Source organism: Camellia sinensis, chromosome 15 (genome assembly GCF_055761805.1).
Source record: "Camellia sinensis isolate YWXY chromosome 15, ASM5576180v1, whole genome shotgun sequence".
NCBI lineage: Eukaryota > Viridiplantae > Streptophyta > Magnoliopsida > Ericales > Theaceae > Camellia > Camellia sinensis.
The window spans coordinates 77,915,327-77,987,415 of NC_138975.1; the positions used below are offsets into that span (position 1 = coordinate 77,915,327).

General features: G+C 37.5%; 1 long non-coding RNA gene and 1 pseudogene across 2 annotated transcripts in view; one reads left to right on the forward strand and one right to left on the reverse strand.

Moving 5' to 3' along the window:
• Positions 1-29,553: 29,553 nt before the first annotated feature.
• Positions 29,554-54,423, reverse strand: LOC145813646 (conserved oligomeric Golgi complex subunit 2-like; annotated as a pseudogene). Its single transcript, XR_014356847.1, has 12 exons — positions 53,806-54,423; positions 50,091-50,303; positions 40,793-41,132; positions 39,309-39,470; positions 38,984-39,083; positions 38,607-38,822; positions 38,405-38,513; positions 35,462-35,662; positions 35,144-35,248; positions 30,486-30,611; positions 30,241-30,375; positions 29,554-30,020 (listed from the first exon to the last, which is right to left on the reverse strand). The product of XR_014356847.1 is annotated as a conserved oligomeric Golgi complex subunit 2-like (transcript).
• Positions 54,424-69,699: 15,276 nt separating this feature from the next.
• The window catches only part of LOC114256792 (uncharacterized), a 3,681-nt gene continuing 1,291 nt past the window's right edge, over positions 69,700-72,089 (forward strand). The window contains exons 1-4 of the long non-coding RNA XR_003627322.2: positions 69,700-70,767; positions 70,918-71,003; positions 71,117-71,162; positions 71,808-72,089. The exon at positions 71,808-72,089 is cut by the window's right edge and continues 428 nt beyond it. This is a non-coding gene — a long non-coding RNA (uncharacterized LOC114256792). The remainder of the gene's footprint in view (positions 70,768-70,917; positions 71,004-71,116; positions 71,163-71,807) is intronic.

The following is a 72,089-nucleotide window of genomic DNA, read 5'->3' on the forward strand; positions in this document are numbered from 1 at the left end:
AATACCAATTTGAATACATGTTATCTAGTTGCATTCACATGACATCTTAGAATAGTCGAGCCTATTTTAGTTGCATTTTTGCATGTGTTGCATTAAGCATCTTAACATAGTTAGGATCATGCATGATTACTAACTAGCTTCTGTTTTGGCTCGGAGTACTCGGTGAGTGTTTATGCTTTAGCATCCTTGCATGTGTGTAAGTGACTGCCATGATAGCATGCTTTCCATGAGGCTAACTACTTAAGTGTTTAAATGCATGAATGCCTGTGGATGAAGGTTTGATTGCCTGAGTTGGAACAACTCGATGATTGTGAGTTTTAAGCTCACTTGAAGTGGCAAAATCATGTTTTTCTAAGCCCACTTGACGGTGGCAAATCTGCGTCTTAGCCTACTTGCGAGTAACATCTTCAAACTATTTTCGAAAAACAAACATGAGTTGTTTTGTTCCAATCCGCGTGATTGTGTCTATACTTGTTTGCTGTGCGCATCACGTAGTAAAGGTTAGCTAATAAATCGGAATAAGAACACATGTGTTTTCCAAAACAACATATCATGTTAGTAGAGGCCGATCCTTTGATCAGGTGAGCGGGGGTGCTCATTTCATGACCTTCCCCCCTTGTACCCGAGTTCCCGAGTCGAAGCAACTTTGGTGATGATGGACACGTGGCCTTAGGCACGAGTCAGGGTTTCCTAAATTTTCAAAAACAAAATATTTAGGTGGCGATTCTGAAATCTGGCAAAGCAGTCCATGTTTGGCACTTTTTGATTCAAAATCAATTTTCTAAAACGATTTGCCGGATTTGGACTCTTTGGTGATTTATTAGTCTCACATTGCACTTTGTGAGATTAGATTCAGAACCGTCACAGGAGTCCGAACTGTAGTAGCTATGAACCCAATTCGCGCCCTCGCGCGTGGAGCAGAGTTTGGGCGGTCTACAATAAGGTTAATTAATTAAGGTTAATAATTTATTATAATTATTAATATCATTATATTATTAGATTATATATATATTATAAATACAATACATGTTGAAGCAATCCGTTTCAGTTTAGATTGGTACACAAGGTGCTTAAACCGATACCAAACCAAAAACTGAACAAAATCAAATTTAAAAATAGCATAGACCGATTCTTATTAAAAAAACATGCCAAATATAGTCGGTTTGGTCCGGTTCAATTAGTTTTTTCGATTTTTCTTACATCCCTAGTCACACCTATAAATGATTTGAAGCTAACCCACCACACTTTAGGGCATTTCAATCAACTCTCTCTCTTTTGTCTCTAAAATATCATAAATGTAGATATAGTTACAGAGTATCACAACTCTCAATCCACATTCTACTATTAGAGAGTCAATCTTCAACACAAGTTGTCAATTGATGGCAAATATAAATCCTTTCCTTCCCAATTGCTTTGGTTTTGTAAAGAAATGATAAAAAAATAAAAATAAACTTGAAAAATGACTGAGTTTTACAAACTTGTAAAGTTGCAAAAGTATACAAGAAGGCTGATTTAGTTAGTTCAAAGACAGCTTGGGAGGCAAAATTGATTTGGGACTCTTTTGTATAATGATTCTGACATGTTTTATATACATTTCTTACAAGTTGTACTTTTCTCCATCAGTGTAACCCACATCAACCAGCCCTTCTCCACCCACCAGTTACACCCAGTCCCTTAAATTATTTCTATCTTCTCCACCATCTCAATCCACCAAGCACAATTGCATCTCTCTCTCCTTCTCAAATTTTTCCACCACAAATCACACTTATTAATAATCTAAAACTAACCAAAAATCAAAAAAGAAATTTTGCACCCAAAATAAGTTGAAAAGCATGTCTAAAAATGGACACCATGACCTAGGAGAAATCAATTATCACTATTCAACTTCTATTCACATCAAGTACAAAAAATTATCTGCTTGGAAACAATCAAATATTTATACTGAAGTTACAACTTTACCTATTATTTTGATTGGCTAAATGCCCATTGATTACTATATATTCTTACATATTTTTGGGTAAATTACATTGACCTCTCATGCTATAAAGAAAGTATTAATTAGTTGTATTTCATGAAACATGTATAGAAAGATTGAGTACTATGGTCATATCTACTATAAAGGTGCCATCTTTAGCGAAATGAAGTTGGAATTTTTTTCAACATTTGTCAATACATCATCCCTAGACATGCAAATAATAGGTTGGACCAACGGCAAGACTATTGCCGATTTTATTGGTAAGACTAATGTATTTGTTTCATTCTTGTATTATTTGTTTTTTTTTTCCTTCTTTTAATTTTTAATATGAAAATCTTTGTACAAGTAATTTATAATTTCCTGCCACCTTTCTTGGCTTGCCAATTGTTTCACAGCCTTACAATGATATTGTCAATGCCAGAATATCAAAAACCGATGTCAACTATGCCTATGTAGGTTGTGGTATGCTACCGCAAACTAGCCCTGTTTGCCCGCTAATATATATGTATATATAAATGTTTTTATTTTTTATTTTCTCACTTGATTTATTTTTATTTGTTCATGTTTATCCAAAATATTACTTCCAAGTTCCATTTTCAAATATATATAATTATATTTTTAATTTCTTTAAAAAGGTTGGACTTTCAGAGATCAGATTAACAAATTCACTTCAACCACGCAAGATACCTTGACCAAAATATTCAGCCAACAAGATCTTGTAGAATATTTGAAAAACTCAATCTTCATATTTTCTTTGGGAATAAATGACTATTCCCGCATTTATCTTCCCTCTAACAATGGTAGTCCTAGTAAATTTATGCTCGACGCCTTTGCAGAAAATCCTTCTCAATGAACTATCTATAGGTCTAACGATAAAATGCATCATGTTCACATCACCACCTTGAGTGATTATAAATTGTTTTATTGCTTTATGAATTCTTGTATGCAAATCATGATCTATAAATTATATTAACAATTCAACTATATTATTTATTTTATGAACCCTATTTGTTTAAAAATTAAAACCTGTAGATATAACTGTTTATTAAATATATTTTTCAGCAATTATTTTATAAGTACCACCACGGAAGTCCCATGCTTTGGGGGACTTAAATAACCATTGGCTCTCTGATTAGTCACTTTGTAACCCTTTGTCTATTATGGATCCATTGACCTTCTGTTCTATACCGTGGTTATAATTATTTTACTTATATGATTTTTGCATTATGTTTCTATTAGTTAAAATGATTTATTTATTCGAACCAAACTATTTATTGTTTAGCCTAAATAATTAACCATGGTGATTTGTATACCCTTATGCTCTTAGTATAATATTTCTTACTCTGCCATGTGCTTATAACTATTAAACCCTTTCAGGTAAAGAAACTTAAGAAGGAATTGTTTTACCCCATTAATTAGGACCCAGACTTGAGATAATTGTGTTTTTTTTTTTTTTTTTTTTGGGTTATTTGTAATTATTGTCTGACTCATGTTAAATAAATTAATGTTCCAAAGTATGCTTTAAATATTTATGTGTACCTTTTATTTTATCCTGCTACATTATTTAATTTGTTTAATCTATAATTAATCCTTGGTAACTTTAGAAATCAACTAGTTGTGACATCCAGCCCTAAGCACCAAGGTTAGGTCATGACACTCAGATTGTCTGCCGGTTTGAGGATGATAGGTGGCACTAAAAGTCAATTGGGTATCCATAACACTCTGCAAATTCTGCCACAACCGTGCGGTAAAATGAGGGTCCCTATCCGAGACAATACTTGCTGAAACCTCGTGAAGCCGAACGATCTCTCCAATATAAAGCGCAGCTAAGAAATCAACCGAATCCCCCCACATATGTAGGAAGGAAATGAGCTGACTTAGTCAATCCACAACCATCCAAACCCCATATGTGTTCTAGGATGGCTAGAAACAAAGTCCATAGTGATGTGTTCCCACTTCCACTCTGCTATAGGTAAGGGTTGTTGGCAAGTTAGACACTTAGACACAAACAACACTACATCTCATTTCATACTCCTCCACTAAAATTGACGGCTAAGATTATGGTACATTTTTTTACCTCTCGGATGCAACGCAAGGCGTAAATGATGGAATTCCCGAAGAACTTCATCTGTACAGAATTCTGGTACAAAAAGACATTCTAAAAATAGAACACTTGAATCAAAATGTACCCCCAAGCCCTTCTCTTCCTTGCCTTGGGAGGTCTTCCCTTGGATTACCTCCACTTCTGAATCACCCTATTGAGCTTCTATAACTTGTGTGACGAGTGTAAGTTGTGCAAGAACTATAAACAAATTGGCGTGCTTAGGAGACTCGCCAAATGCAAGTCAAATTCACCTAGATCACCCAACATTTCCCACTCTATAATAGCAAGAATAGCAATGGTACTCACGGATTTTCTACTCAAGGCATCTACCACCACATTGGTCTTTCCCGAAAGATAATGCAATATAAAGTCGTAATCTTCCATAAATTCCATCCACCTCCTCTAATGTAGGTTCAATCTTTTTGAGAGAATAGATACTTAAGGCATTTATGGTCTGAGAATACATCAAACTTCTTTGTACAGATAGTGCCTCCACGGTTTTAAGGCAAAGATAACTGTTGTTAACTCTAGGTCGTGAGTTGGGTAGTTTCTATCATGAGTCTTCAACTGACACAAACCATACACCACAACCTTACCCTCTTGCATTAAGACACACCCCAAACCTTCCCTAGAAGCATCGCAGTAAATGGTGTAGCCCAACCCTCTCTCCAGAATAATCAAAATAGGTGGAGTAGTCTACCTAGACTTCAACTCTAGGAAAGATTTCTCACATGACTCACTCCAAACGAACTTGACACATTTTCTGGTTAGTGTAGTCAGTGGAGAAGTTAGGGTAGAAAAGTCTTTCACAAACTGCTTATAATAACTAGCTAGACCTAAAAGGCTACGAATCTCAAAGGCATTCTTTGGTCGCTCCCAATTTTGCATAGCCTCTATTTTTGAAGAATCCACTATGACCGCATTCCCAAAAACTACATGACCGAAGAGCTTCACCTTGAAAAGCCAAAATTCACATTTCTCATACTTAGCATATAACCAATGTTCCCTAAGCAATTATAAAACAATACAAAGGTGTCCCTCATGCTCTTCCTCGGAAGTTGAATAAATAAGGATGTCATCCACGAAAACCACTACAAATTTATCGAGATATACTTGGAAGACTCGATTCATTAAGTCCATAAAAGTGGCAGGGGCATTGGTTAAGCCAAAAGGCATTACAAGAAATTCATAGTGGCCATATCGAGTACGAAAAGCCATTTTCGGAATAGCCTCCTGCTTCACTCGCAACTGATGATAACCTAACCTTTGGTCTATCTTTAAAAAACACTTGGAACCTTTAAATTGGTCAAAAAGATCATCTATTCTAGGCAACGCATATTTGTTCTTAATAGTGATCCTATTCAACTTGTGATAATCAATGCATAACCACAATGAACCATCATTCTTCTTGGCAAAGAGAGCCGGTACTCGCCATGGAGAAGTATTGGGGCGTATAAAGCCCTTGTCGAATAACTCTTGTAGCTACTCCTTCAAAACGAACAATTCTGTCAGCATGAATCTATAGGGTGACATGGAGATGGGTGTCGTGCCAGGCACTAAGTCTATAGAAAACTCAACCTCATGATGAAATGGTAAATCGGTAAGGTCCTTAAAAAAGACATTAGAATATTCGCAAACCACTCTAGGGAATACACCTCGAATCCTATTATTCTCATCATCGAATAAGGTTGCAAGAAGAGAGCTAAGTTCACCTCGACCATGTGGGTCATACAATGGCTGTAACAATCTGTCGGTTCTATTCCCTAGAAAAGAGAAACAATCACCACCCGGTGTGCACACAGTGACTCTCCTATGATAACAGTTTATAACGGCACGATAGGAGGACAACCAATTCATGCCAAGGATGACATCAAAACCCAACATATCTAATAACACAAAACTGAAAAGGAGTCGGTGATCAGCGACTTCAATCACACACCCGTAATATCCCTGATTCAAGACAACTTTACCCCCAGCTAGTGACTCTACCATGAGCTGAGATTCTAGTTGTTCACTTTCTAACCCTAAAATGGATGCGAATGCAGATGCTATGAATTAGTGTGATGCTCTACTATTTATCAACACATTGGCCCAAGTATTGAAAATAAGGTATGTACCTCTCACTGCCAACAGCCCAGATGATTGCTCGGATGGGGCAATGGCATGAACTCGCCCTTCTGGTCCCTGCTTGCTCCGATCTCCCCTCTGGATGTAGGCCGGTTGGACTGATTGTGTGGAAGTGGCCCTTTGTACCGCCCTAGATGCCTATCCAAACTGAACTGGCTGATGAGTTTGCCTTTGACTCTACTTGACTGAAAACCTCACACTAGTCGAAACCCTAAAGCACTAGTCGTCTTGGCTATCTGTGGACCACACCCCTTTGTATGACCAAACTAGCCACACTAATAGCAGATGCATGATTGACCTCTACCTAGTGTTTGGCTCTAAGAACAAGTCGAAGTTTGGCGTTGTTGACTACCCCTTTGGGGACGTGCAATGGATTTATGGCCTTGCTCACCACACTGATAACAAGTAACTCCACTTTGCCCCGTACTATCCGTACTCTTCCCTAGCCTAGGAATCGATGACACGACCTGTAGAGGTGGTGACTGAAAAGACGACAAACCCCTTGACTTTTTGGATGATTTAGTATCCCCCCAAGACTTTGAAAACCCTTGCCTCTCATGCCATCACCTCATTTCTTCAGCCTTCAACATTACTTCCACATATGCTATAGACTCTACCAACCTATCATAATCATGAATCATATTTCACATTACTTTCATCAAGATCCCTGGCCTCAATCTTTTCTCAAACTTTAGGCATTGGCGCCCCTTCATTGTAACTAGGTCAGGTGCAAAACGAGATGGACTAGTAAAGGTAGAATCAAACTCTGCTACAGCAGATTCAAATTGTTCAAGCTCCTCAAATTCCCTCTTTAGATGCTCATTCACAGTAGGAGAAAGGTATTTCTCATAGAAGGCATGTTCAAATGCCTCCCAAGTATGCTCAATTCAACTCTTGGTATACTTCCAGCATTGGCTTGCGTTCCCCTTCAACTGGTAGGTGGCAAGCGTTACTCGAAGTTCACCCTCACGGATATCCAAAATCTTGAAAGACTTGGTGATTTGATGTAGCCATTCGTCGGCCTTCAATGGTTCAGTGCCGCAGTAAAATTTGGTAGGGTTAGAGTGGAAAAACTCCTTTAAAAATGAAGTCCTAGACTCTCTTTCAATAATCCTAGCCACTTTCTTGGCTCTAAGAATATCCATGGACTCTCTAAGAGCCCCGACCATCTCTCGAGCTAACACCCCCATAGCGTCTTGGGATGATGGAGTGACCATATTAGTTTGACCCACTTATTCTTCCAGATGAGGGATTTCCAATTGGGATGGAATGTCCCGACTGCCTCAGCGACGTCTACCACGACCTCTGCCACATCCAGACATCCTATGTAAGATTAGATGTAAAATAGAATTAATTCATAGTTCACATACTAACACAGCACCTCAGACATTACTTCCAATTAAGTCTTGATTTCACTCTAGACACATGGGCACACAAATAATTAGAGCACATTCAAGTCATCCTCCTAAGATATCAACTCGTTCCATGACACTCAAAGATTTCCAAGTGGAAGAGGTATTGATCAAGTGCCTTTCCAAAGGGACTTTGATGGTTGTAATGGACACCAGTTATATCCTAGAAACTTGACCCCATACCCAAATAGCACATAAGCACGTAAATAGCCAAACATGTAAGGCAAATAACATCCCATCCTAACATGATAAACCCATTATGGCATGAGCCACATCCCACGAGCTTCAGGTATTCAAACTCGGTTAGCTCTGATACCAATTTGTAATGCCCCCAAATCTGAAACTATAAATTATCCAACACAGCCGAGATGTACATATAATATTCAACTCAAATTCACAATAAATCCCAAATTTTCTCTTTCTCAATGAACTATAATTCCAAGGTTACAAAATACATATTCAAGCTTTCACGGTTCAAGAAGATAGAGAAAAGTTAAACAAATGCCCCACAACGGCTTACAATATTAAATACATGGCCTTTAATGAACAAAAGAGGCCCTTGATCTCAAAACTATATAAAAGTTCGACAATTACATTACAAATTCAAAATATCATTGACTTTTAAACAAAAGAGTTGGTCAGCTTCTTTTTCAATGGGGTAGTTGCTGTTCAACAAGTCCTGAAATTTGTTAGATAGAAATGAGCAATTTCCTAGTAGAGAATATATTTAACCACGTATATAAACATTTGATTTAAATTATGCATAACAATGTTCCTTTACTTATGGACATTAATTTCCTAACCTCATAACCTAATACACATCATTCCATTTAACTCCACATTTCTTGGTCCTCACACGGATGGCCAGTAGACACCTCAAATATTCCACATTTATCATCCTCACACAATCAGGCATGTGGACACCTCAACATTTCCATATTTGTCGCCCTCACACGACCGGGCAAGTGGGCACCTCAATGCCCCACGTAGGTAAAACCATATCACACAACACGCAACAATCTAAAAACTCAAATTTCATCTCAACATAAGGGATCTAAACACATATCCAATTTACCCATTAATTCCTCTCTTATTACTCACCAAAATCCATGAACAACAATTAGGGTTTCTCAAGAAATTTAGGGTTTTTCTTTCCATTCCTTAGTTTTCCAAAATTATTGATATATACATTATTTTTTCCTAAGAAATAACCAAATCTCCCACAAATCTTAGGACAAAACTTGTTATCACCATTAGAGTATATATATATATATATCACCCATTCCAAATCACATCTTCGTATCATGAGATTAACACATATTCAAACCAAAGCATAGATATACATGGGTATAAATATTCCTACCTCAAAGGTTGTGAGAGATGAGATGAAGACCCAAGGAGTGAGCTTGCTAAATAACACGATCCAATCGGTTCAATGTGTAACTTATGGTGAGATTAACAACTTTGATAAAAGGACAATGATGGATTCTTGCTAAAAATGAGTGAAATATATTGCTTTGATGCTAGGGCTTCCAGAAATAGGTGTTTGCAAGATCGAAAATCCGATATACTCGTAATCATCTCTTATGCCACAAATGACAATTATCCAAAATTTAATTTAATTTATGCGCAAAATATTAGTTTTCGAGAGTAAATTTACAAAGATTTCTCTCAAATGAACAACCTTCCACTAACTATGGCGGGTCTAAAGCTTAATAATATATTAATTCCACATAACAGCATCACAATGTGAATTCATATAAAAAAAAAAAGCTAGATTAATTTAATAATGAAAAAAATTCACTAATATAAATAAATCATGCTATTTAAAATAACAACATACTACAAGTTCTAAATATTTAACATGCTGTATACAGTATTTAAATAATGACATAATAGATTTCTATAATTTTTGGAATTTTCTAAAAAATTACAAGTAATTAATAATCACGCAAAAAATTAGAAATAAATATTATAGCATCTGAAACAGTACAAAAATCATACCGACAAATTGATGTACATCACAGTAGTCTACTACAAAAATTTCAAGTTCAGAATCCCAATCACGCTCCCCCAAGAGCAATTTAACATAAAAATATTGAATTATTCATTAATGAAAAATATTTTATTTTTCAAAAAAATATGAACCTTTAACATATTGAGTCTAACGGTATAAGCTATGCTTCAATTAGAATTATAACGAATAATATAGAAGCAACAAATATAGTTTTCAAATTAAAAACAACCAAACAAAGCCTTAACTGTCCTAACGCCTGCATCTACAAATGATGTCATTGTAGACAACCTATTTTGTGCTAGCCTTGAGACTTCTGTGCTCTTTTTTGAGTTCCCGATGATGAAGACGAGATGTGTTAATCTTACAAGTTCTACAACAAGAAGCCTAAGGGTCAAACTTTAAACATTCAAATGTTTGTTTTGGACAAAGTGTTTTTCGACCAAAATGGAAACCTTATTTCAAAATGAGTTTAGTGGTGCAATTCCGAACATTACCATAGTGTTCTGAGGCTCTTATTTTCAAAATCAAAGCATTGTATTCTTTCAAATAAATTGAATAAAGAATATAGTAAGAATGAATGGAAGCAATTAAATCCTTTGAATTACCTATTTCTTCTTTCAATTCAAGCTAAACTTCTCTTGTTGGTCTGACGATGTGCTTTCTAACTAGTCGGACACCATATGTTGGCTGGTCAAAAACACACACCAAGAAGAACAATCGGCTAAATGTTCCAGGTACAAAGCATCAGAAATTTCAGCTTGTTCAACACATTTTCCACAAATATCTTAGATATTTACACCCTAAGCTCTATAAATAGAGCTTGGCAACTCATTTTAAAGGGTTGAAAGTTTGGCCCAAAGCTCATAAGAGCCTCTTGACCCTTCTCTCTTGACTGCATCTCCTACATACCACCATTTAGCTTTGGACATCCAAGCCCCATTAAAGCCTGATCCTAAGCACCTTGCTAAGATTCTTGGACATTAAACAATACAGCTAAAGTGGCTTGGGGGAATTAAAATGGAGTTTGTGAATCAAAAGGACTTATCCTTTTAAAGGTGATTTTCTTACACTTTTAATCATTTTTCTCTCTTTCTTTCTTCATTTCAAGCTTTGTTTTCACTATGTAACTATTGTAGGGATGGAACAAGTCAGCATGGATGTGGAGGGAGTAGATTTAACCACTCATCCATTGAGTTGATAGCTTTTTATTTATTTTTTTTCTTTTCTTGGCTTTAACTCTTAGTTCTTATGCACCTTGGACCCTTGTAGATGTGTTTGGGAGTAGTTATTAGCCATCCATTCACAAGTTCAATAAGTAGAGTAGTTTTTCTAGTTGTTACACTTCTCTCCTTCACTTATCCTATCTCTCAATACATCAATTCATGTGTTTCAACTCCTTACTCAATGTCAATGAGTGCTAGGGGTTTGTCTCATAGGATTGCTTGGGTGATCCATGGAATTTGATGTTGGAAAAGTTGTCTCATGCCCTTTTCCTTGAGCATTTTGGAAGTAAAACAAGATATTTTGGGTCAAAGGAAGTTGGAAATCCTTTCTCAATCATTTGTGAACATAGAAAAGGGTGTAACAATCCTTGTTAAATGACTAGATAAGAAGTTTTCAATAAATTTGATGAATCCCTTATTTTTTTGGGCTTGAATTGGTTCTTGATTTTGATTCATTTAATTGTTAATTTGTTGCAAAATATCTATTGTATATATTTATTCATATTATTGTTAAGGGTTATAGCTCATCCACCTCTCCCCCAAATGATCCCTGTTAGTAGAGGAGGTAGAAATGATGAGTAACCCCCCTCCAGAAAGTGTCTTTTTCCTGCTGTCCTGGAATTCTGCACTGACCTAAATCCTAGCCGAAAGAAGAATTCACGACCAATTCCCCATTTGGTCGGCCCATTTTGTGTCTGGCCAAACATCTCTTTCCAAAGACAGAGCAAACGGTTTCTAGAAAGTGCTATCCTAGATGGTTCTAGAACTACTGGATGATTTATTTAGTATGATTTGTTAGATTCAATAGTAATTTGGCTGAATCGATTCATTATTGTAATAATTTATTCACCCCCCTGTTTCTCTTATTATTTGTTCGATGTTGTAATAATCTCTCTCCCTTTCTCTTTCTCTATCCTCCTTTCTCATTCAAATTGTTGTAATAATCTTTTAACCCCACATCTTCCTAACTTTTTTATTTACATGCTTTTAGTAATGCAACATGTTTCATTGATCATACCTGTATATTGTATCCATTTTTCATGTATTCGAATCTGGTTCATCCACATTTGTGGAATTTATTAGTTTCAAAAGCTGAATACGTGTGTTGTTCCATGTCTTGAGATGATATTCATGTCATATCTTAGTATCTGGTCTTCTAGGTTCATTTCGTGTATGTATTCCATTAGTCGGTTGTATATAAGTTCATCCATATAAGTGTATATATCTAAACATTTCTTGGGACCCACCTCAGAGTACTAGATGAGGAATTTTGGCTTTAGCATGCTGCATGTGCATGTTCCTTCTCATATTTGTTGCTACATCATGAGGCTAAGTGCTTAAATGAGATATCTGTTTAATACTAGTGGATGAAGGTTGTGTTGTTCATATTGGAATATAGTTGATTCTTAGGCTCTTGAGTTTGTACAAAAATACTTTTCAAAAATGCATGAAATCAAAGCATAACCAAAATTAATGGCATAATCTATACTTGCATGCCTTAGATAGTAATGGTAGTATTATTAATAACCGGAATACAAATATATATTGATTATTAAAACCACATCATGACATAGGAGAGGCCAATCTTCCGATCGGGTGGAGGGGTGCTAAATTAATGACCTTTCTCTCTCATACTTAAGTCCCTGAGCCGAAACACTTTCGTTACGATGGACGGTAACCTTTAGCACGAGTCACAGATTTCCTAATTTTCGTAAAAGATTAGATGGCGACTCTGACTGATGATGTAGTCCATTCCTGGCAAACATTTTGCAATCAAATGGATTTTCTCTAAAAATTAATAGATTGGATTCTGTAGACGCGCCTATGGGCCTCACACTAAAAATTAATAGATTTGGATTCTGTAGACGCGCCTATGGGCCTCACGCTACAGTTCGAACTCCAATTGTCACGGTTTTGAATCTAGTCTTTCAAAATGCAATACAAGACTGATAAATCACCAAAGAGTCCAAATCTGGCAAATCGTTTTGGAAAGCAGATTTTTGTAAAGAAGTGCCAAGCATGGACTGCTTTGCCAGATACAACGTCACCACCTAAATATTTTGTTTTGGGAGAATTTAGGAAACCCTAACTCGTTGCCTAAGGCCACGTGTCCGCCATCACCAAAGTTGCCTCGGCTTGGGAACTTGGGTACGATTGGGGAAGGTCATCTATGAGCACCCCCGTTCGCCCGATCCGAAGATCGGTCTCTACTAACCATGATATCTCATTTTGAAAACATTATGTGTCCCTATTCCAGGTTATTAGCTAGTCTTTAACTACATGATGCGCACAGCAAAACAAGTATAGACTAGATCGCCTAATTTGGAACAATGCATCGCATATCCGTTTGTTTGGAAAATGGTTTGAGGTTTGCTACTCACAAGTAGACTAAAACACAGATTTCAATGAATTTGATCCAATTCAAGCAACCCAACCTTCACCTACAGGCATTCAGGCAATTATAGCACATAAGCAATTAGCCTCATGGCAAGCATGCCGTCATGTTAACACTCACATACATGCAAGATGCTAAACCATAAACACTTACAGTGTACTCCGAGCCAAAACAAGGAACATGTTAGTAATCAAATGCATGATCCAAGTCCATGTCAAAATGGCTAATGCAACGCATACAAAATGCAGCTAGAATAGGCTCGGCTAATCTACAATGGCATATGAAATGCAACAATTCAACACGTATTCAAGTTGGAATTGAAATACTTATGCAATTAGTATGATGCGTTGAGCCCGGTGCATGCAATATAGATGAATGATGCAAACATGCATAGTGTAAGGTTGCTGATTGAAACGTGCCCTAGAACTAACCATTGAAAGCAGGTAAGTAAAAGGGAGAAAAAAGTGGGGGTTGGAAGACATGCATCACACACACGCACGCTTATTACAAAAGTTCGCCCTCTCGCGGAGGGACCGAAAGAATAGTACAAACCAAATAAATAATTAACTACTCCAGCTAATTAATTATTACAGACCACTTAACTAGTTAAGCAAATTAACTAAGCTAATAAAGCGGTAAAACAGCCTCGGGAAGAGGAATGAATGCGTGCACGCTCGGCTCCGCTCAAAAATCCACCACCATACTCTTGCTGCCTCTGCTTGCACTCTTTTTCTTCTCTGGAGATTGCACACAAGTCCCAAGGATGCTTCTGAAATACTCCCTGAGGGTTGTGGGATGCCACCGACCAAGAGGAATGGTCATCGGCCATGGAAAAATGGTCATCGACCATTAATGTAGCTCTCAGCCAGAGATTTGTGGTCGGCCAGCACTCAATGTGGTCGGTCAGCCATCTATGCCTGCAGAAACCTGTTTTTGCAGCAGCAAAGGGCAAACAAGACATGGCAATGCATTTCAAAGCAAATGTCTGCACAACCAACCTCCCTATCATGTCATGAACTCAAGGGAGTTTGGCTCTCGACCTTCGGGCCAACAATCCTGCATTTCAATGCATGATGGTCCAAGGTGTTAAGTTGTGCATTTGATGTCAAATGAAATGCATACAAACACACAAGGGACCCAACCTCTATCATGCTCGATCAAGAGGCAAGGCATGCATGCTCAATGCAATGCAACCTAGGCATGGAAGCTAAGTATGCACCATGAAAATGTGAACAAGCATGCAAACATGCAAGAACGTGACAACATACAAACATGTAACAACATGTTATGTGACAAAAAGAGAGAATGCATGCCAAATGCATTACAACCTAAGCATGCAACAACATGTCATGGATTAAGTACACAACGGGGCACAATTGAACTAGCATGCTACAACATGTAATTCACTAAACATGCAACAAGTATGTGACAACATACTAGGCAAGCATGCAACAACATGCAGGGATGGTCTTAAACTAATATGGGCAGCTCTCAAATAAACCCAAAATCAGTGGCCAAAATGCTATGGAAATGAGGTCCAAAACACATACAAACATGCATATGTGAAGGCCTAAAGACTAAGGCATAAGAGGGCAACTTTTAAGCACACTTAAAAGGGACAAACATGGACATATGGCAAGCATTTATAAACTCTGAAATCATGTTAAGAATGGTGCCAAACCAACCAAACCATGCAAATAAGGCATGCAACAAGGTCCAAAACTCAAGGCTAGCCAAGGGGCTCAAGCCATGACCATGTCAACCAAGCCTCAAAGGGCCAAAGGGACTCAAAATAGTCCCGAGGCAGACCAAAATAAGGCCAAAGACACACTTAGATGGCATCTAAATGGTCTAAGCATGGAAGCATACACAAAGGTCCAAACATGGAGCATAAAACACAAACTATCCAAAGCACGGAATAGGTGATAAATGCAAGTATTTGAGCATGCTATATGGACTGAAATATCATTATAAGTGATGCCAAACCACTGAAACGATGCAAATAGAGCATGCCAGGGAATCCAATACTCAAAGCCTACAAGCTAGATTGCATGGTAGCTATGTAAAGCAAGTCATGGATGACCCAAACAACCAAAATCAGACCTCAAGCACACCAAAACATGCATAAAAGCTTCACAAAGCTAGGCCAAAATCATGTTAAAAACACATGTTGCAACATGATGCATGTTAAGGCCAAAACATGGGATTACAAGACAAGTGTATGGAGCATACAAGGCATGTCTAAACCAACTTAAAACAGTGCTATATCATGGCAAGACAAAGCCTAATATGCATTGAAATGGAGCTAAAACAAGCTCGGTAAACATGCTACAACACAAGCCATTCATGCAAGCATTAAAGACAACATGGAGAGGGGATGACCCTCTCCCATTTAGGGCCTCAAAACTACCTTTCCACCACTGAAAATACTCTAGATTTTAGTGGTAGAGAGGCCATGCAAAGCTAAGAACAATGGCCAAAATGGATGGCCTAAAACAAGGCCTAACAAGGCCTTGGAGGGGGGGGGAAACAACCCCAAACCTCAAAGAGACCTTAAACAAAGATCAAAAGCAAGTAAAAATAGAACTTTTCTTAGTTTATAGTCAAGCTCAAAACAATAAGCAAATAGGTCTAAAACCTTAAGCAAAAATGGGGAAACTAAAGCAAGAACACTCACCCTTGTAGACCTTCTTCAAGAACAATGGTCCAACAGGTTTTTTGAGTTCAAAGCAACCCAAGAACACCAAAATCAACCTCCAAGGATCTCAGCTCCAAGAGGATGGTGTAATGCTAGGTGTTTTTGTGCAAAAGTATGAACAAAACAACCTTATACACACACAGATATGTAAAGAGAGGGGGATATAGAGATAGATAGATATAAACTTCTAACCCTAATTTTCAGACCTCTGGAACTTTTTTGGAACCTTTGAGGAGGGAGGAGAAGCCCTCCCTTTATAGGAATTCCAATCTTGCAAAACTTACAAAACAAGCTAAGCAAGAGGGAAATCCTTCCATACACGTGTATGGAGGGGGTGCATTGTGGATGCCAGCTATCACAGCTGGCATAAAATATCTGCCAAAAGCAGATGAACAGTGGTCGGCCAGCCAAAAATGACAAATTGACCAAAACAATGGTCCATAAAGAGTGCCGACCGGCCATCACCAATGGCCGGTAGCAACAAAACAGGGCCGGTGGCCTTAAGCCATGGCCAGTGAGGTGTGGGGATGGCCAACAAGCCATTCCCTGCCCTCAGAAGCAAAATAACAAGTGTTTGGTGCAAAACCAAACACAAAACAAGCAAGTCGAGAGATCCTAAGGCAAGGCGCGTAGCCGAGACCTCCGAGAACTCAAAACGAACATGAACATGGATGATCACCGAGTGTTCAAACAGTGACGTCTAAGTCTTGAGGACGGTCAAAAATGGGGTGTCTACAAATTCCTACTCTCTGTTTCACATTACACTAGTGACATCAGATCAGAAATCGGGAGTCTGAACTGTTGGGCGCACTTGGTAACCCCAAAGGCATCCTACAGTTTCTGGCAACTCTGCTGGCGACACTAAGAGAGCTTGACTCAAAGCTCATGATATGGATTTTTATTTTCATGTATATTCATTGAATTTCATACATGGTGTGCTAAGTCAATGTATTTTCCATCTAACACCTTGGATGGCTTGTCGAACGTGGGCTTTGTTATGGTAGGAATACAAGCCTCAAATTTGGATCACCAATGTACTATTTGATCCTCCCTTCACTTATAGATGTTGGAAAGGGTAGGTATATTAGGTGTCTTAATGAGGTACCCTCTTTGACCAGATTGACCTAGTTTATATATTCAGCTTTAGAAACTTCCATAATTGTGACAAAATGCTTTCCTGTTTCTAAGATGCGGTGGTACCACTTGTTTGAATAGTGAAGCCCTAGTTCATCTCCAAAACTATAACAGGGTATCCTAAACCCCCATAGAGGTGTTTTGATTGCCTTACTTGCTATATGTTATGTGTGAGTTCAATGTAAGGGCGCGTTGTTCATATCAGTAGTTCAGATACATCAATGGTTGGATTGAGAATAGTTCAATGGGATATACAGTGGTCAGTGGTACAGATATAATGATTGAGCTAAAATGTTACCGGATTGATGTCTGATATATGTGTTGTGAGCCGAATTGCTACCAGATTTGTGTTTGATGTGTGTTTTGTTTTCTTTGTTTGTCTTTTTTTTGCTAGGTAGTTGGTTCATCATAGCTTCGAAAAGTTTTGACACCCCTAAAACCCTATGGACTCGTGTTGGTAGGCTCTACAAAACTACAGATTAGGTTTAAGGTCAGCCAATGTTAGTGTCACTTTCATCAATATCCAAAAAAAAAGTCAGACAAATACAATTGATTCAGAGTCTGCGTCAGTCACCTCTTAGATCTCCTTCACAGGTTTTAAATCAGTCACCCCTTAGATTTCCTCTGTTTAGTACCGCGATAAACGATTCTCTAATCTCTACAATGGCTTAGAATCTGCCAAACATAGTGGAAACGATTGCTAATCTTCAGCGGTCCATGGATGTTATTAATTGTATAGTAGCCATTCAAGGCGATGCCATCCCTGGGATGCAACAATCAGTCAAGGCAATTGCTGCCCATCCACTGCCAGTCAATCATCTAGATCTAGACCTACCTCTACCAATTAAGAATTTCCCAAGTTTTGGCTAACCAGAAGAACTAGCCTAGGCTTCTGATGTTAGAGCCCTGATACATCCATTGAAAGACTATTTTCCTTCGATATCGCCGAGTTTGATCCAACTATGTTAAAGATAGTTAAGTTAGAGAAATTGTTCAAGAAATCCCAGGGGATCAATTTCATTCTTGATATTGAGGACGAGTATACAGAAGTAGCTATTAAATTACCAAAAAGATTCAAGATGCCACATACTAACCGATTTGATGGACTAAAGGACCCTATGGTACATATTCACCTGTTCTCAGATATTTTAAAACCCATGGGTCTGACCCGTCCTCAGAAATTGTCTTTGTTTGAAAGGACTTTATCAAGAATTGCTGCTACTTGGTATGTTAAATTGGAGGATAAAGTGAAGCAAAGTTTGGAGGAATTGGCTGAGATATTCATCGCTCAGTACTCCTATAACACACAAATCGAAGTAACCACTCGGGATTTGGAAGCAACTCGCCAAGAACCAAATGGAAACTTTGTTGAATTCATAACAATGTAGAGGGCCAAGGCTGCCATGATGACTAATAGACCCTCAAAAACGGATCAAATCTAGATAGTGGTATGAAACCTTCACAACAACATGTTACAAAAGATGATAGTTCTCCCGCTCTTTACCTTGAAAGATTTACATGAGATAGGAGTCCAAATTGAAGATGCTATGAAACAGGGGATTATTGTAGATGAGAAAGAACCCATAAGAAAGACTTTCGTTCCCAGTTCCAATGTTACTAGCAGTAGTAACACAGTTGCGAAGCCATAAGAAATTAGTATTGCCACCACATCAGCTAAAACAGCCAACCCCATTACTGATGCCACCCCACAGCCCTACAATCGAAACTGATTCCTGAACCATGACTTCTATCCACTTTATACGTTGGTGAAAAAGGCCAACTCAAACTTCCTGATCCTCGATGTCTTCCTGACCCACTTCCACCCAAGCATGATACATCCAAGTACTGTGCTTTCCACCAGTAACAAGGCCATGAAACTAACTGATGCATTTGTCTCCGTCACGAAATTTAGGATCTCATAGACCACAAAATCAAGCTCCACCTCAAAAGCCAAATGTCACCACCAACCCATTGCCTACCATGATCAAGTTCTGCCACCTCCATGTCTTAACCTTATCCATACACTATATCCGCCTTTAACCCCCAGCATATACATTACTCCTTTCCACTTACCCAAACTTGAGGTTCACGTTCTTGAGGACATTGATCTGTACATGGTAGATGCACCCCAATCTTAGTTGGAACCCAAATACTCTATTATGGCAGTATCTAAAATATGGGAGACAGTGATAGAGAAAGAAGAGGAGAAGGGCATAAAAGAAGGGACAAAACCTGAGTGATAAAGGTACCTGTGATTGAAATGGAGATATTACCGGATGAAGGATATAATCCCAATAGATGTATTGTGTCAACTGACCGCCCAAAGCCAAAGGTTATCTTACCTGATACATTCTCCATTGATGTCATCAGGGAAGATGTACATGAGCAGGGTTGGACGATTTGGCTGATTTGGAAGAAGACTTGGATAATCTCCATTTCTCCGAAGAGCAAAGCCTGAAGGATGTACAAATAGAGTGGCGGAGCCTGAATAATATGGCTAGTGTTCATGGATGGACAAGCAGTGATAGGGATTTAGAAATGAAGGAGGATGACTAGGAAATAAGAAGGAAAGCGCAAGCCAATAGAAAAACAAAGAGAAAGGGAAAGATAGACGAAAGTAGTAAAATCGGGAAAAGCAGTAGGTCAGAAAAATCCAAAACGGAAGAAATTGAGAAGGAAATGACAAAAGGGGTTGAGAAAGATGAAATTGAAGTGGAAACACTAGAACAAAAAATGTCACGACCCAAACCCGACCCTGTAGGTTTAGTGCCATGACCGGCCTGTAATCTTAGATTTCCTACAGTCTCTATTAACAAAATCAATCTTAGTATAATTTACGGGGCTTAGCAGAAGCAATTTATGACATAAAGATGATCCATTGAGCTGTGCTTATATGAAAACATCCTCATAGCATAATTATACGTCCATTCTTTGCATATGAGCATTCATTCATCACAATAGACTTTTAACATTTAATACACATTCCAAATATCCAAAGCTTTAAAATTTAAAAAACCCCCAGTAACAAAAACAAAAGTAGATCATAAAAAAAAGTGGTTTTGACTTGCTTGGCTCTGCTTAAGCCGCAGATTGCTTCATTCTGGAAGCTCAACAAAAGGCTGACAAAAGGGTAGACTCACGGCTTTCTCTCTAACCTTGATGTGCAATTCGCTCACCTACATACATATATAAATAGTGAGCTAGGGCTCAATGAGTAATAACATAATAAAGAGCTTATATGAATGAAGTTCAGTAACATATCAAATATCAATTCCAATTCTATTTGAATCTCGATATCAATAGCCATTTCAATAAATTTACATGGTACATCCATTAGAGTAACAATGCATCAATGACAATGGGACCATAAGGGTCAATCAATGGGACCACGATGCGTCATTCGATATTCCATATTCAATGTGACCACGTGGGTCTAACATCAGAGATCTCTTTGTTTCAATTACTCAATGAGCCATGGTATTACATCCCCAGGCAAGGGCTTATTAACAATGGGCCATGATATTGTTTCTCCTATGCATAGGCCTCACTAAAAGATGTCACGATTACAATTTCAAAATAGAACTACATTCATTATAAGGAAATAATGTTTCAATAAACCATCCAATCAATCATATATCAATTTTGAGAACAATAACAATTTCGAAAATAAAGATAATTTGAACATATCTTTATAAGTTACTACTCACAGTGGGTTAAATCGTCACTAGGCCTTGGGCGTCCACCTATACAAAATGCATAACAAAAACACATTGAGGTTCCATTTCGATTTAACGTGTAATCTCAATTCAATTCTCATCTTGAATGTCTCTACATCAATTCCTTATTATTGATGTCTTAATCAATGTCTAAGAATGCTTTAGTAAGCATGAGGATGTAATGATGCACTTATGAAAGCTTTTTGAAAGTTGCTGAAAACAGGGTGTTCGCTTGAGCGCACACTTGTCGCTCGAGCGATCCATCAAAATGTAAAGGGTTCGCTCGAGCGCACACTCGTTCGCTCGATCCGTGTGTAAAGACTGCAAATGTACTAGATGCTCAATTTTCACACTCAACGGTCGCTCGATAGTCGCTCGAGCCAAGTACTGAGTAAAAATGGGTTTGCTCGTGTGCACAATCGGTCACTCAAGTCATCATGCAATTGTCTGAAAAACTACTGGGAGCTTGACATGTACACTCGAGCAACACTTCCATCGTTCGAGCAAATTGCTCGAATTTTGGAATTTCCAAAATTGTGTTTAAAGCTCAAAACTCATCTTTTAGGTGTGAGACTTGCGTGGCTTGTTCCAAAAACATAGAAAAGCATTGTAAAACATGAAAACAAAACTAATTTTTAACCAATTGTCCAAAATCGTGGTCCATTTCTTAAATTTGAACTCAAACTTTAAGTTATAAACCATGCATTTCTTAACTTGAGTTCTCTTCCTTCCAAAACATAACAAGATGGCATGAAATCTATAAAACCGTGACAAACCCACAAGTTCTTGTCTTCTAGACCTCATGCATGTATGAAATTCAAGAAATCTTAACTCAAAAATGAAGAATCATGCATGCATGTATATAATTGAACTCAACTCTTCCATGGTAATTCTAGCCTCCATTATAAACTTACACGCATATGAACATAAGAACTGGATGAAATCAAATTCTATATGTTTTATCTACAAAGATTAAGGGAGGATTTCATACCTAGAGTGTGAATTCAAGAGTCGATTAGCTCAATTCTCCAAGTCTTTCACCAATGCCCTTCAATTTCTCTTTTCTCTCTCTAGAGGTGTTGAGTTCTTCCTCTCCCTCTCTCAAAATCTCAGCCAAGTTATGTTTATGAGTTCATTTAAGCTTATGTAGCTCATATATATATGGGTAATTAGCTTAAGTTAATTAAGCTTACTTAGGACTAATTAATCACACTTAATTCTAATTAATTCCAATCAATTATTCTAATTATTTTGATTTGAATCAAATTTTGATTAAAGTTGCCATAAAATTCTAAATATTCTAATTAGCCTATAGGGCTAGTCAATTTCAATTTTTAAAGCCGTTAAGGCTCTGAATTTCTAATTCTAGGTCAGTTTTCAACAGATATTTTATGCATTAACAGATATACACACTTAAACATATAATTAAGCAATTGAACTCACACAAATAAATATATAAAAATAACGTACGCGTTGGGAATCGTCACATCTCTCTCCTTTAGAAAGTTTGGTCCTCCAAACTTAAGCTACCTCTATCGGAAAACAATTCTAGGTAGCGTTGTTTCATTTCCTCTTCTTTCTCTCACGTGGTTTCTTTTTCTTAATGCTCTTTCCACTCGACTTTTACCATAGGAATAGTTTTGTTCCTTAATCGCTTAACTTGCCTATCAATAATCTGAATTGGCTTCTCTTTATATATCATATCTTCATCTAAAGCAATCTGATGATAATCAATCACATGAAATGGATCTCTAAGATAAACTCGAAGCATAGACATATGAAATATGTTGTGCATCTGTTCCATTTTTGGTGGTAAGGCAATTTGGCAAGCCACGGGACCCATTCTCTCAAGGATCTGAAACGGTCCAATGTAGCGAGGAGTCAATTTTCCCTTTTTACTAAATCTCTATTGCCCTTTCATCGATGTCACTTTATTAAATACATGATCCCCTACTTCATACTTTGAGTCTCTCCTCCGTTGATCAGCATAATTTTTCTGTCGGCTCTGAGTAGTCTTGAGTCGTTGCTGAATAATCTTTATCTTCTCAGTTGTCTGCAGCACAAGTTTGGTTCCATATATAGCTCTGTCACCAACCTCTATCCAACAAATTAGAGATCTACACTTCCTACTATATAGTGCCTCATATGGCGCCATACCAATACTAGCGTGGAAACTGTTATTATAAACAAATTCAACCAATGGCAAATATGTTTCCCAGCTGCCTTGGAATCCCAACACACACATACGAAGCATGTCCTCAAGAGTCTGAATAGTTCTCTCTGTTTGTCCGTCAGTTTATGGATAAAAAGTTGTGCTAAACCTTAACTCTGTTCCCATTGCATTCTGTAGATTATGCCAAAATCTAAAAACAAATTTAGGATCCCTATCTAATATAATAAACACTGGAACCCTATGCAATCGAATAATCTCATCAATGTAGATAGTAGCAAGTCCATAAGCATTAAATGAGGTTTTCACAGCAAGAAAATGAGCAGACTTTGTCAATCTATCAACTATAACCCAAATAGCATTCATACCTTTAGATGTTCAAGGTAAACCGACAATGAAGTCCATGGTTATGTGCTCTCATTTCTAATCTGGAATAGGAAAGGACTGGAGCAAGCCTGGCAGTTTCTAACACTCTGCTTTCACTTGTTGACATTGTAGGCATTTAGAGTTGAATTCAGTATTTTCTCTTTTCATGTTGGGCCACCAATAAACTAACTTCAAATATTAATACATTTTGGTATTCCCCGGGTGCATAGCAAACATCAACTTGTGAGCTTCTTCTAGAATTCTTCATTGGGAATACAAAGTCTCCATTTAAATTTCAATACTGAGTCTTTAATTGTGAATCCCAGTTTAGGTTTAGCTTCAAACTCATCACAAATCTTCATCAGAAATTCATTATTCATTTTCTTTTGTTTGATCTCTTCGATAATTGTCGTTTTTGCGGACATTGCAACTATCTATCCATTTTGTTCAAAAGGTACCACTTCTATTTCAAGCTTTTCAAATTCTTTTAAAAGCTCTTTCTGATCTGTAAGTAAACAGGCTAAACCTCCCACGTTCTTTCTGCTAAGTGCATCTACTACGGTATTGGCCTTGCTCAGGTGGTAATGAATCTGTAGATCACAGTCCTTGATCAATTCAAGTCATCGCCTCTGTTGCATGTTTAATTCTTTCTGTGTGAAAAAGTACTTCAAGATTCTTTCTGTGTAGATCATACTCATTGGGTTTACCATCGTGGTCACCCTTTTTAGTCCTAGTTGTATCAAATGCAACTAGTTGAGGCTCTAACTCCCTCACACTTCTTCAAGTGATCAGTCTGACTCGGTAATTTTCCCTCCTCCCTCCTATTCATGTTGTTAGCCGTTTGACCTAATTGAGCCTCTAGCTTGGTAATGGAGTGAGTATGAGAGTGAACTATGGTGCTAACCCCTTAAGCTCTGAGAGAACTTCCAACACCTAAGTCTCAAAAGCTGACTTTCCTTGAGGAACAGGCGGGGCTTGTGGTTTCCGGTAAGGTTGTGGTGGTCAGTAGGAAGATTGGTTGGCAAAATTATTAAAATTCTGCCTTGGTGGTGGAGGATTGTAAGAAGTGCCTTGTGAAGGAGGTCTCCATGAAAAATTAGGGTGATTTCTCCATCCCGAACTGTATGTGTTAGAATATGGGTCATTACTCGGGTTGGAGAATCCTTAAGCCGCATTCATATGTTATTGGACTAATTCTGGAAATTGTGATGCCGAAGGGCACTCATTCAAGTCATGAGCAGGGCCCGCACAAATAGCACACGTCTCATGAAATTGAGGTTGATCTTGCTGTGTAGGGGCATGTCCCGAAGCTAATAATTGGTTCATTTTGTAGGACAATGCCTCTACTTATTAGGCTAACTCTAGGTTTTGCCCTACCTCATAAATGCCCCCTCTTTTCGGGGGCTCCAACTACTAGTTGCCGGACTTGTCGAGCTACGGAGGCGTGGTGAAGGGAATTATCACTTAGGTTCTCAAATAATTGCCATGCCTCAACGTCATTTTTGGACATGAATGTCCCACCACAAGAAGAATCCACCATTTGGCGGTGAGGCTCAATTAAGCCATAGTAAAAGGTTTGAACAAGTTGCTAATCAAGCACTTGGTGGTGGGACACTGTTGGAGAAGGTCATGAAGTCTTTCCCATGTTTCACGAAATTGCTCGCCATCAATTTGAGCAAAATTGGTGATGACTCGCCTGAGTTGGTTGGTCTTACCAATGGGAAAGTACTTCTCCAAAAACTTATGTTGTAAATAGTCCCATGTTGTGATAGAATTAGCAAGTAAGGAGTGTAGCCAATATTTGGCTTTGTCCTTTAGTGAAAATGGGAACAATCGCAATATTAAGGCCTTATTGGTGAAATTTTAGATCCACACTATAGAGCAAATTTCCAAAAATTCATGCAAATGTTTGTAAGGGTCATCATGAGCTAGTCCATGAAACGATGGGAACATTTGGATAGTGCTGGACTTAATCTCATAATGAGCAGCAGTAGAGCCTGGTAACTGAATGTATGATGGTGATGTATATGCAATGGGTGTGACGAAATCCTTAAGAGTCCGGTTGGGCCCATTTAGGCCATTCGGGTTCGCCATCTCTATTGGTTCGAAGTATGAATATGGATATTCAAGCCTAGGAACACAAGAAAAGGCTCTAAGTTTCCTAAGAATCCTTTCTAGTTCAAGGTCCAAACTCCACAATTCAGGGCGACAAGAATGACGCCCGTGCATACACCACTCACACACACAGCAGTTTAATGAAAACGCTTTACTTGTCTTGCAGGTACTTGACGTGTAGACCGTTGTCTCCAACCTCCACTTGAGCTCTTTCTTTCTTTTTAGTACTTTGGAGCTTTGCTTATGAGTATATGCTTTTTTTTTCTTCTTTTGTTAAATCACTTTAGTGCTGCGGTTTGTTTTTAAAGCTCGATTGCGATCTGCTTGTACTTCAGTGATAGCTTTACTTGCAAAGACTCTGCACACTTAGCAACACTAAAATTTAAAATCCTAAACTAAAAATTAAAATAAGAATGTAACTTTAAATTAATTAATTTCGCCAAAAGTCCCCAGCAACGGCGCCAAAATTTGATGGGTCGTTTCACACACCAAAAATAAACACTAAACTATACCAAATTCCTTAAAATAACGGTAAGTCCAAGTATCGATCCACAGTGTCAAACGGGAAATTATACTAATTTAATTGTTAAATTCCTAAATTAATTTTGATAAAAATGATTAAAAGTAGGGTTTGAGATACTGATTTTTGGAAAAATCTTAGGGCAAAGAATTCACCACTAATCACATAAATAAGACTTAATATCGGCCATCAATTGCAATCCGGTTTGAACTACCCAATATTTCACAACTTCAAGTTTGAAACATTGAACAAGAGGATTGTCGCATTCAACGTACAGGCACGAATCATCCCAAGTAGCACGAGTCGTTTGCTCTAAACTATAGTAGCAACGTGACCCGTCTCTCGTGGCATGACTCGTCTCATATTTTGAACACAAACACTAAGAAAACTAATGTATGGAAAGCATTAAACAATCACAGAGAATAAAATACTTGAAGAGATTAAAAGAAAAATTATTATAAACTTCTAAAACATCCATACATTTATTCAAACCATTTCACAATCAAAGCCTAAGAAAATCTCTTTACATGGCTAGGTTCATCAAAACCCTAAAAATAGTAGCCTAGCCACTCATGGAAAAGTGGGAAGAGGTGGAAGAAAAAGAAGCCACCATGAGAGCCATTCTTCAAACTTAAAGTTCTTTTTCTTCCAAACCCTACCCTCTCTCTCCATTTTCTCTGAAATATTTTTGAACCTGATTATAGCCTCTTTTTTCTCCTTTTTATTCCCAGCAGAAAAGCCTTAAATTTTCACGCACCCTAGGTGGGCCGCTCGAATGGTGGTGGGCCGCACATGCGGTGAGGTGGTAGGTTGGGACTTTTGACTACTCACACCAAGAATCTACTTTTACGCCATTTTTTGCTTGAATTTGCATATTGACTGTCAAATCTGTACAAGTGCACAAAACATGTCATCTCCACCAAATAAATAAAATTCAAAGACTATAAATGTAACATAAGCGGCCTCAATGTCATACCTCTCAGCCTACATCAATACCCTAACCCCAAATCCAAAATCCAAACCCTAACCTTAACCTTAACCCTAATTCCATCCTCACCACCTCTGACAGTTACCACTACATTCGACCGTCACCTCCAACAGTCATCTTCTTATTCTTGTTCTTCTTCTTCTTCTTCCGACAACTCCTAAACCAACCACCATTGTTACATCATTCTCTCTGCCACCCTCTTCCTAGCCCAATTGATGAATCCATCGTGCGACCACCGTCATGGTTTCCCACTACTGGTGGACGTTCTCCCACCACTCAAATCTCCCATCTTTGTCACTAGTCTATCATAGCGCTTACTCGCAACCCTCACAGATTGCGAGAGACAAAGAGACAGAGAGCGAGTGAATAGGTAGGGATAGGCTGAGAAGTGGCTAAGAAGTGGAAGATGACGAGGCTGTGGAAATGGCAGTAGGGCAACGGAGATGACAGGGAGAGTCGCTATGGCAATGCAACGACAACGGCTCAAACCAGGTTCGATCTCAGTCGGTTTACCCATAAAAACAACTACATCGAAATTGTTTTCCGGTACCAACTCAGCTGGAGATCGGCAGAGAGCGCAAGTGGAGTAGAAGTGGTGGTTGTTGCGGTAAGAGGTGGTCGGAGATGGTGGTAACTACTAGAGATGATAACAGTTAGAGTTAGGGTTTGAAAAATTAAGGTTAGAAGGTTAGGAATTAGAGTAAAAGTGGAATTGTAGGTTGGCACAATTTTGGAATTACAAAAAAATTTAAAAAAAAATAGATGAGGTGGCAGTTTTAAGAAGAAAGGTAAGAATTAATAGCAATACTCTAAGGTCATGTTTGATTCACAAGATTAATAGTGAAGTATTAATAATCTTATTAAATCAGTGTGGTATTCACTATCCAATTGGATTAATATCCATTGAATTAATAATCCACCCCTACCCCATTACTAATAATCCTACAAATTTGTTGAATTAATTATCCATTGGATTAATAATCCTAAACTAAAATGTTAAAACAAATATAGGATAATTGGGCCTACAGATTAATAATCCCAATCCCATACTCTAATCCACCCAATCAAACATGCCCTAAAAGAAAAGATAAAATAAAACATTTTCACATTTTTGCATACTCTCTCAACTGCTCTTTTGCTTAGACCTCTTTACTTTTTGCTTCTTTCCCTCTTACGATGGGCAATTTTAATAATTTCTATTTACACACCATATAAATTTTTAGTACACACCACATATAGTGTTTAGATATAAATTTTTAAATGAGAGTCAAATATTCGGATATAAATTTATGAACATAAAGCAGTTGTTCCAATATAAATAATTGAACGGAATATATATTTGAACAATGTACTTTTGTTAATAATTTTAAATCCGAACATTTGACATTTGTTCAAAAAAAATTATATCTAAACATCATTTATAGTGTGTGCGGAGATTTCTTATGTTATGCAAATAGAATTTCCCTTTGATAATTGATTCAGATTGATAAGTTTAACTACAAACCAAGACCAATATATTATCTGTGGTTCTATTAAATTTGAAACCAAACCAATTTATGAAAATCTTAGAGCCAATCCGAACCAAACCTCTAAACTATGGTTCAATTTGGTTTAGAACCGCAAATTTTAAAAATATTATAAGTATTCATAATATAAATCACAAAATATTATTCACAACTTAAAAATTACTTATATGATTGTTTAAAAGTAATTCTATCACCATACAAAACTATACTTAATAGTAAAAAGTTATAATATATATATATATATATATATTTGATACTAATAAAATATTTTAATATTTATATTCAATAACAAATTATATATATAATTTAAACAGTCCAATTCGATTTCAATTAAATTCATAACTATAAAATCACGAACCAAACCGTAAAATCTGGTTAGCCTATTTAAAAGGCCGAAACCAAACTATGAATTGAAAAAACCAAACCAAACCAAACCGTGCAATTTAATTTAGATCAAACACGTTTTATATTTTTTTTTTAATTTTTCTGCTCAGCCGTAATAACCGTGCAATTTAATTTAGATCAAACACGTTTTATATATTTTTTTTAATTTTTCTGCTCAGCCGTAATAATTTGTACAAAAATTGCATAGTAATAACAATAATAATAATATAAAATAATTTTAGTGAGAATAGATGAAAGCAATATCTCATTAACGGCTCTGCTGCAAAGTAATCATTTGGTTTCAAAAAAATTGAATTTTTTATTTTTTATTTTTTATTTTTTATTTTTTATTTTTTATTTTTAATAAAAAAAATTTAATATTTTAAGAAAAAATTAATTTTTTAAATACACCTAACCTAACTACACTTAAAAATATAACATCTATGAAAAAATATTTTAAAATTCAATACATTTTCATATTTTTTTTTTTGCATATATTGAATTTTTAAATATTTTTTTACAAATATTTTACTTTTTAAATATATTTAGATTATGTACATTTAGAAAGTAAAAAATTTATCGTTCAAAATAAAAAGTAAAAAATTTACTTAAAATATTAAAAAATAAAAATTTTAATTTTAAAAAAATCAATCAAAACCTGAATAATATTCTATCCATGAAGGTTTGTTGAAAGAATGCTTAACTATTCTCATTTTTATTATTATTCGCAACCAACTAAGAATTATCTAAAATATACAGAACTCTGTATTTCACCCTGTAAGATGAGCTACTGGAAAAGCACGTATCTCAACATGCAACTACTGAAAATAAAAATAAAATAAAAAAATAAAAAAACTGTTACACAACAAAAAAACACCTACAATAGAATAAAAATTGAGCGAAAAAAATAAAAAATGGTATTTCTATGTTACTATGCCCACTTGCTGGCCGCTGCCAAAATGCCTTCTTTCCCCCATTGCGCAAGGTAAACAGCAGCCAAATGCATCCTTGGTGGTGGTATGCTGAAAGCCAAAAACTAGAAACTAATTGTATTTTGACTGTCTGTTGGGGCAACACACTGCCACAAGGAACGGTATGCAGGAATTTTTGCCGCTTCAACCCCAAGCGCAGAGAGGTTGCGCCCATATTCCTGTTCAATAAAACGAATAGCCAAAATATAATCACAACAGTCTTGAAAATAAAATAAAATAAAAATTTTAAAAAAAAAAAAGCAGAAAATAAAATCACAACTGTGAAAAATCTTCCAATCAACCACCCATTGATGACTCCAAGACTTGAACACAAACACGAACAGGAATGTGCATCCACACACAGCCACACACTAAGATTTGTACGAGGATGAGGCTAACCTGAATATCAAGAAATAATTGCATACAGATCTTATCAGTATTGGACACATTATTTTCAGAGACATCAGAGCTTGCTCCACCTCGCCTTTGTGCACCCTGACGAATTCTCTGAAGTGAAGAGTCCGTTTTCTTTGCCTGGTCAACATGTTTGAAAGCTTTTAAATCAAGACTGTCTAAGATAAAAGATTGCTGACAAAAAAAAGTAGAAATCTCAGAAGAGTAGATATTGTGATCTTCATACTAACCAAACTAACAAGATCCGCAACTGATTCATGATAATGACCAGTTATCTCAAAAGCAGCACCATGTAAGAGTTCATCCCTAATATCCCTCATCAAATACGTGTTAGCTCGCTCTCCGTCCAAAAACGCCTGGAAACAGGGAGTGTTTCAACACATGTTTCAATATCTCAAAGTAATCAAGTTGATAAATATGGCCACACAAGTGCACACTATATAGAGGGTTAAGATATCCGGAAACGGAATAAAAATTTCTTTTCTATAGCAAAAAGTTTCCAAACAGGGGCTGAACATGCAAAAATTAATTAAAAGGAAGATCATGAGCATGCGAATAAGGGTGCACACACTGCGAGGGCTATAAAAAAAAATTACTACAGAACTTTTCATATGTTAATGAAAGGAAATCAATTGTTCAAAGAAGGGTGTCACGTCTGCAATGGGAACCCTTTTTGAAGAGTTTGTTTGTTAAAAACCAGACATGCGTAGTTTGGAAAACAACTTCAACTTAACTTCAATCAGATTTTTTCGGCAACCACGGATTACTTATCCTAAAAAAAATTGGGGCAAACTACACTGACCTCTACTGAAAATTGTCCAAATTACAGTTAACCTTAGTATGAAGAAACGAGACTCAGCTCACCAAATGGGTCTTAAACGTTCTCTATTAACGGGTGACATGAAATGGCAAAAATGTCCTTGGCCCTACGAACCCCACTGCCAACTCCTTTCTCACTCTCCCTCTTCAATCTCTCAGACATCACTCTGTCTCTCTTTCTCTCCATTAAAATCGCAAACTCATAGATCCTCGATTTTAAAATCACAATCTCTTTCACCAATCAGCTTTCTGCTACCACTATGACCGTGACTACTATATATAGGCACCCCCATAGATCCTTAATTTTCAATGTGTTTCAAAGAAATGACACTGACCATCATTTGAAACCTAAACAAAATCCCCAAAATTCTAGCAATTTGGTGACTTTAATGATCTGCATTGGTTTGCACTTTCACAACATCAATGGATACAAGACTAGACGTTAATCGCAACAAGAGTATGAGCATCGATGGCGAAGGTGTTGATCCGGTAGTGGCAGGTTTGTATGTGATGGTGGCCATGTCGGTGGGTGGGTGAGATATGATAGAGGTGGAGAAGAAAGAGAGGGACGGTGGTAGTTGTAATACCACGAGTATTAGATTCTAGTTTAACACACAAACACGGGTTCATCGACACAGTTCAAGATCATTGATGCATTAAACTATGTCTTGTTATTGTTATTACTGTTGTAGAAATTGGGGACGTTTTACTCTTAAATGGATTTTGATTGTTGATGGTTGAATCCCGGGACACAAACTTGAGGCATAGAAACCTCCACAATTTTCTGAATCTAACAGGTGCCACTGCACATGCAGTGGGTATTCCCGCACGTGCAGATCCATGCAATGAAGGTGGAGAATTCTGGGAGAATTTCCACAGGTGCGACCTTGGGCCCCACATGTGCGGCAGGCACATTCCGCATGTGTGGCTTTGGGTCCCGCACATGCGGCAAAATGTGTTTTCAACTTTGAAAATTGACCCATTTTCATCAAATTTGACCCCAAAACTCCTTTCTCTCTCATTTCTTTTAACTCGCCTCTCTGCACCAAATCTTCTCTTCCTTTCTACACTCCCCCAAAACTTCTATCCAAGGTTAGATTTCATCTAGTTAGGGCAAGATTTTGAGCATAGTTCTTGAGGCAAATTGAAGAACAAATCAAGGGCTTCCTAGCTACCAAAGAAATCTTGATTTTGGGCAACCTAGCGCTCTAGGGCTTTCTTCTCTTCTCAAGATAGAGGTAGGTTTCTAGTTTTGGTTCAATATATGTTTATTTGTTGATGTGTGGTAAGAATTTGTGTTAAAATGTCAAAGGTTTTTCTCATATGCATGAGGGAGGGTTTTCTTGAAAACAAAATTGTGTCCTATCTCTACAATTCTTCAATAAATATTTGAGTGGTAAAGTAATAATGAAGTAGGCAAGGGGGAAAGAAAAGCCCCAAATTTTCTAGGAAAAAAAACCCTACGTCTTTCTCATATTGGTTTCAAAAGGTGAAAAACTTAGAACTCTTAATTGTTTGTAAGTATGGGGTTAGATTTGATCTTATTATTCTCTAAATATTGAAATGATTGTAAAAATGTTGGTATTGAAGATTTTCTTTAGTTAAGAAAATCATATAACTTTGATTTGGATGCCTTGTCTTTAAATTGTGAGACTGCTATTGAATGTTAAAAAAAAAAAATTAAGTTGAATGTTTGTGCAACGAGTTATTCTTGGGATTTATGGAGAAATTCATCTTGTTATTTATCTATTGATGATATTGAATTGGGGAATTATCTTTGGTTTGAATAATGAATCCGGGTAGTATGAATTTGAGAATTAAGGTGGCGAGAGTGTCCATGTGAAAGACTAAAAACCCGCGCGAGAATAGGTACTACGTGCCTCTGGCTAGCAACCGGTTAAATGGGGGAGTTTTGGTGGTTACTAGTTGAGTACCACTGGCAGAGACTAGCCTAGGATTCATTATGTATATGTTGATGGTTTAATTCAATGAAGATAATTGGTTGTGTTGAATTTCGAGAATGTTGTGTATGTTCAATTATGTTGTGTGTGCTAAACTCTCATTGAAACTATTATATGTATGACTTGCATCATGATCATGTTCAATATTTATGCATATTGCTCTAGTATAAAAATCTCTACTAGACTTTGGTTCACCCTTTGTAGACAAACTTTTCAGATTCAGATGGCATGCCACTATCTCGTTCATGACTTGAAGAGTCGTTGAGCTAGTGTAACCCTTGTTTTTGTGATTTTTGTGCAATCGGCTCAGGCCCTTTTGATGTAATTAATTTAGTATATACTTTCGAACACTTAATTGATGGAGGGAATACCCTCTTATTTTGTGTAAAGCCATAGGGCAGTTGACTTCTTTTGATGGTGTAGTTGATGTAGGATACATGTTCCATATTCATGTTATGTAGGAACATGAATATGGTGGCATGTGTACCTTTTCGTATCCTTTTATTGTGGGTGTGATAATGTATGAATTCGGAGCGCGAAACTCTTAGACTTCCATCGTGTAATTATCGACTTATCCTTCTTTCTTCCATTTCAATTTATGTTCTTATTTCTTGTATGCTTAAATGTCCAATCTTTGTCTATAATTTCAGGGTGTGACAGTGGGTTTGGCACTGGTGGTGCCATGGAGATAGCTATCGAGGTGGTGGAGCTGTTGAATGGTTGGGTGTGGTGCTGTGGCAGTGATGGAGGCAAAAGTAGTGGTGTTGTGTGGTAGTGGTGAGAGAAAAATGAGAGAATATAATGATATCCTATTTTTAACGTGACGGTTTAGACAACTTAAAAATGGGTATCGAATTGTACCCACATGGATAATCAAGGGTAAATTGGGTATTTTATTGTTAAAAATAATGATTTCATCATTTTCCATCCATATGCTTAACAGCAAGGGGTAAAGTGTTGAGTGAATTTAAAAGAGGAGGCCAGTGTCATTTTCTCATATTAATGGGGTCAACTGTAATATAAGTAATTGACATTGTCCACAAATCTCACAAATCTGTAATTGTCAGAGAGAGTATCAATTTTGAAAAAGAAAAGTTTGATTTAAATTTGACAGCAAGATCCATTATGAATAAAATGAAGGAATTAATACAGTAATTATTTCTCTTGAAAGTTGTCTAAACCATCAACTAGTTCGCCCATATTTTGTACCCTCCATCACAGCTGTGTATCATGTGTTTCTTAGCACGATGAATCAAAATAAACAAATATGTGAGACATTATATATTTATGCCTTGGAACTATTATCCAAGTCAAGCAGCGCACTCCAAACTCTAGGCACTTGTCCACTTAACATAGTAATAAACAGCTTTTACTTCACAAAACCAAAAGGTGCTGGCCATTATCCAGTATCAGTATCATAAAATCCTACCCTCTAGACCATGACTCCAATAGCTATTAGCCCCGTTTGGTAACACTTACACTTCAACTTATTCAGCTTATTTTCTAAAAAACATAAACTACTGGTGTTTGGTTGCAATTTTAAAAAATAACTTATTTGGCCAAAAAAGTGAGCTTTTTTAAGCTACAACTCCTTGTTTTTTTAAACTAATGGCCCTGATTATAACTTTTGAAGGCATTCTGGATATTTTTACACAACCAAAAAGCTATGTGATAGCTTACTTATCCATACAGGTTCAACTTTTTAACAGATTATCAAAAGTTGTACTAAACAGATTTATTACTTATTTTAATTCTTTTAAGCTAATGATCTAAAAAGCTAGCTTATGGGTGATACCAAATGGGACCATTGTATAAGGGCATGACACCACAGTAATTGTATCCAAATTAAAGTGCCATGCTTCTATAACCAAGTAAATCACTTTATAATAAAACATTACAGAAGTCTGATATCAAGGTTGCATCATTTAAATTACAACAGTGCAGCTGAAGGGAAGCAAAATGATGCTTTCCGATGGAAGGATCCATGCATTTGTAGAAAAATAAATGGTAACATCATTTGCCATTGAACCAGAGGCATCCACACAAATAAATCTTACATTCAAAACTGAGAAAAAAGTGATATAAAATATACAACGCAGACTACTTACCTTTAAAGGATGTAGTACACCTGACACGTATGGTGAATGCCTAACAGGAAGAGGCTTATTAGTCATCCTGTAAGTCGCAGTTATTCCCTTCAACTGTTTCAAGGCCTAAAATATTTTTGAACAAAATATATTAAAGACAAATTAGGGTGCAGAAACATGGATGATCAATGACAACTTTGGAAGAACCCAAGTAGAATTGCCAGGTCTTCACAGCATTCCCACATTTAACAAAAAGAATCAGATCTTCATAGCATGCCTCCATATATTTTTCATTGCATAATAATTAAAACAGAACCTTCTACAAAGTATGTAGCTTACCTCAACAGACTTCTTAACTACTGCTTCTATTATTGAATTCATCACAATAGGTATAAGATCCTTTAGAGATTTTGCACCCTGTAAAATGCTTTGCTCTACAAGCTCAAGTACTTCAGTGGAGCATGAACTTAGAAGCCCAATTACATGTCGCAAGAAATCACTGCAAATCTCTGCTACTAGACAATTTAAATCATGAATTATCTGCAACACATGAAATCCATTAACATGCAGCTAAGCATAATTATCTACCGAATATGGCATCAATTAGGCTGCCAACATTTCTCGTCACAAAGATGCGTAAGACTTTTAAATAAGGCAGCAAATAAAATGGGGCTTGTCAAAGTATGCAAAAATAAGAGCTCTTATAGAACACCATAATCCAGGAGACAGTAAAAAATAAAATAAAATAATTGCATAAAATCTGGACATAAAAGTCAATGGAAATGAAAGTCGAGACAAGGATTTATGCCAATTATAACCCAATTAATCATAATTGTGTGGCTCAACCTAAGGCAAGCTTTTATTTGTGTGAATAAAATTAACAATAGTATTGTTGCCGAGAGGAGTAGATGGATCCATACTAACACTAGCACAAAACTGGGAAATATAAAGGTAACACCAAAATGCCATTAATTTGCATCCGCGACCTTGCAGCTCACAATATGGCAGTCAGGTTTAATTAGCAACAAGCAATGCCTATGAGGCAGCCGCATGTACAGGAATATTGAAGCACAGGACGTGATATAATATAAGGTGATTACAGTTGATTACCAAAAGGCAAACAGGGGTTTGACCATAACAAGAACACCTAAGGCAACGAGTAAAGACTAGTTGAAACACAGAATGCAATATAAGGTGACTACTACTTGTTCGCAAACAGAAATCAAGGGTTTGATCACCAAGAAACTATCACTACAAGGATACAACTGAGTATATTTAAAGTGTAATTGGACTAAAAAGCTAAAGATCAACTAACAAACTCAGAAGAGGCTATCATCTCAGAGAGAGAGAGAGCTCTTTTTGTACGTCCATCGTTGGCGGAGTTTACGTGATTGGATGGTGGATCATAAGATCCTACCGAAAAAAGAAAAGAAAAATTCATAATAATTACATCATGAATTAAATTTTTTTAGTAGACACAGAATGAGCCTAAATTACACACACACACACACACACAAAGCAGAAAATATTATGGAAAAAAATAAACCAAATAAATATAAACATTATATAATACAGACCTTGATGTAAAAGTTTTACATTTCATGAAAAAAAAATTAGAGGTGGAGAAGAAGAGCTATGTAATAGATTTTTTATGCTTTTTTTTGGGGTACATTTACATTGGAGGTCAATGGCACAAAAGAAAAGGTGAAAAATAAATAAACAGAGCTTGATTTAGAAATAGATTGACAATAGAGAGAAATAAAAGAAAAATAGACCTTTATACACAGTAAAAAAAAATCTGAGGTAATTGCATTTGGAAGTAGCAATAAATTAAACAAAGAACAACAAAGAAAAAACGAATTTTGTAAAAAAAAAGAAAAAATATTTTGATTCGTGAAAAGGAAAAAGGTAAAGAGCCGGAAAAGGCGTCAAACAAGAGGTTTGTCGTTAATGTACAATTGTGAAGAAAAAGAAGAAAAGCAAATATAAACATGAAAATGATACTCTAAGAAATCGAAGGGGGGGGAAAAAAAAAAAAAGAAAAGAAAAGAGAGAATTAAAAAAAAAATTAAATAGATCTAAGGCTATTTGATTAAATGGATAAAACAAAAAAAAGGCAGAGGAAAAGCAATGAAATGAAAGGTTATGCAAGATTATGGAATGAGAGAGAGAGAGAGAGAGGAGTAGGTTAGAGAGGGAGATGGAGATGATTGGATTGTATCCATGTTCCTTTAGCTCTTTAGTTTCCCGGATCGCAGTGACGTATGAATGCCAATTGCCCTAATTTGTTTTTGAGTCTATTTGATTTAACTTCACTTAATTTTTATTTTGTTTGGACCTAGTTTAAAATGAGTATTTAGGCCACAAACAAAAATAACAAAAAGCCAACAAAGTAAACAAGACAAGGCCTAAAAAATGGATAAGGTAAGAACAGGGCCCAAATTGGAATTGCAAGATCCATAATATCCAGCCACCAAAATTGTGTGATCCTACTGTGAGGCGAAGTTCCACATTGCCTAAGTACTAAAGTAATGTTAAGCATATAAGCGTGAGGGCACCCTCACCTCAATAGCTAGCTTTTGGGATTAAGTTCCACCCAATACCATGTAACACCTACCTCCAAGGGATTTTCTACACAATCAAAAATTATTTTTCTAAAACCGATCGTAACAGTTTGGGATTGTAACAACCATATAAAGAACATATAATCATATGCATCACGGCCCCTCGTATATTTCCATTTGTAGGCCACATCATCACATCATCAGGCTGAAGCAATAAGATAATTTGCTAGGTTCAGCTTTGACATATGCTTATCACAATCATATCCTGAAAACAAATGAACAGTCACTTCTGCCACATGCTTTCTCTGGAACTGGAAGATACATCCTTTGACTGTCTACCAAGGTTACTAGATAGTCTAGTATTTTCCAAGACCTTATCATGTTACTTTATTTGTTAGAATAGATTAGGTGCAAGTCATGAAGTATATCTCTAATTTTGTGCCAGCATAGAAGTAACTTTTTCTACTATAGCTGAAGAATTTTCATTTGCATGATTCACAGTTTGAATACCAAAAAGATATTGATCTCATGAATATTTTTGCATCAAATGGTCTTCAGTCCTAAAATGATTTGCCAATAACAAATAATATCAACCAACAAAACAATATTGTCATTGGCAAAATGTCTACAGAGAAAAATCAGGAAAGAAGAAGACCACGAATAAGCTCATTCCAACGGAAGAAAGTATATTATGGTAAAATCTAGAAACAATACATACATAAACAAAATCATCTGGAACAGCAGAAATAGCCCATTCAGAACCAGGATTGGAACCTTCATTACCAGCTTTGCGAGCAGCCAATCCAGATGACAACCAATTGGAGTACCTATAAGCATAATGTAGTCACATATTTCAACATGTCAGCAAATTAGACCAACACATGGAAAATGCAACTGCAAAGTTCCAAATACAAACTCACCGAGAAAGAAGCTGTAAAGACAAGCGAAAGAACTTGTCAGAGAAAGAAAGAACAACAACATCTTCTCTCCAGCACGACTTCAAGCATTCCAAAAGAGTAACACTTGGTTTTAATGTTAAATCTTGAGAATTTCTTCTCTCTGAGTGTGAGGTTTGAATTGGGACAAGGCTAGCACCTGCAAGTGCAGAATCTAAAGCCCCAGCTATTTCCTGGAACCTTAGGTAAATTTAAATTATATCAGTCAGTCAGTCATGTCTTTCCTCTTTCCTCCTTTCTTCTTTCCTTTGGGGGGAGTAGAGGAGTACAATTGCAGCGCTAAATTGTAATTTACACAGTTTTGATATTAACAAGAACCATCAAAGAACAGCGTTGAGTACCTCAATGAGAAATAGACTCCAACATTCCACTGCTTCATGAACTCAACGTAGACAGCCTCAGCTCGAAATTTGGCAACAGCAGATCTGGATGGGCAATAGCCTTACATGACAAATGGATGTTATAAACAGGAATTAACAACATATAAGCACAAAACAAGGTGATCATTAGCAGTCGAAAATGTAAATACAGACAGTACAGAAGTAAGTCTTGCAACTATCTTCTAAATCCAGACTTAAAAAAAAATAGAAAAAAAAAAAAAAAATGAAGAAGAAGAAGAAGAAGAAGAAGAAGAAGAAAAAGAAAGAAAAGAAAAAAAAACTCTACCTTCTAAATGAGCCAAGAAATCTAGGCTTGATTTGTAATTTTTCAGAAATTCTGTAGGTCTTCCAGGTGAAAAGGCCCATGGTCTTCCCCTTTGGATTGCTGAGAGAACCTCTATAAGGATTGAATTGGAAAGGAAGCTAAAAACATGTAAACCTGAATTTTCTGCATACATCAAACAGTACAACAATTTCATAAATATGGGGGGAAAAAACTAGCAAATTAACATTAAGGCAAATGTAAGAGCATCCCATTTGTCATTTCAGAATATGCTGCAGAAATCCAATTTTCTTTATATGGATTGGATCTATCATCCAAATGAAGGGAAGATTAAGAAAGAAAATGATGAATGAAGAAGAAAAAGAATGAATGGACAGAGAAAGGGTTTTGCTCATTGGTGTAATTATCAAATCCATCAAATAAATAGGGAACAAAAGGAAAATTTGGAAGAACATAAAGCCATCCATGCTTTATTTACAAAAGATCTAGGGCAGTCAAGATGCAACACAAAATGGCCAGATGACAAAGCAAGAAGCTATTAAAATAGAAACCAGTTTATTAAAAGCATAGGCAGCTCACTGAAGCACCAACTGTTAATTTGGTTTAAGAGAAACCTTAGGACTCGAAAAGTGTCGGGTTGTAATGTATGTTTTGGAGTTTAATCCTTTCTAGTCGCATGTAAACAAAAAAATAATAATAATAAGTGAAATCAATGCTTGTAATTGTAATAAACAAACATTTAAAAAAAAAAAATGTACAAGTCTTGCACGTTAAGCTTAAGCCTAAAGCGCACACTTCATGTGCCTTTATGGGGCTTGTTTTACATTGGTTGGCTTGAGATGTTCCAAAGCGCACTGACTGCGCCTTGGTCCTAGGCACGCCTTTAATAACACAAATAAAAACTAGGGTAAATTACAAATACATCCCCTGAAGTTTACTTAAAATATGAATTGTCCCTTATGGTCTTAGAAATTACAAATACCCCATTATCAAAAATTTTTATTTAACAGGATTGACAAAAAAAAAATGAAATTCTTAACTATTCTCTTATACAATAATAAAATTACATAAATTGTTAATTTAAATATAATTTTGACATTATTAAAAACTATTAATTGACTTAACAATTTATTAATAAAATGAGTCATTTGTTATGCAATTAGAAACTTGAAGGGACGGGATGTAATTTCCATGACCACAGGAGGCAATTCGTATTTTAAGAAAACCTCAACAAGTGTATGTGTAATTTACCCTAGAAAATATGATTCTCTGATAAAGGATCCGTTATAAATGTAAGCCTTGGAGCAAAACAAATATCGGTGATTAAACCAACAAAGATTCATATATCAAGAGACACTACTCAAAAGAAAAGCATGATAACGTCATTAGTTTGTGTTTGCATGAAAGAAAAGTATCACCTTTAATAGAAGGTTCAAATAGAATGCAATAGTTGAAGTGCATGTTATGTTGTTTGCATTATTACATACCTGTAGAGGAAATTTCAAGTAAAAATTTGCAATCTTTCTCTATATATTGCTTGATTTGCTTATAATCCTCTTCAAGTTCATCTTCCTGATGCCCCCCCACCAACCACCCCCGATGAACTGTGTGGAATAATTTTCTGAATCAATGGTGCCACAACAGTTGAGCGAAAAATTTCTTCAGCACTCCTGGTGTTATCAATAGCGCATATGCCCGTAAACAATTGAATATGACATTTGCATCCCTGTGTTCCAGTCTATCTACAAAACAGTGCCCCAAGCTAGCATCCAATAATAGGCTAGCATTTTGTATCCTCTTCTCCATGTTCTCAATAAAAGGCAAGTTCTGTACTGCCATAATATAGAAAAGGAAAATGTGTAAATTATTAATACAACCATTCACAGGTCATTGATTCTTCACATCAGGCAATGTCAACTCAATGCATGCACAAAACCAGCTCAAGCACAAATGAATAAAATAAATAATTATCTATGCCAAAAAAGGAATTGATGAACCACAATTCAAGCCATACTACATTCCCAAATTGGACATGCAATGTTTCACTCCAATTAGCCAGTCTGATTGGAAAAGTATTATCTCAACCATTAAGCATTAGTGGCATACAACAAATCAAATTTGTTTCCATTGCCCCCTACAAAAAGAGACACAAGTTTCCAAAAACAAAATAGTTGCTTTCGAGGAGTGTAGATTACCACCAAAGCAAAGTTGTACAAATTGCCAGCATGGTGAAATAGACAGACAAGCTGAAAACAAACCAGCCCTTAGGGATGTAAGAAAAACCAAAAAAACTGACCAAACCGATTGAACCAGACCAAACCGGCTATATTGTGTCTGTTTTTTAACAAGAATCAGTCTGTGCAGTTTTTAAATTTGATTTTTTTCGGTTTTCGATTTGGTATCGGTTTAAGCACATTGTGCACCGATCCAAACCGAAACCAGCCGCTTCAACATATATTTTATTTATAATATATATATATATAATCTAATAATATAATGATATTAATAAGACTTAGAAAATATGAAGAAGAAGAACTCCGAAAATATGAGGAAGAAGGAATATATTTCTGTTATATTCAAAACTTCTTATCTTACAAGACCAAATGACACTCCTTATATAGGAGATATTACAAACATCATCATAACCCATTATATGCCACTTACATATTATATATTACCACTATCTACCACTATCTTATTATATACATGCCACTATCTACCACCAACATCACTATCATATTCTATACATGCCACTATCTACAACCAACACCACTATCATATTCTATACATACCACTATCTACCACCAACACCACTATCATATTCTATACATGCCACTATCTACCACCAACACCACTATCATATTATATGCATGAACACAATTTCCAGCACTCCCCCTCAAGCTGGTTTGAAGATATCTTCCATAGCCAGCTTGCTAGTCAGCTTATCAAATTGCTTCTTGTGTAGTCCCTTCGTTAACACATCAGCTAATTGTTCACCTGTTGGAAGGTAGGTCATACAGATTATGCCAGCATTGATTTTCTCCTTGATGAAATGTTTATCCACTTCTATATGTTTTGTGCGATCATGTAGAACTGGATTATGAGCTATAGATATAGCTGCTTTGTTGTCACAATAGACCTTCATAGGTGTCGGGTGAGAAAGCTTTAATTCTTCAAGAATTCTTTTAATCCACATTACTTCACAGATTCCATGGGCAACAGCTCTGAACTCTGCTTCTGCACTACTTCTAGCTACCACATTCTGTTTTTTACTCCGCCATGTAACTAGGTTCCCACCTACAAAGGAGCAGTATCCGGATGTTGATCTCCTGTCTGTAACACTTCCTGCCCAGTCTGCATCTGTGTATACTTCAACTTGAAGATGTCCATGTTTCTTGAATAGTAAGCCTCTCCCTGGAGTTCCTTTCAAATATCTTAAGATCTTATAAACGGCCTCAAAGTGCTCTGCCCCTGGTGAGTGCATGAACTGACTTACCATGCTGACTGCAAAGGCAATATCAGGCCGCGTATGAGACAAGTAAATCAATTTCCCTACAAGTCGCTGATATTGTTCTCTCTCTTTGACTTCTTCAGCCTTAGCAGCTTGTAACTTCAAGTTAGGCTCGATCGGAGTCTCCGCCATCTTACAACCAAGCATACCTGTTTCTCCAAGGAGATCAAGAACATATTTTCTCTGATTAACGAATATACCTTCCTTGGATCTTGCAAATTCCATTCCGAGGAAATACTTGAGGGCTCCCAGATCCTTAATGTGAAATTCTTTTGCGAGTTTCTCTTTGAGGGCTGCTAACTCTGCTTCATCATTACCAGTTAAAATGATGTCATCAACATAAACAATCAAAATTGCAATTTTACTGTTTTTTGAATGTTTATAAAATATTGTGTGATCTGCTTGACTCTGCGAGAAGCCACAACTGATAACTGCCTTCCCAAAGCGTTCAAACCACGCTCTTGGTGATTGTTTGAGTCCGTATAATGACTTGTTCAATCTGCATACTCTGTCACTTCCAAGTCTCTGCTCAAATCCCGGCGGTAGGCTCATGTACACCTCCTCTTCAAGATCACCATTGAGAAATGCATTTTTAATGTCAAGTTGATGTAGAGACCAATCTGAATTTACTGCAAGAGATAACAGTACTCTGATGGAATTTATTTTAGCAACAGGAGCAAACGTCTCCTGATAGTCAATCCCATAAGTTTGAGTGAAGCCTTTAGCTACCAGTCTCGCCTTGTATCTCTCAACGCTTCCATCTGCGTTACATTTTATCGTAAACACCCATTTACACCCAACTGTTTTCTTGTCTTTGGGTAGATCAACTATCTCCCAAGTACCACTTCTCCTTAAAGCATTCATCTCCTCCATGACTGCTAATTTCCAATTCGGATCATCCAATGCTTCCTGTATATTCCTTGGAACAAACAAGTGTGAAATCCTAGATGTGAAAGCTCTATGGTTTTTAGACAGTCTTTGATAGGAGAGGTAATTTGCAATAGGATGTTTAATGCAATTTCGGACACCTTTCCTAATTGCTATAGGTACATCAAGGTTGGAAATAGAAGGAATAGGATTACCTAAAATTTCGATGCCAGAACTCGGGTGGACATTCGGGTCATTAGGATGGACATTCGGGTCATTATTCCTCAGATGAAATCGCTTCCTAGTATAAACCTGAAGCTCAGGATTTAGATCATTTTGTAGTACTTCTCCCCCTAAACAAGAATCTTCTTGACTAGGCACCATAGAACTTGGTTCTCCTAAGTGATCATTATCAGACAGATGTGGTTTTTGTGTAGGATAAATGACATTGGGGAGCGGGATAGAAATATCCCAAAAACGGTCTTCTACTCCACTTGTCTCCCCCTGAAGAGAAGTGTTGGGGAAATAGGATTTTGTTTCCACAAATGACACATCCATACTCACATGAAATTTCTTGTTTTGAGGATCGAAGCACTTATACCCCTTTTTGTTTGAGGAATAACCCAAAAAAACACATTTTATAGCACGGGGGTCAAGTTTTGAACGAAATTGACTGGGAACATGAACATAGGCAGTACATCCAAAAACTTTGGCGGGTAAATCAGAAAACAACCTCGTGTCAGGAAAAAAAGTTTTGAGACAATCAAAAGGTGTTTTGTATGTTAACACCTTTGTAGGCATCCTGTTTATCAAATACGAGGCTGTTAAAATTGCTTCACCCCATAAATATTTAGGAACATGCATGTAAAACATTATAGCACGTGCTACTTCAAGTAGATGTTTATTTTTTCGTTCTGCAATGCCATTTTGTTGAGGGGTATCCCGACATGTAGATTGATGAAAAATCCCCTTTTTTTCCAAAAACTCACCCAACTGCTCATTGAAATATTCTGTTCCATTATCAGAATGTAAAATACCAATTTTGGTTTGAAATTGGTTTTCAATCATATTGTAAAAATTTGTGAATAAATTTTTCACGTCAGATTTTTTATTCATCAAATAAATCCAACATAAGCGGGTATGGTCATCAATAAATGTAACAAACCATCTTTTACCAGAAAGAGTAGTGATTTTAGAAGGGCCCCAAACATCACTATGAATCAAATAAAAAGGTTTTGAAGCCTGGTAAGGTTTTGGCAAATAAGTAGAGCGATGAAATTTTGCAAAAATGCAACTTTCACAATGAAAAGAAGAACAATCAATCCCTTTAAATAATTCTGGAAATAAATGTTTCAGATAAAGAAAACTAGGATGTCCTAGCCTATAGTGCCATAGCATTATTTTTTCTCGAACAGAGATTGAACTGGTACTATTAAAGCTCTGAGCTTTTTTATTACTAACAGGTACTTCATCAAAGTAGTAAAGACCTTCAAGCATCCTAGCACGCCCAATCATCATCCCCGAGTTCTGGTCCTGAAATTCACAATGGGATTCAAAAAATGTAACACGACAATTAGAATCCTTAGATAGTTTACTGACAGACAAAAGGTTACAGGCTAAGTTGGGGACGTGAAGAACAGCATTGAGATTAATTTTCTCAGTTAGTTTAATAAATCCTTTTCCTGCAATAGGTGAAAAACTACCATCGGCTATTCTGATTTTGTCATGACCAGAACAAGGGAAATAGGTACTAAATAAATGGGAAAAACTAGTCATGTGATCGGAGGCACCGGAATCTATGATCCACGGAGAGAAGTTTAGGCAAGAGAAGGCTTTAGGATTTCTACCTGTTTGTGCCAACAAAACACTAGGAGTACCGGTTGAGGAGTTGGATTTTATCAGCTTTAAGAGTTGATCAATCTGCTCTTTGTTGAAGGGACCTGAATCGGCTTCATTAGCGGTAGGAAAGCCACGATTCTTCTCTCCTTGTTTGCTGCTTTTCCAGTTGACAGGTTTGCCATGAATCTTCCAACACGTTTCGCGTGTATGGCGAGGCTTGTTGCAAAAATCACACCAGACCCGTGGCTTATCATCAAACCTGCGCTGGTAATTTGCAGCCTTGTTGGCCGCAGCATCGCTAATTAAAGCAGAAATTTCAATTGATTCACCATTACCTTTTTTCTTAAGCATGACGCTCCTTCGGCTCTCTTCCCTTCTGACTTCGGCAAATACTTCGCCAATGGATGGGAGAGGAGGTCTGCCAATAATTCTTCCTCGCACTTCATCGAACTCAATGTTGAGGCCGGCAAGAAACTTGTAAATACGGCTGTCTTCCACAGTTTTCTTGTGGTGGTTGCAGTCGTCAACTGATTTCCATTCGTATGTGTTGAAGATGTCAAGATCCTGCCACAACCTTTTCAACGAATTGAAATATTTGGTGACGGAATCATCTCCTTGACGAATCTCTCCCAACTTCAAAGTTAATTCGAAAACTTGAGATTGATTTCCTAGGTCAGAATACATCTGACTAACATTATCCCACAATTCTTGTGCAGTAGTATAGCACATGTAATTAGAGCTTATATCCTCCTCCATGGAATTGACCAACCATGTCATAACCATGGAGTTTTCAGCGTCCCAATTGTCGAACAGCGGATCATTAACCGCAGGAGCCTTCTTGTCACCAGTGATGTAACCGATCTTTCCTTGCCCACGGATATACATCCGGACAGATTGTGACCAGCGGAGAAAATTATCACCATTTAGGCGGATGGTGGTGATTTGGACAGAGTGAGAGTTGGACGTTTTCACCGGAATGGCAGCGGCAGGGGTTGAAGTGGTTCCGGACGTGACTTCCGACATGGCTATGACGGTTTTAGGGCTGCTGTGTTTTTTGTTGCTCTGATACCAACTTAGAAAATATGAAGAAGAAGAACTCCGAAAATATGAGGAAGAAGGAATATATTTCTGTTATATTCAAAACTTCTTATCTTACAAGACCAAATGACACTCCTTATATAGGAGATATTACAAACATCATCATAACCCATTATATGCCACTTACATATTATATATTACCACTATCTACCACTATCTTATTATATACATGCCACTATCTACCACCAACACCACTATCATATTCTATACATGCCACTATCTACAACCAACACCACTATCATATTCTATACATACCACTATCTACCACCAACACCACTATCATATTCTATACATGCCACTATCTACCACCAACACCACTATCATATTATATGCATGAACACAATTTCCAGCAATAAGTATAATAAATTATTAACCTTAATTAATTAACCTTAGCATCTTTATAACCTAAGTTTGTAAACTCTTCTTATATATAATCTTAACTCTAACTCATTATTCTTAAAACCTTAGTATTTTTAAACTTTTTTTTGTTTTTATTTTTGTTAATTTAGGAATTGAAAAGTATGCATTAAATGGATGGATTGGATATGTTTGAAATGGCAAACAAATAACTAATTTAATGTTTTTATATAGATTAGTGGTTATATTTAAAAGTGACTTAAGTTTGAAAAATCCTAAACCGATTAAACCACACCAAACCGAACCGTTTCAATCAGTTCGGTTTGGTACGGTTTAATGGGAGAAGCGGCATGTATCAGTGTTCAAAATAATAAATCAAACATTATGGGTTTTGTGTAATTTTTTACCTAAAACCGACCATACCGAACCGATTGCATCCCTACCAGCCCTTCTATCACCAAAAAAATGGTTTTTGGTTGACAATACCAAGATCACCATAAATAGAAAACCTGTTTCATGACTGGAAAGAAAATTAAGATGGGAATTGTAATACAATATCATTGAAAATACACAGATGACCTAAGAAGCACGGACACTTCTAAAAAGGTGGCGTATCCATGTCGTGTCCGTGTCGGACACCGACACTCATCAGACACTCTCCCGACACGTGTCCGACACTCATCCAAATGTGTCTTGATTTTTTATAAAGAATTTAAAACTTGGACACTCTTCGGACACTTGAAGGACATGCGTGTTCATCGACTAGACACACGAAACTAATTATAAGTTTGAACAAAATAACTTAGAATAAGATGATAAAGGAAAAATAACGTTAATTTATAGAAATTAGTGTTATAATGTATTTATTTATTGTCTTAGAATGACATGTTCATATATATGACATATAATAAATATATAAAATTATATATTTTGTCCGTGTCCCCCACGTGTCGTGTCCTACATTTTTCAAAAATTGTCGTGTCTGCGTGTCCGTGTCGTATCCGTGTCGTGTCACGTGTCCGTGTCCATGCTTCTTTGCAGATGACAAACAAAGTCGAGTCTAGAGGAAACAAAAACAAATGAACTCCTTGATCTTGAAACTTCTTAGCTCTTGTATACGAAATTCAACAATTTTCACATTTTTTTTTTGACCCCCAAATAGCTCTCGGAAATTTTATTTTGCAAGGAAAAACCCTGCTTCTGGGTTTCAGGCAAGTAATAACTGGATTAACATGTGACTGACAATCAATCCAAGAGCACCTACCAAGAAAGATGAAATAAAATAACGATGATGATGATAATCCAAAACCAAACCAAATGCAAACCTTTAAATTTTTACTTTCTGAAACATTTACATACAATCTTTAATGTTGTTAAGTTCACTGATTGTTTTCTATTGTCCCAAATATAAGTCTGCAATTGACTTTTATTGTCTTAGTTTGGCATCAATGTTAAGTTTTAGTTCAGTTTGTAACCAAGGGTTTAAACTTTGGATGGAACAGAGTACTAATTACCAATTGACTTTCAACCATTAGACAATAATTTATAGGATCTTTAGGTAAGAGACTGTGGAGCATAACTTACACGCAGGAGTACATGTTAAAAAGTAGATGTGCAACACTTTCAGTTTATATACCTCACAGGGTCAGCCTTGACTTTCTGGGGGCCTAAGGCGAACTTAGAAGATGGGCCCTTGGCTCTCATACATATTTTAAAATATATATATATATTGATAAAATAGTATCAATCTTCAATTTATTTTTATTTTTTACCTGTATCTTCTATAAATTTGTTGCATATGTTACACATAATTATTGACATAAATTTCGAACATTTTCAATTGTTAACACTATAATTTATTCACACTTTTTCCTGACGTAGTAAATTAAGTTGTAAAATTTGATTAACTTCAACTTTAAAAAATTTATTTCTGAAGCAATTGTAATTCATATAGTCAAACAATATTCTATAAATAATTCATACATTTGGCAAACAACCATCCATTATTTTTAAATAATTCACCAATCCAATTGTTTGTCTAAACCTTCATTTCTAAACTACTAATACTATAATGTAGTGTTTGGTTCACTAAAATGAAATTGGATTGAATGAAATAGCCGTTCCTTAGTCTCTTTATAAAACTATTACTATTTCCTCACGATGGTGAACGATGATTTCGTTTATAATCTTTTTAGTAAACCAAACGTGAAAATAGACATTATGATAGAATGATTACTCTATTCAACTTTATTTTAATAACCCAAACATAACTTAAGACCAAAAGAATTAAACAAAACTTAAGATTGGAATTATTTCGGGGTCTTATTTTTTAGACAGAATGTGGGGGCCCAAGGCAGCGGCTTTGCCCGCCTTACCTCAGAGCCGGCCCTGCTCACAGTGATGCAAATTCTAGGATCTTCTCTGAAAGTTGGTTAATATGGTTCTCATACTTTTTAAGAAAACATTGTTTCAGCCATTTGCATCCTTTCCTATTTCAATTCCCACAAGGGATGTCAGAAGTGCATACAATGGATTGCGTGTGAACTACATCACATATAATTTCTCTCCTTGCTTGCTAGATCCACATTCTTTTCTGCAGAATGACTACTTCCATCCCTGATAAAGCTAATGTCTCAACTTCTTAGACCATCATGGACGAAAAAATGACTCATTGATGTAGCACACTGTAGGGGAAAAAAGAGATGAACAAAGGAGAAGAGAGATGAAGAGAACAATGGCCACAACACAAACAAGCATAGCCTATTCAATATCTCATTAAATCAAAAATTCTGCTCACATCAAGCTGGTAAGGCTCCTGAACAACACCAGATAGTGGACTTTGAAATATTCTTGATTCAGTATAAGTTTCAGTTCCAAGATGAAACAGTCATAAAGAGTAAAGACTTACAGATGGATGACTCATGAGTCACAGAAACAGAAGGTATTAAATACATATAGAGAACTATATCGTCAACAAAGATAGTTTAATAACATTATTGCCACATAAAAGATTGAACAAATGTAATAAATGGGATAAGATTGCTGCTGCAACTATTATAACACAAATGTGAGAAAGCTAATGGGGTAGGCATGAGTGCAAGAGCAAGATAGACCTGTGCGTGAGTGATGTAGAACTTAAACCGATTCATTTCGCTGGCAATTCTATCCAAAAGCATGCTTTGAGTCTCCCTAATATTTGTTTCATTTTCAGTGTGTTGTACGGAGAATCCGTTGCTTAAGTGATCCAGATCCTTCTCTGCAAAATTTACATCGCCATTAGACCAATCAGCAGGCACACTAGGCAGCTCCTTTATCAGTTTCTCAACCTGCATTTTAAAATAGATATATAAAGTCACCACACTACAATGTAAATAAACTAATGGATTCCTAGAATAACTAAAATTTGAAGCATAAAGCTTGCAAATGCAATTTTTTTTTTTTTTTTTTTTTTTTTTTGGGGGGGGGGGGGGTCCAGGGGATGTATTCCCCTTTGTGTAATGAATTTAATTTTACCACGAAAAAAAATTTAGCGAGAGAGAAGGATCTTCTTATTGATATGAAACCGTAGGTTGAAAAAATAAAAATAAATTAAAAAAATTAAAACCTTGAATTTTGAATATTAGAAATTGTTGGAATAGTGTACTAATCATTGACCACTCGATCGATACAAATTTTGAAGCAAGGGTATTTCGGTATTTCTGCACTCGTTTCTCGTTTCCTTAATTTTTGTGTATTTTTATAGTTGAGGGGGAGACAACTATGATATCTTTGTATCTTGTAATTTTCTGATCATAGTAAAACTATAGTAGCTGTGGACATAACCCTAGTTTTAGGATGAACCACGTGTGGGTAAGAGAGGTTAGAGGTTGTCAGTTATGGACTTGTGGGAAGATGGAGAGCATTTCTGATGGAGAATACAAGAAGTTCAAGGAAGGTTAAATTCAAAGAAGTGGTAATATTTAGACATTGGCATGATTTCGAAGAAAAGCTGATAGAATTCATATATAATTATATTTCTAGTATTATTATAGTCCTATTTTATAGTTTCTAGGATTTTTAGGTCAACGGTATTTTGGTAATTTTAATATTTGTTGACATGGGTTTGTGGGTCGTCCATGGGTTGTCTTGTGGGTCAAGTTATTTAATTAGTTTTTATTTATACTTCTTATTTGGTTTTAGATAGGTTCTGGAAGTCAAAATATTAGTAGTTTCCTATTTTGGAGTTTTAGTTGAAAAAGGAAGTCTCTAAGTTTATATAAAGTCATGTAACACTTCTAATTCAATAGAGTTGATATTTTATAGAATTTTTAGAGCTTTGAAGCCTCTTTTGGGTTTGTGTGATCCAACCCTAACTTTAAGTGTGATGCCTATAGGATTCTAGGAATGATTCCAAGATCCATCTTCTTCTTCTCCTTCTTCTTCTTTCTTTCTTACTTTCTTTCTTTCTTTCCGAAATTTCAGTGTTTTCACAGCCCCAAAACTGCCCCGAACAGCGCTGTCCTACATCAATTTCAATGGCTCGAGATCACCGGAGATGAAGAGTAGAAGACCCAGGCAAGTTCAAAGTTAGAGAGGGTGGCAATAAGAGACCTTGAACACTTAGGGTTTATGTGTTGTGATAGATGTGGTGTTGTGTGATGATGTGAGCTGCTGCATATGCGATATGTTAGATAAACTCCATAGTATTGGAGCCCAAGCAACATGTTGGATAGGTGGTGAGCTCTCCTCAACTCGACAAAGAGCTGATACCATCCCTCCTGCCATCTGTAGCTAGCAGGTATGATATTTTTGGGCAACATATCATGCAGGCAGAGGCATGGGTGTAAGGTCAACATCGCCTCCCTCCAAACCTGGTCAAGGTAGAGTTGTCTTGAGAGGAAGACAACCAAGGAAAAACTTGATGATTCCATAGTCTTAGCGTCCAATCCACAATCCTCCAATAATCCCAAGCGGGGGTGCCTAGGCCCTACTACTAGCCTAGGCAATCAAGTGCTGAAGTAGAATGAGTGCACATTAAGGTGGTCCAAGAGCCTAGCCTTAGGCCGCCAAGTAAGCATATGTAGGGCAAGGACCCAAACGAGCACATAGGTGAGCCAAACTGCCATGTGAACATAAGTGAGCCAAACTGCCATGTGAACATGGGTGAGCCAAGGACCCAAAAGAGAGCGTAGGTAAGTTCGAGGGCCTAACTCATTTATCTTGAAGCGCTCCATACTTGGCGGTGTACATGCCCCCGCTTAGGCTAGGCATGTAATCCCAATTGATCATGGTGCCTTGGAAGCTATAAAGCACCGACACGTCCCCAGGCCCTACGTACGAGTGTCGGACACGTGTCGGACACGGACACGAACCCGCGATGGACGTGCAGTAGACACGTGTCCAACACTCTCTCTAATGTGTCCCCTTTTTTTTTTTGAAATTTCCCAGTCGGACACACCATGGACACTTCGGGACACTTTTCGGACACGCGTGAGTGGATCAAAGAAGCCCTAACTGTTGGAGAGGAGACAAAGAAAGAGAGAAAGAGATCGAGGGAGGAGAGGAGACAGAGAAAGAGAGAGAGATCGAGGGACAACAAGGAGCCTAACCTGTTCAGATCAATCGAAGAAGCTGAGGTATGATTCTTCATCTTCTCTCTTCTTCTTCTCCTTCTTCTCTTCGTCTCTGTCTCCATCTTCTCTGTTCTTCTTTTTCTCTTCATTTTCTTCCTCCTCTCCTCCCTTTCGTCTCTGCCTTTTCCGACTCTCTCTCTCACAGCCTTTTTTATTTCACTCTCTCTCCTCTATTGTTTCTCTTTTTCTTGATTCCCGTTTCTCTCTCCCTCTCTTTTTTTTTTTTCTTTTTCTTTTTTTTTTTATCCTTATTTTTTGTTAAACCTAAAATTCATAGAATAAATTATTTTTATTTTAAAAACTTATTTTTTATTAAAAAATTTAAAAAATGTGTTTATTAATTTTATTATTATTGTAATTGTATAAGAATTAATAATTTTCTTTTTATTTTAGACATATAATAAATAAATAAAATTATATATATTAAACGTGTCCCCAGCGTGTCGTATCACTCATTTTTTGAAAAATTGCATGTCCGTGTCGTGTCTACGTCCGTGCATCACAGCTTGGAAGTTTGCAACATGGGGGTGTAATGGCGATGATGTGATGCCCGAAGGACTCGTCATGTGTCGGGCATGATAAAATACCACGTAAATCATTGTAACCTATGTGTGCGCTTGATTTTCCATTACTTGTTCAAGTTCTTATTTGTATTTTGTGTCTCAACGATCCAAGTTAGGTGTATCATTCAATTCCTAACAGAAATTACCTTCGCAATTAGTACCCCTGAAAATAACACCTTCAACTCAAACAAATGTTAGTGTTGCTGACTTAACATTTAGGTTTCGGCATCACAAAGCTTGCACTGTCTTTTCGCACTTAGGCACACGACGTGCCATTGGTAAAAATGATTCTACTACGGTGCCACAAATTCGCAAGCTGAACAAACTTGAATTCTGTTTTCCGATTTTTGAGGACATAACATAACTATCAAATCCTAAGAACCCCCCTCCCCCAATTCTAATTTGGTAATTTTCCTACTTTGGCTCTGCAAACAAAACAGGACTTGAATTCTATTATTCATTTCAGAATCTAATATACAAAACTTCAACCTAAATGCAAGTTTAAGTCAATTGTGTATTAGGCTCACATATTTTCAACAGAGACAAGAAAATCCATTTTCTTCAAATATATATATATATATAGTTTTATCACTACATTTTCTCAAGAACCAAACGGAAAGTAATGTGAAATGAATACATACATACATACATACCTTAGACACAACATGAAACGTATCAAGCAACAACTCCAAGACCTCCCTGGCGGCGGAGGCCTCAGCTCGCTGCCGCAAACCAGTCTGCAGAGCGAGGAGCGAGGCCTCGACGGCGGAGCAGAAGACGAGGATCTTCTCGCGAATCTCGGAGAGGGGGGCGCGCATTCGGACGACGGCGGCGTCAACGTCGACGAGCTTGGTACTGAGGTTGACGAAATCGCCGTAGTCGCGGTTGATGAGGTCGACGAGCTCGTGTTTGAGAGAGGAGAGATGTGAATGGAGCTCGGATCGGAGGGTTTCGAAGGGGACGAAGGTCCTGAGATCGGCGATGTAGGACTCGGAGTCGAAGTTGGGTTGGAGGAAGGAGGATTGCTTGAACCATACCGGGTGGGAGTCGACTGGGTCTCCGAAGAGGTCGGCGGTGGGGCGAGGCGGCCCCGGAGATTGTAGATCCGCCATTGTTATTGTTCGTTTGGATGTAATAATTTTATAAATGTAAAATGTGGAATTTGGATTGTTTACAGATTTGGTTACGGAATGGACATTAGAGAATAGGGAAATTTTGGGTGCGTTTGGTTTGTCTTTTAGAGTAATTTTTGAGATAAATAGTACGAAATTTTGTTTGGTTTGTTATTTTTTTATAAATGATTTTAGAAAATTGTTTTGGGAGAGAGAGTTTTTAAAAAAATGATTGATTTGATGTATATGAGAGAGAATGATTTTGGAAAGTAGGTAACCAAATAAAATTTTGAGATTTTTTTTGAAAAATTTTGTTTGATTCGATTACTCTTGAAAATTTGTTTGTGGAGAATTTTTTCCAAAAATTTTTCTGAAAAACAAACCAAACAAGGTCTCTATTTCCACACACCAAAGTTTCCTTACTCCACACACTTAATGAATTTTTTCAAAATTATAATTTTATCTTTTAACAAAATTACCATCTCACCCACCGCCATCTCACCTACACATCTCACAATTTCTCCATACACATCTCACCCACCACCATCTCACCAACTACTTCACCGCTAGCCATCGCCTTCCATGCCCAAACCTCAACCATACAAAGCGGGGAACAACACCAGATTGTATAACTTCTTCAATCGATGGACTTCATTCTGAAAATAAAATTTGAACAATTAATCTTCCAAAAGTTGAATAGAAGACATATAGCCCCATGTATCAAAACATGATCATATACCTACTGAAAGCAATTTATGGAATTGTGTTTACAAAAGTTGCATTGAAGGGTGTATATTAGATGTCCAATCTCCATTGCCAGTGGAGAAAAGACACATGAAGTTTTATCAATGGGCACAAGCAGATAAAGAATTCTTGAGACTGTTGAGCAAGAACAAGCAAGAGGAAGGCTCATCATCATCATCATCACCATCTTCTTCTTCTCTTTTTGGCTATGCAAGGCCACTCAAAAATCTCCATGAGAGCTATGCTTAGAAACAGAGATATCTCAGAAGTTACACCTTTAGTACCAAGAAACAAACTACTACAGCTAAGACAAAGAAGTGGCTTAGTGCAAAGAAGAACTACTTGATCAAACCCAACAATGATCCAAAGGTCAAGAAAGTTTCTGAGAATGGGTCATGTTCTTTCATTGATGCTTTGCTCAAGTTCGTGTTCCTGTTTATGGCTAAAGTTGATATTCATGAAAATTAAGATTTTTTGAGTGAGAAATGATGGAATGAGAGGATGTGCACAGAGAAGGTGAGGGTATATTTAAAATGTGAAGTGTGTGGACTGAGATAAAGAAATAAAAATCAAATTACTAAATGTGTGGATTGAGAAAAGATGTACACAGAGATAATTTAGTATGTGGAAATAGAATTTCCCTAGAGAATAGTGTGTGTGCGCACGCGCGCGAGAGAGAGATAAGACTTGGAGTTTTTAGGACCATTTAAAAATCCGTTTAAATCGGTAATTCGGACCAAATCAGACTGAACCGTACGATTTGGTTCAGTTTTATTAAGAACCGGTTTGGTTTCGGTTCAAAAAATATTGAGAACCATAAAACGGTTCGATTAATGAATTTTATGAAAAAATCACGGTTCGAACCAACCCGAACCGAATTAAATTTTAAAATATATATATATATATATATATGTGTATGATATTTAATAAACATCAATTCATAAATTCACCACACTCACGCCATTCTTGAGAGAGAACTCGAAGGGTCTGACCATTTCTTGGCCTTCAAATTCGTCTCCTCGATTCCATCTTCGTCTCTTCATTTCTCTCACACTCTCCTCTTATTTGAATATTACATACTAGTCATGCCATCAACCATCTCTATCTCTCTCAATCTCATCACAACACTACCTTCCACCATTGTTACTGTTAGGACCTCCAAATCTGGCCAACTATCTCCGTATATGATCTTGCCACCAACAGCTTTCCAATACCATCGGCTATTCACTCTTGCATAATCGTAATACAAGATCAGTGAGTAATTTTTTTACTTTTGTGTTAGGTTTTTTTTTTAAATACATAAATATATTTTACTTTCCCGTTCTAATTTAGATTTTTAATTTAATTTTTTTGAAAGAGGGGATCAACAGTGTATTTAATCCATGCAATAATAGTAGTATTACACTTTGTAATAAGAACGAGATACTTGGGTTTTAGACCTCTAAAAAAAATAGTAGTAACTGGTGTAAATTTTGATTATAGTATGATGCTGCTAAAAGTAGTTCCATTTATCCCTTGTTGTAATATAACACACAAATTTACAAAAGAAATTGAAAAGGAAATGAAGCAATCTAAGAAGAAAATCAGCAGAGCAATGCCTTTAGCTGGAAGGTTTGATTTATGAAGAAAAAATGAAGATACAAGTTTCAGAAAATAATCCACACCCTTTTTCTGATATCTATTTATACAATATCTTCTTTTCTAACTACTATTCCTGCCCATATTGGTAACTAACATCCAAAACAGAGTAATTAATATTCAAAACATAACTTGACTGCTAGCTAATCTGTAGAAATTTAATGTATAAAGAGAAATAGAGAATTGTATTATTGATTGATTTATGTTTGTATACAATGACTCTCCTATATATAGAAGAGAAAAACATATTTACCTACCACACTCAACTCTCACCTAACACACTTACATCTACCTACCACACTCAACTCTCACCTAACACACTCAACTCTACCTACCACACTTACAGCCCCCCTCAAACTCAAGGAGGATAGAGACTAACCAACTTAAGTTTGGAGAGAGTAACAAAACAGGAAAGTAAACTGATAAATAAAATAAAACAGGATAGGAGACACTGTATGGTCGTGTCAGACCGTTGTAGAAGACTGTATGGTTATGGCAGACCGATGTAGACGACAGTTTATGGGGTCATGTCGGACCGTTGTAGCAGACAATGTTGTGACAGTTGTTGTGACAGTTTACGGAGTCTTGCTGGACCCTTGTAGAAACTAACCGGAATCAATGTCGGGACAGTTTACTGAGTCTTGTCGGACCCATGAAGGAGCTAACCGGAATCAATGTCGGGACAGTTTACAGAGTCTTGTCGGACCCATGAAGGAGCTAACCGGAATCAATGTCGGGACAGTTTACTGAGTCTTGTCGGACCCATGAAGGAGCTAACCGGAATCAATGTCGGGACAGTTTACAGAGTCTTGTCGGACCCCTAAAAAGTCGCACCCTCAAAAGGTGTGCCCAATCTTTCAAAAGGCGTGTCATTAAAAGGCGTGCCCAATCCATAAAAAGGCGTGCCATCAAAAAGCAAGCCCAAGTCATAAAAAGATGTGCCGGACATGATGGCGAGACGCGTGACCACATTGGCTTGCGCGCCCGGTTTGTCGTCTGGCGTCAAGTGGCGCGCGATGCGCGTGTCTGCCTCGGCTATTTAACCAAGACGGAGGCTGAGGCTGAGGCAGAAGCTGAGACAGAAAAACTGAGAGAAACCTCTGAAAAATTCTTCCTTTGCTGAGAGAGAAACTCTGTAATACGCTGTAACACTCTGTTGCCCAGAAAATGGCTTCGTCTTCCTGTGGGCTGCTCACTCTCTTTCCCGACCTCAATGAGTCAACAAGAGAGAGAACTGGTGCGGTGGCCAGTGAACCTCAACCAAACACCTCTGTGTTTGCTCCGTTGAACTTTCCGATGCGGTCGGTGGAGCAAAAAATGGCGGGGCAAACTGATATTGAGGCCAATCAGTATACTCTGAAGTCATGTGTGGAAACCATGACTGCGGTCACAAACTTGTCGCACCGGCTGCAGAGCAGGACAAATGAGGTGCAACAATTAAACTCTCAGCTGGCTCTGCTCCAACGCATGTATAAGGATGCGCGAGCAGAGATAAGTGTGCTAAAGGCAGAAAACAAGGAGCTGAAGCGGAAGGCCACCGTGATGTTCCGATTCGGAGGTCCGCCATATGCTGCAGTGGAGGAGCAGGGAATAGTGATCGTGCCCAGCGGCGTGGGAAACACGGAGGCAGCACCGTCAAGGGCCGCCCAGGACGGAGGCAAGAAGAAGAGACCTGTGGCAGAGTAGAGAAGAAAAAATCCCGCCGGTGGATGTGGTTGTTTTGTTTGTTTGTTTGTTTGTGTATTTTTTTTTTTTTTTTTTTTTTTGTGTGTGTGTAAAAGTGTGATCGCGGTTGTGCCCTGAGATGAATAAAATATGGTTGGTGGTGCAAATTTGTAAATTGTTTGTAATGGTGTTTGTTTTTTTTTTTTGTTTTTTTTTTTTTGTTTTTTTTTTTTTTTTTTTTAAGAAGAATAATAATAATAATAATAAATAGGTATCATGGAGTGGGCGGTGGTACAAAAATATGATTAAAAAAAAAGAGAGGTGGTGGAATGATGGGTTGGTAGTTTCAATAATAACCTGTCAAAAAGTAGAATAAACAAAAAAGTGCACATGGGTTGGTTCCAGAGTTATAATTTTCTCTTCAACCACTACCTCTTTCTCTTTGTCGGCTGCTGCTAGCTGATAGGGCCGAGCTTGATCTGGAATCGGGAGCTCTGAAGCGACAGCTCTCATTTCTTCCACCGACGCCGCAGTTCGGCGGTTCCGGACTCGACTCGGAGGGTTTGGTGGCTTCTCGGGGGTTTTGAGGATTCATCGAGCTTAGCCCTGTTAGTGCCGTCGTCGAGCTCCATAGTTTTTCCTCACTAGACCTTCCATCGCTTGACAATGGCCGTCGGGAAGAACAAGAGGATTTCGAAGGGAAAGAAGGGTGGAAAGAAAAAAACTGTTGATCCGTTCTCAAAGAAGGATTGGTATGATATCAAGGCTCCATCGCTCTTCACTGTCCGAAATATTGGGAAAACTCTGGTCAGCCGAACTCAGGGTACCCAGATTGATTCAGAAGGACGCAGGCATCGTGTTTTTGAGGTCTCCTTGGCTGACCACAGACAAGCTAAGGTCTCTGGTGACTCAGAGAAGAATCGGTCCGTGATCTCTGTGCAAGTGGCAAACATTGATTGAGGCTTCCACTGTCTGCACACATATATGCCATTCTCCGGCCAAATCTCGCCGGTAAAGTTTCTCTCATATCACACTTAGAGAGAGAAAGTGAGGAGAGAGGGGAGGGACGAGAACAGAAGAAGCTTCAAGGAAGAAAATTGGTGGTGATAGGTTGACTGGGTGAGTCAAGACAGCGACTCGAAGGAGTTGGGCGTGAAGGTGGTGGACTTGAAGAAATTTCAAGGTATGTGTAGAAAATTCTAGCGGACTAGGTTGAGGTCCGGCGGGCGGCCAAGGCGAGGTTGCCGCCCGCCGGTGAAGCGAAAAATACTAAGTTCTTAACCTTGCTCTGATATCAACTATGAAAAGATCGGTCCAAATGACCACTTCAACCCCTGCCGCTGCCATTCCAGTGACAACGTCCAACTCTCACTCTGTCCAAATCACCACCATCCGCCTAAATGGTGATAATTTTCTCCGCTGGTCACAAATCTGTCCGGATGTATATCCGTGGGCAAGGAAAGATCGGTTACATCACTGGTGACAAGAAGGCTCCTGCTGTTAATGATCTGCTGTTCGACAGTTGGGACGCTGAAAACTCCATGGTTATGACATGGTTGGTCAATTCCATGGAGGAGGATATAAGCTCTGATACCATGTAGAAATTTAATGTATAAAGAGAAATAGAGAATTGTATTATTGATTGATTTATGTTTGTATACAATGACTCTCCTATATATAGAAGAGAAAAACATATTTACCTACCACACTCAACTCTCACCTAACACACTTACATCTACCTACCACACTCAACTCTCACCTAACACACTCAACTCTACCTACCACACTTACATAATCTAACCAACTTAGCTTGCTAACTTGACTGCTAGTAATTAATATTCAAAACATAACTTGCTAATTGGCAGCTTCTCTTCCATTAGCAGCACTCCTATCATAATACTAACAAGACAAAACAAAGTATGGATGAGATGATTCATATGATACAAATATATATATATATATATATATATCAATGATTGCATCAATGGGAAACAAGAAAGCCAATAAAGACATTTTCAAAAAATTTGTGACAAACATGATTACTTGTCATGATTTAGGTATTTTTTTATGCACTTTATGTTTATGATTTTATTAGGGGATTTTTTATTTCAGAGATTTTTCAAGCTAAGGAATTTTTTATTTTTTAGAGATTTTTGAAGTTTAGGGATTTTGCTGAGTTAGGGATTTTTTGGGGATTATTATACATTCTGTCATTTGATATATTTGTGTATTTGTGTTTCTTGTTAGATGTCAAGTGTTGAAGAGATTGCAAATCCTGGTAACAGTAGCACCCTTATGGAGCATAAACTTGATGCTTCTATGTCTTCCTCTTAGACAAAGGTACGTCATCCTAAAGAAAATAGTAGGAAAGGTTCAGAGGTTTGGCTTCATTTCACAAAAATTTATAAGGAAGGGTGCAAGAAACCTAAAGGGGCTAATGTTATTACTGTTATAACACATATGCATGGCTGAGTGAGAATGAGACTAGTACTTTGAGAAAACATGTTGCTAATTGCTCGAAGTGTCCTTATAATCATGAGATAAAGAAAAAAAAAACTTTGTCATTTCAGTCAATTAAAGAAGAAGGTTCTGAAAATAGTCTTAGACTGTGGAAATTTGAACAAGATGCATGCAGAGATGCACTTGCTCAAATGATAGTCAAAGATGAGTTACCTTTTAGGTTTGTTGAGCGTAGAGGTTTTTGTCACTTTTGTAGTGTGATGCAACCTAATTTCAAAAAACTTTCACGCATTACAATGGCAAGGGATTGTGTGATATTGTTTAGTAATGAGAAAAAGAAATTGAGGAATTTGTTCATGAAATCAAATCAAAGAATTTGTCTCACTACTGATTCATGGACTTCCCTACAAAATGTTTCCTACATGTGCTTCACAGCACATTTCATCGATAAGGATTGGAAATTACACAAAAGAATTTTAAGCTTTTGTGTAATATCTAGCCACAAAGGTGAGGCAATTGGGAGGGCAGCAGAGGCATGCTTGATTGATTGGGGTATAGAGAAATTGTGCACACTAACTGTTGATAATGCAAGTGCTAATGATGTTGCACTTGCATATTTGAAGAGAAAGTTCTCTAAAAAGAGTGATGCCTTTATTTTAAAAGGTGAGTTTTTTCACATGAGGTGTTGTGCCCATATTATTAATTTAATTGTGAAAGATGGCTTAAATGAAATCAAAGGGTCGGTAACTCAAATTCGTGATGCTGTGAAGTATGTTAGAAGTTCTCCTTAAAGAGAGCAGCATTTCAAGTCATGTGTCGAGAATGAGAGGATTAATCATAAGAGTTCTTTGTGTTTAGATGTTCAAACACGGTGGAACTCTACTTTTCTCATGTTAAATACTGCACTCAAGTTTCAAAAAGCTTTTGAAAGATTAGAAGATAAGGATCTACATTTTTGCTTAGAACTTAATGATATACCTTCTACCACCCAAGATTGGAATGATTCTAGGCATTTTACTTCATTTTTGGAAAAATTCTATCATGCCATTGTTCATTTGCCTGGTTCTTTGTACGTTACTTCTACTATGTATTTTACTGAAGTTTGTGCAATTGAAGGTTTCTTATCTGAATGTGCAAAGAGTTTGGATCCTTCTTTAAGTGTAATGGCTATGAAAATGAAGAGCAAGTTTGATAAGTATTGGGGAAAAATTGAAAAAGTGAATATGTTGTTGTTGATTTCTGTTGTGTTGAATCCCCGTTGTAAGTTGAGATATGTTAGTTTTTGTTACTCTAAACTTCATGAAGTTGCCACTGTGACTGAGCTTACAAAAAAGGTAAGAGAGGCATTGAATCAAATTTATGATGAGTATCAAAAGCTCGAATTTGGAATGTGTTCTTCTTCTAACCAAACTTGTGTTGAAGTTGATCAACCAATTAGTAGCACAAGTAAACAGTTAATGTCTCTCAAATCAAAGTTTCAAAAACATTTGGCACAAGAAGAATGTGATGGTGGAAAGTCAGAAGTGGATAAATATTTGGAAGATGCTTGTGAAAAGGAAGGCCCAAACTCACATTTTGAAATTTTGAATTGGTGAAAGGTGAATTCCTCTAGATATAAAATTCTTTCTCAAGTTGCCTGGGATATTTTGGCCATTCCCGTATCCACTGTTGCCTTAGAGGCTGCCTTTAGTATAGGAGGTCGTGTCATTGACCAATTTCGTAGTTCTCTTACTCCCAAGCTTGTAGAATGCTTAATTTGTTTGCAGGATTGGTTGCATGCTTCGCCACTCCCATTTGAAGTAGAAGAAAATATTGCGGACATTGAAGAACTCGAACAAGGCAATATTGATTTGGTATTTTGTTATGAAATTTATTTTCATGTATTATGTACTTCATTTTAAATTAATGTTATCATTTTTTGCAATTTCAGCTCTAAATGTTGTGTCTCTGAATGTGATTACTGACTAATGGAGAATGATTTGGCTCTTGGAAAGTTGGAAAAGACCACTGTTGCTGTTTTGCTGGGCTGCTAATGTTGCTGGTTGTTGTTAATGTTTCCATTTTGTTGCTGCTAGAAACTCGGAATGCTCTCTTTTGTTGCTGTTAAGAGTCTTTTGGCTACTGTATTTGCATCCATATTGTTTAACTTGTCTAATGTTTTTGTTGTTTTTTATTTGAAAAAGTTTCTATTGACTGTTTACAATGTTTAGAATGTTTTTAAATGCTTTTGAATGATTTCAAATTTTAATGGTATGTAATGGTTATTATCATATCAAGTTTTATTTTTATTAATTGGTTTTTTATAATTTTAAAATTTTAAAACCGAACCAATCAATTTGAGTAATCAATTTGAGTAATTATTTTGCTAATATTAACAATTTATTCTTATACATAGAAAATTTTGGAACCGTGAACCAAACCGCAACCGAACCGTTATTTCGATTTGGTTCTGGTCCGGTTTTACAAGTGTAACGGTTTGGTCTGGTTCTCAAAATCCCAGAACCGTTAGGATCGGTTTGGTTCTTGGATTTTCTTAGAACCGAACCAATCCGGACCGTGTACACCCCTAGGAGTTTTGGACAGGTTTATGTATGACCAAAGGAGAGTCACAGCCTCAGAGGGATTGTACTATTGTATCAACTGTAGGATTGTAATAGGAGAGAGAAGCTGATCTCATTTATTTTATGGATAATTTTGGGTGTAAGATCATTAGGTTGGTTTGTACACAAAATTTGTTGATAATATTTATTTGTGGTTAATATTATAAAATTTTGTGATTTAGTTTTGACATGGCTAAAAATTATGGACAATTTTGTTAGGTTAATTAGTGGGAGATTATTGTAGCTTAGTTACGATATTTATGATTTCTAAAAATTTTGGATATTTTTGTTGTACCAATTGGTGGGAGATTTTGCATTTTATAGTTATGTTACAAAATTATGTGACTTAGGTACAATATTTGTGGTTTCGAAAAATTTTAACATTTTTGTTATATCAATTAGTGGTTGGTTACTCATTTTGTAATTATTGTTACAAATTCTTGTGGTTTGGTTATTGTGCGGGCTGATTTTTGCAATAAAAAGAGATGAAACTTCGTAGACGAGTACTGGTGCATCGATGGGTGAAGGCCTGCACAAGGAACAGATGGTTAGTCTGTTCGACCAGGGTTTGGTTAGAAACCCCTTTGACAACGAGTAGAGAAAAAGTAAAGAAGAAGAAAATGTATAAAGAAAATAGAGAATTCATTTTTTCCCTACGTAAAGGAGGATCAAGTTGCCTTTGATAAGGAGGGTGTGGGGACTTTTTTCTTGCCAAGCTAAGCCTCACACAATTGAACTTGAATAATTGTGCCCCTTTATTTGCCCCCTAGGTTGCACTTAAATTTGTTAAGTAGAAGCTATTTGTTGTATCTCTGCCTAATTTATTCAAAAGTATACTTCAACCTTCGTGCTTATACATAGATCTTGGCTCTCGAGTTCTCAATAAGACGACCATATATATATATTATGAGCATCTCGGCCCATTCACAATTTTTGAGTAGGCTAAGCTGGTATGAAGGTTGTTTTGGTTGCCACGTAATTGTACTGCTTGCCAATTCAAATAATTGATCTTGCACGGGTATTCTAAGTGAGTCCCAAAAATCCATTTAGCTCCTTACTTCATTTGTTTGGTCCTTTGTACATGGCCTTTCAAAAGAAACATCTTGAATGCTCGCTTGGGCCCACAACTTTTGACTTTGATTTGTTGTGCCTTATCAAAATGGATTTATTGACAGGTTACAAATTGCATGGTTGGGCCCACATTGGTGGTCTTTGCGTGGTCCATTATTTCATCATCTTGGTCCCACCTTTAGGTACTGCTCGGTCTTGCATTTTTTTTTTAAAAATTTACTTCAGCCCTCCGTATAGCTTGGTCCTTTTTTATTAGTTTTGGGTGTTTTTGTTCGAGTCCAAACCCTCGCCTGTCCATTCTTGCGGCTGTTCCTACGGATCCCCCAAAGTGACGCCGTTTTGGGAAAAATTTCAATTTAAAAAAAAAAAACCGAACAGAAACAAAGCAGAGGGGGAAAAGAAGGAAGGGAGAAAAAGAAGGCAACGACAGATCTGAGCAAACCAGAGAGGGAGAAGAAGGAAAGAAGAAGGTAGAAGAAGGAAGGCAGCAACAGATCCAAACTTCTTCTCTGGGTCATCCTTGTAAATCGCTAGCTTTCACCCACTGCTATCGCCGCCCACCTGTCCCTCTCTGTCTCTTTCTCCTTCAACGTTGGGGCTCTGATCCGGCTCCCATCTATCCTCTCTCTCTGCAACTTTCTCTCTTCTTATTTTTCTCTCCCTCTCTACACATACATGCATGTATATATGTAAGCCAATTCATGTGTTTGATGAACGAATCACAAAACTGATTTTTTTTATTTATTGATTAATTCTTCTTCAATATTCTAATGAGTGAATCGAAAAAATGAATATATCTGTAAAACTAGTATGACGCAGCGGGAAAAAATTTCAGATCATACCTTAGGTGATAGAAGCGAAAAATCTTGGGGGTAAATCACGTGCTTCAATAAATGCGAACAACGAACTCCCAGTAGTGGTGTGTAGACCGCCCGAACTCCGCTTCGCGCGTGAGGGCGCGAATAGTTGTTCTAGCTACTTCAGTTCGGACTCATGTCACGGTTCTGAATCTAATCTCACAAAGTGCAATGTAAGACTGATAAATCACCAAAGAGTTCAAATCTGACAAATCGTTTTGGAAAATCGATTTTAATAAAAAAGCGCCAAGCATGGACTGCTTTGCCAGATTTTAGAGTCGCCACCTAAATATTTTATTTTGAAAAATTTAGGAAACCCTGACTCGTGCCTAAGGCCACGTGTCCGTCATCACCAAAGTTGCCTCGGCTCAAGAACTTGGGTACGAGAAGGGAAGGTCCTGAAATGAGCACCCCCGCTCGCCTGATCAAAGATCGGCCTCTACTAAACATGATATGTTATTTTTGAAAACACATGCGTTCTTATTCCAGTTTATTAGCTAGCTTACTATGTGATGCGCACAGCATACAAGTATAGACTAAATCACTCGAATTGGAACAAAACATTTCACGTTTGTTTTCGAAAATGGTTTGAAAATGCTACTCGCAAGTAGGCTAAGACGCGGATTTGCCACCCTCAAGTGGGCTTAGAAAACATGATTTGCCACTCTTAAGTGGGCTTAAAACGCACATTTTGATGAATTGTTCCAATTTAAGCAATAAAGCCTTCATCCACAGGCATTCATGCAGTTAAACACTTAACCAAATAGCTTCATGGCAAGCATGCTGTCATGGTAGCACTTACACACATGCAAGATGCTAAACCATAAACACTTACAGTGTACTCCGAGCCAAAACGAAAGCTAGTTAGTAATCATGCATGATCCTAGCTATGTTAAGATGCCTAATGCAACACATGCAAAAATGTAACTAAAATAGGCTCGGGTATCTAGAATGGCATATGAATGCAACTTGATAACAAGTATTCAAATTGGTATTGAAATACAAAGCAGTTTGTATGATGCACCGAACCCGGTGCATGCAAAACAGATGAATGATGCACGCATGCGAAGCATAAGGATGCTAATTGAGATATGCCCTAAACTAACCATCAAAAGCTAATAAGTAAAAGGGAGAAAGAAATGGGGTTGGAAGACATGCATCACGCACACGCACACTTATTACAAAATTCGCCCTCTCGACGGAGGGTCCGAATAAATCAACTAACTAGTTATGCTAAGCTAATTAATTACAAACCGAATTGAAACTAGTTATACTAAGCTAATTAGAATATTGCAAAGACGAAATAAATTAGCTAAATACATTAACTAATTAATTACAAAATAAGCAAATTAACTAGCTAAACAAAGCAGTTAAAATGGCCTCGGGGCGAGAAGTGCATGCATGCTCGATCGCCTCGCTCGGAAATCCACTACCGTGCCTCATGTTGCCTCTGTTTGCACCTTTTTGGACTTCTGAAAATTGTGCCAACTTCCAAGATGCTTCTGATCCACCTTAAGAACATGCTGAGAGATGGTCGGCCAAGGGGAATAGCCATCGGCCAAAGATAATGGTCATCGGCAACTTTTGATAGCCGATCGGCAGACTTGGTGGCCAGTCAGTAGCTCTGATGGTTGGTCGGCCACTGCTTCTTGCAATTTCTCCTTTTGCTGCAACAAAGCACAAACAGAGGCATGGCAGTGTATTTGCAAGGTATGTGTGCACAACCACCCTCCCTATCATTTCTCAAGCTCAAGGGAGTGTGGTACTCGACTCTCGGGCCATCAATCACGCATCTCAATGCATGATGGCCGAAGAAGCCAAGTTTGCACAATTCAATGTCAATAAATGCACAAATGACACAATGAGCCTACACCTCTATCATGCTTGATTAAGAGGGTCGGTGACTGAGAAATGAGGCACGCTCTATCACTTCAAGTATGAAACGTCCCTCGTTTCTCGTGTTCGGATCAACATCCGATCCAAACACAATGCAATGCAACACACATGCAAACAACATGCTATGCAACAACATACAAACAACATTCAATGCAACAACATGCAATGCGACAACATGCAAACAACATGCAATGCAACAACATGCTCTCCTAATAATGCTAGAATGGCATGCACAAGATTCTACTATGCAAACAATGCATGCATGACATATTTGGAGGCTAAAGCATGAAAGCAAGTAAAGAGCATCATAGAAGAGGCATGCAATACAATGCTCCATGGACTTAAACCATATATGGACAGACCTAAGAGGCTTCAAAACAGTGGCCAACACACCAAAAACTTAGGCACAAAAGGGGCAAAAAAACACATGCTCATGTGATGGCTCATCAACTAGGCATAAGGTCAACTCTTAAAAGCGCTTAAAGAGTGAAAAACATAGAAGTGTGACAATACTATATGCTCTGAAATATCATTCCAAATGATGCCAAAACATGCACATATGACAAATGAGGTATGCTAGGAGGCTCAAAGCTTAAGGCTAGCAACGGTACTTGCACCATAGCCATATCAAGCAAGCCCCAAAGGGCTAAGGTGACTCAACACAGTCCTAAGGCAGGTCAAAACAAGGCCAAAAACATGCTTGAACATAGCCAACATATGCTAGAATTAAAGGCATGAAGCATGGGGCATACTAGGCCAACAAAGGGGATTCCACTACACCTACCAAAGCCAAGCATGAGATGACTTCACCAACTAAAATCAGAGTTAAGGCATGTTAAATAATGACCAAAAACATGCTGGAATGAAACCAACACATGCTAGAAAGATGAGCCAAAACCTTAAGCATACAAGGCTAGTTTGTAAGGATTACACTACAAGTGTAAAAAGCATGCATGAGGTGACCAAACCAAGCCAAAACAGAGCTATATCATGGCAAAATAAGGCCTAAGACATGCTGAAATGGAGCCTCAAGGAGGTAGAAAAACATGCTAACTTGGTGAGCCATCAACACAAGCACACAAGATACAAAAGGGAGGGGGGGACCACCCCTACCTATTTTGGGTCTCAAAACACACTTTCCACCATTAAAATTCCTCTGGAATTCAGTGGTGAAGAGGCCAAACAAAGGTGATCCAAAGGCCTAAAAGAGATGGCTCAAAACAAGGCCAAGTAAGGCACAAAAGGGGGTGAGCCACCCCTAGCACCAAAGAAGTCTTAAACAACCATTTTAAACACTTAAATACAGAACTTTTTTCAGTTGAAAGTTAAGCCAAAAGAAGCATGCAAAGGTGGCTAAGTACTCAAGCAAAACAAGGCTTAAAGGGGGTAATAACTCACCCTTGAAGAACCACAGCCAAGCAGCAACTTCTGAGCTAACAAAGCAAACTTTGAGAGTCCAAACAAGGTCCTCTAGTACCTTAACAACAAAGCAATGGTGCTGTACTAGGTGTTGTAGTGCAAAAGTGAAGAGAAAACACACTTTTGAGCACAAACAAATGCAAATATAGAGAGAGGGGGAGATATAGAGAGAGATATATGTATCACTCTATATCAATTTTTTTGAACCTCTGGAAAGGGAGAGGGACCTCCCCTCTTATAGAAATCCAAGTCTCAAGTTTGTTGAACAAGCTAGAGGCTTGGTTCAATCCCTCCATACGCTTACCAGCTGTCACAGCTGGCAATAAAATATCTGCAAAAGCAAATAAAAAGGTCTTGGCCAAAAAGTATGGCCGACCAGCCAATAAAGGTGTCGACCGGCCATTAGTGATGCCGACCGGCCACCACTGATGGCCGATGGAAAGAATGAATGGCCGATAGGCAAGAGGCCTGGCCGATGGGTTGTAAGGCTGGCCAACAAGCCATCTTCTTCCCTCAGAAACAAAGCCACAAGCTCTTGGTCCACAACCAAGCACAAAACAGATAAGTTGAAAGGCTCCAAGGCAAGGCGCGCAGCCGAGACCTTCAGAAACTCAAAACGAACACAAGCATGGATGATCATCGAGTGTTCGAACGATGACGTCCAAGTCTTGAGGACGGTAGAAAATTGGGTGTCTACATGGAGTGATACCACAATATGAGTATCACCCACACAAGTCACAGTGCAAAGGTTGAATCGTTCTCATAATGGAAGAGAGTTAGAGAGAGTATATAAAAATGTTATAGGTAAAAACCACATAACGTATCTGATATAAATATATTATTCAAATATAAAATCAGATATATAACCATATATATCAATCTATCTATATCAGTTGATATGATAGATATAGATATCAAGAGTGGGTTATCCAAATAGGTTTTGAATTCAAATTCAAAACTTACATGGGTAGGGTTCAAAAAGGGTCATGGGTCATGCCACATAGGTTCAGAATGTCATGGGTCATGCCACATGGGCGCCCAATTTCTAATATTCATGGCTATTTGTAGAGAGAATCACAAAAATGAGTGAATCACAAAACCCAAAAATCTTGCCTTTGTAGAGAGAATCAGAGGAGATATGGGGTTGTTTGTGTGGTTGAGAGGGAGAGAAAGTTGATTTGGGTTTGTGTAAAGAGCTAGGATGGGTTTGATAGTTTTTTTTTAGACATCCTCTTCTCCCTTCTTGGTTTGGTTTGCGGATCCTCTTCTTTCCCTCTCTGATTTGGTTTACAGATCCTTTTCTCCCTCTCTTTGGTTTGGTGTGCTTCTGTTTTGTTTTTGTTTTTTTTTTAATTGAAATTTTTCTCGAGATGACGTCGTTTTAGAGGTGTTGCAGGAACAGCAGCAGGAATAAACGGCCGAGGACCCAGACTCGTTTTTGTTCTACCCACCCACCCTTTTTTTATTATTTATTTATTTTACACATTTGGTGCTCTTTATGAACTCCACTCCTTTGCTCGGTCCCTCGTCTGAGTTCAGTTTTCTATTTCTTTCAGCTCGGTCCTGCCAAAACTGTCCACCTGTTAGCTAATTTCGGACATGTGGCATTGGTTGGAGTGTTTTTTTGTTTTTTTGAAATTTGCAGCTATCTTTCCTTATTAGACATGATTCAACTCTATCACCTTTACGTGGTAAAATTATACATTTTATTTATTTTATTTATTTATTTTTTTAAATCTCCAACCAAACAAGCGGTAAGAATTTTCGAAAACAACTCCAAAACCACTTTTTCACAGACGGAAGGCCAAAACCAGTCTGGAACTCAGTTGCTGTCTTCATCTCCAGCAGCCGTCCCGTCGTTGTCGTCGGAGTTCATCTGTTAGCATCGTGTCGGAGCCACCCCACGTGGGCGACAACTCTGTCCTGCTTCACCGTGAGTTTGCCTCTTGCCGCCGCCGACTCACCATTCTTTCCAACGGGTTCATGGTTGATTTTCTTTTTTGATGTTTTCTTCACCGGCGCTGGGTTGTTGCCATAGCGCCGCTACCTTGCTGTTGGCAAGCTTGTATCGCTGGTTTCCAGCTTCGTTTCTTGGCTTCGACTTGATTTTGGTTGTTCATCATTAATTGCAGGGGCCACTTTATTTTGATCCTGTAAGTCCATGAATTCATCATTTTTTTTTCCCCCCAAGTGTCTGAATTTTTCCACTATTGTTGGAGACTCCCTTCAATTTCTCATTATAACTTGATATGAATCTTGGTTTGAACAAGTGTGGTCTTTGAATTTGTTTCAACTTCTGGCAGGTCGGTCTTGCTGTTGTGGGCTTCACACGACATTCATTGCTTAGTGGTCGTCATTGTTTCGTAGCTTGCAGCATTAGCTTGATATTGTGAGTTCACCCAATTTGCTTCACCCAGTAACTCAATTCCTTCTTCTGTTTTCTTGGTTGGGTTTTGAATTTCCTTTTTGCATCCTCATCATTTCCCTTGAAATTCATGGCAGGTTTGGCTTGACTCCGACATTTGTTTGATGCCCTAATTTCAGCATTGTAAGTTCTTGATCCTCTGTCTCTCCTTTATTTATTTTGTATTCTAGATTTAGGAGATGGGTAAGTTTAGAAGGCTAATAAACACATCATCCAAACTAGCATTTTTTTAGAAAAGTACCATATTCCAAAAGACATTACTCCGGTGTTACGGGGTTTAAACACACTTCGTTCACTGACCGCCGATACCGTGCCCCTTCCTGTAGAATCCATAGTAGAAGGGGAAGTTCGGTTTCCTCTGGACCCCTTGTAGCTTAAGTTTTTCCATTACTTCAAATTCCACCCCATGGAGATATCTATGAATACTTTTAGGGTTGTAGGTGGCTTCATTGCCCTTAACCGGTTGCTTGGCCTTAGCTTAGGAGTATGGGACATACTCCATTGTTACACCTTCTCCTATAACCCAGATTGCACCTACTACCTTAAAATTTAGACCAATGTACCCCAAATGATCCTAGACCTCCCTGATGCCAATATGTTTTCGAAAGACTTCTTCATCATAGGAGGAAACTTCAAGTATCCAACTGGCATAAAGGATCGACTAACATGGGTGTCGCATAAGGGGGGTGGTCCAAGTTAGCTTTGGTCCTTAAGGTTTTACTTTCATGCTTTTGATGTTGGTTCTAACTTTTGTTATGGCTTTGACAGATGCTTCTCAGACGAGAAGGCATATGAACAAAGAACATCCGACCAACCTTGAGACTGCCTTCGCGTACCCCAACCGAACCATGACAGAGCTGCTTGGATACGTAACCACTAACAAGCATAAGCTTAACAAGAGGAGGGTTCACGTGATTGATTACCTTAAGGGGTCCTTGGAAAGTTCGGTCGAGCAACAAGCTTGCAACAACACCAGTGCTTCTACTTTCGCTGTTGTTCGGTCATCAAGCGGAACTACGAGTGAGGACCCTTTTCCTGATGAGCAAGAAG